We start from the raw sequence: 72089 nt of genomic DNA on the forward strand, positions 1-72089 counted from the left end.
AAAAACTTCAGCAAGTGTAGCATTTCAATATTTATAAGGAGCGCTCAATACATTTTCTTTAAAAAAAAAAAAAAAAACCACTAAAAAAATCGAATTCACCTTTATTGTAATAGGGTCTTTTTTCATGCGAAACCTAAAACAATATGATAACCCATGTTAGATTAGATTTACTCTCCAGACTTCTTCATAAACGAAACAGCAGATCACTAACATTTACTGCTTGCACAGTAATGTGTTGTAATTAACTTGCTTCTGTGTGTTTTTATATAAGTAAGGCGGTTTGGGGCAAAATTCAGATTATTAGACTAATGTCAGCTGAAACAGGAGTCAGATTCAAACCCAAACCTCCTGAGGCAAGACCTTGAACTGAGCTTCTCTGCAGCACCTGACTCCATGAATTTCTGAATAGATTCAGGTCTTTTGTTTGCTTTGTAATGGTTAAAAATGAAAAATATTAGCTCTACAGGTGTTTCCTGAAAAATACCACCCCTATAAGATGATCTATTATTCCCGTTTTGCATAAAGAAAATATCAGGTGTCATTTACAGGCTGAAAGAGTTTGGATCCCAGCTCACGCTACCTAGAATGAAGCAAGGCTTGGAGGACAATGCAGCGTTAGCATGATGTGTCATAGTAGAATGGAAATGGTACTGCAGCTAACACACTCTTGCTGCACGTGATGCACCCCCGCGCCTTGCACAGGCTAATTGAATTGCATTACTTCATTCAAAGTAACGTGCTCGAACACAGGCATTCCATTTGAGTAACATTGCACTACTACACATAAGACATAAGTCGTGCGCAAATAAACCATTCTTCGATACGTGCGCAAACGTTCGCAAATAAACCATTCTGTAAGCTGCATTTACAAAAAAAAAAAAAAAAAAAAAAAACACAGGGAGGGAGGGTGTACCAAAACGTCAGGTTTAATTTACGAGACACCATCCAATACACTACGAGGCTGGATTCTGCCCTCTCTTGTTAATAAACAGAATGACGTCATGTGTTTGAGGCAGTGGAAATTGCTTCAAGGGGCGTTTGTTGTTGCTTCAGTGACAAATTTGATCGACATCCAAGGCAGACGCAAAGGGCGGGCACATTTGCAGTCTTAAAGTTGGAAGTCTAAAGTGTATTTTAAAACGCTGATAACGTTTTTTTTTTTTTTTTTTAAGTGTAAAAACATGCTTAACGCATAGTATGCAGCCTCTAGTTTTATATCTAAATATGTAATTTCTGTATTTGCGTAAATACATTGTATTTGAGCCTCACTCTACAGATATGTGTTGATCTTAAAGTGGCTTCAGGTTGTTTAGTCTGTGAAATATTCCGGTTAAACGCAGTATTGAATCCTAATACATGAATCCCTCTTTAAAGAATGATTTTCGTAACCCAGATCTCTTAAACATGTTGGAGAGGTTGAGCTGGTACGGTATTTATTAAAAACCAATTGCATTCCTAAATTAAAGTCTATGGCCTTCACAACAAATGTTGTATGTGTTTATGTTTCGTTTTAAAATATTAAAAACCGTTGTGAAATCTATAAATATTATTGAATTTCCACGATTTTAGATAACAGCATGGGCTGAAGCAAGTTCTTAAAGTGTATTTCTAATTTAGAAAACAAACACAACGACCTTTTGTTAATGTTCTTTTGCGTTGGCAAATGGAGAATTGATTGTGATACCACTACTGTGTTGCATTAGGCATTAATTTGTTAATGCCCGAGACTTTTTTTTTTTTTTTTTTTTTTTTTACTTGACGATGAAACTGTATACCTGTTCGGCGCATAGGGATTGTCTCTTTAAAAGGCGATGCGCTCTGTGTAATCCAGGGGGCAGGGCTTTACGGGTTCTGGTGCCTTTCACTATATGTACAGTATAAGTTTGTGTTGCTGCTCCGGACAGCCAGGAGAAGGAATGTTGAGTACGAAATCACGAGTGTGTTTGTGTAAGTAGTGCGATAGGTATACTGTCTCAGTGACACCGTGTATTTTTCTAGCTGTACAGTGAACACGTTAAATGCAAATCCGGAGACCGATCAGACCCTTGTTTTCTTGTATATGCACTGAGGGAACTTGTGTCCTCCTCGTATCTGATTATTAAAAGGACTTGAGTGAAAGGGAGAAATTGTCAAGATGGCAGCAGCAGCAAGATAATAGTAACGTGCTGGCTGTGATCGTTCTGCTTTGCCATTTTTTTTTTCCTGAACAATTTTCAATCTTTAGGCAACGTGGAAGACATTATTACATATCGTTGGATAAACCCGAACCACCGGAGTGAGAGCTGCAATTTGAAATTGTATCTGTCCAGACCAGAGCCCATATTTCTAGGTGCTGACGCTCTGCACCGCTCTTTTAAGATTTGTAGTTGCATCGCATCAGTATGGTATAGGATTTTCTGTGATTTACAACTCGGATTGGACTGGTGGTTACAAAGTAGTGCTATTTACCGCAGAAAAAGTATTGTGGCTGACAGAAAATAAACACAAAGAAGGACTGCAATAATTGTCACAGTAGAATACACGTTTGATATCCAGTTGGACTGGGCACAATCGACTTTACCTTTCCTGGTTTAAAAGTCACATCAATGAAACTGGACTAAGACGTGGCGCGCGTAATAAAATGCATGTATATTTACATTCATGCTGATAAATGCGTAATGTCACGCATGTTTCGGAAAATATAACAAATCTGTGGTGGACAAAATTTAAATTCTTTTTTTTTTTAAAGATTTTTTTTTTTTCAATTTACTTTTGGAAGCGCATTCATGGAAAGTGACTTTGATAGGACTCTCCTAGTGATTCATTGATAGATCAGTTTTGCAGCAGGGAACAGACCAGTGATTAAAAACGAAGATGGCAGAACTACCACCCACTGACCCACTCGACTCCGTAGATGTTGAAATAGACCCCGATTTTGAGCCTCAGAGCAGGCCTAGATCTTGCACCTGGCCCTTACCTAGACCAGAGTCCAGTGTGGGCAAACCCGAATCCACAGACAATTCCATCATCCCGGAGGAGGAAGATGACGAAGATGACACTGTCAATTCCATGACCATCAATACCAACGGCATCATTAGCAACTCCTGCATCAACGGGGAAGACCAACACAGTCCCCATGCTCTCCTTGTGGAAGAAATGGGCGCAGCGTCGTCTGGCCCGGAAAACTCGGGTTCCCCACTTTCGTCTCATTCACCCAACGCAGTTGGAAACGGTGCCAGCGGTCCAGGGGGGTCCCAGCAGCAGAGGAAGGCATCTTCTCGCCGGAATGCCTGGGGTAACCTCTCTTACGCTGACCTGATTACCAAAGCCATAGAGAGCACGCCAGATAAAAGACTAACCTTGTCTCAAATCTATGACTGGATGGTCAGATGTGTTCCTTACTTCAAGGATAAAGGCGACAGCAACAGCTCCGCTGGGTGGAAGGTAAGACAACATGGAGGCGTCGCTCACCAAAACAAAAACAAAAAGACACATGGCACTGGGCCTCCCTCCCGCTCTGTAGTTTCCGCATTTTACTGTTCTGTGTTAGCAGCCAGACTGACACCAGTGTTGCAAGTAAAACACAATACAGTCCTAATAAAACAGTGCCCGATCGTACTTTTAATGCATGTGACATTGTTTAGACAGACAAGGTAATATTCAAGGTTTCCTAAAAAAGGTCAATTTTTACAATTTGAGTCATTCCCTAATGGAATGTAACGTTAGTACAGTAATGCGAAAAGCTGCCGAGTCTTTGTCTGTCTGACTTCTTTTTAAATTTTATTTTAAATATATTCTTTTCAGAATGTAAAGTAACACATAATTGTACAATTATTATTTGTCAAGTTTCACCAGAATTTTAATGTTCTGGCAAACAACTGTCTTAAATGCCCTTGACGCAAACGTGGGTTAAAAAGAATGTTACAGCAGCAGTCATACATAAGTCATGAATTCAATTAATATACACTGCTGGGGGATATCTCAAGGCGTGGGCAAGCGAGCAAAGGTTGAGATTCAGTAGTTAATAAATGGTTGTGAATTAAAGTATCATGCACTGTAGAACAGTTACAGTAAGTCGTGCATTTCAGCCAATTCTTTGTTAAAACAAACTGACTTTTGCAATATCCGATGTCGCTTTTCGATGTATGATATAAAACACAAACCTATGCACTGTTCCATGTAGTTATTTCTGTTATGTTGACAGAACCAGGGTAGTAATCAACACGAAATAATAAATATTACAGCAACTGGTCTTTTATGGCTGTGCCTTGCCAATAAGAATAAGGAGACTAGAATGTGAGATTTTTCACCCAAAACATTTATAATTGAGTAATTTGTCTTTCTTGGTCAAAATTAGACCAGTACACTCCCCCATATTCTGCATGCTTTAGCACTGAACGGCAACGCTGGATGGGTTACATGTCATTATAAAGAAGCACTGTGGGGATGTCGTTATTGTTTCTACATTATTTAAAGCAGTATGCAATAAATTAAACTAATTACGGTGATCAGTGATGTGCAGAATGCCATCATTTACCCCCAGCAGTGTTTCAAATAGACTTATTTACATTTTGACACTAAGCAAGTAGGAGGATCACACATATTGTAAATAAATACAAAACCAACCTTATAATTCACAATTGCCTTTTGTAACCTGTTTTAAATATCATTCCAGTTTAACAAGACAGCAAGACTGTTACAGAATTACAAACACGTTGCCACAATTAACCCTGCCATGCAACACAATTCCCTCAGTTCTCACTAGGTGGCAGTATCAAGGCTCAAGGCTAATTACAAATTTGCAATTTACAAGACATATTTGTAACACAACTCTGAACTGTCTACAAAGCTTGAGTTTGATTGGTAAGTCACTGAATATACAAAGATACACCAACACAATGAGAGGCATAAACTAATACCTAGCACCCAATACACCTTAACTAGGCATTAATTTGTTACTATATGGGGAAGCATTAATCAAACATAATGGTGGTAGCACATGTACACTTGAGACAGTATTGTGCTTGTAGCATTCAAGAGTGTATAAGTCTGGCTGTGTGATTCCATGCCATAACCTGCTGTCTCTTTGTGCGGCTGCTTTCACTTATTATCATAATGTTTATCACATCAAACTGCTTCTTAATGGTTTTTATGACAAGCCCCTTATCCAAAAAAACTAACCTTTCACAATCTGTTTCCCTGCTCTAGTGGTTATTTTAAGCTCACTTATGCCTTAAAAGGAAAATGTGAACCATACCATAGGAATCAAGCTGTGTAAATCTGTCACAAAATTCACCTCAGTGCTTTTCTGTGGTATGTCAAATCTTTAGCGCCAGTCCCATTGTGAAGGATTGCTTTGATTAAAAGGTGGCCCTCCCCATATGTTTTTGTAAAAATACCTTTTTTGTTGCTGTTATAAGCCACTGTTGAGCTCTCTTGGTGTTTAATGTAAATTGTTATCAATATAACCAAAAACACCACTTAAGGAAAAAGGGCAGATATTGTTACATTTTTGTTTTCAACTACATCAGCGATTGGAGCTCCCCTTTAAAACCCCCTGCTTGAGCAGGTAGAAGAAGGAACATGGGGTTTAGTTTTTCCTGTTGCTGTAGTAACACATATCAACATATGGGAAACTGTGCAAAACCTGTTTCACTGCATTGAATTGCATGAAACTGTACCTTTCATAAAGGGAGCATAGTTTTGCGTCACATCAAATACAGTGAAATGTCTGCCTGAGGGAAGCCAGTAAATGCCTGTGCTGGGAATAAATTACATATATAACATATAACAATTACACACACACACACACACACACACACACACACACACACACACACACATATATATGGGAAGAAAAAAGGAAAGTCCTTTAGTCTGATGCTGAAATACACTTCTTAGCTTCAGTACTGCTTTGAGTATGTCTTCAAGGCACAACAGGCAGTGGGAAACTTAATAAAGACTCCTTTATGTACTAGGAGAAGAGTGGGTTTACAGTTTGAGCGAAATGTGTGGATTTTAGTCCAAATCACTTTTGTCAGTTTAGCATACATGTACAAAATGTTGGCTGGAAATACTAACTGAACCAATACACCAACACCTAACTATGAGCAATTCTTGAGCCCCAAATACTTTATTATTATTATTATTATTATTATTATTATTATTATTATTATTATTATTATTATTATTATAAATCATTAAGCACATCTCTGTCAATTATAATTATAATTGTGTCATTATTTTTTCTATATGTGTAAGGAAAACATTCAGCTTCTACAAGCAAAAAGCATTTTTCAAGGGATGGATGAAAGTAGGGTTGCCACGATATCAAAATGGCAGTTTTCGATTATTGAATAATTTTTAAGATTATTGAAATTTCGATCCCTACAATATTTTTTGCATTACAAATGACAGTATTTTTTTTCTACTTTTGTAACTGGTTTAAAATAATTTACTATAAATTCAAGTTTACAGGTAAAACTCACTTGGTTTAAATGTGTTTTAAATGGTCTTATATATTTAGATAGAAACTTTCTGATGTGTAAGTAAATGACTGACAAATCTGATTGAAAAACATTTACCTTTGTTGTACACTTAACTTTTAGTAGTACCAATCACATTTCTACAGCCAAGCTACCAATTTCCCATCCTATTTATGTTTTTTCACTCATAAATGGATCATATATTTACTTTCATCATGTAGAAGTACTGTTTCTTGCTAGTTTTTGGCTTGTCTTTTTATGAATTATGAAATTCTGAATCACAAGTCACAAAGTTTTTAAATCAAAGTTCAGGTACAAAGTTGGCTGGTGGGATCATTTTGGTAGATTATCATTATTTTAATTCAACTGTATGCTGTTTATATTATACGTTGTCTTATTTTTATAATATAACATTTTGAGCATGGCAAATCTTGTGGTGCACTAATTTAAGGACTCGGGGCCCGCTTCGTAAAGGTCCTGCGATTGCAGTGTGGTTCCGATGAGGTTGCGAGGAGGCAGAGGTCGTCGCTGTGTACGTTTCATAAAGCACTTCACAAGCGCCTTCGCTTGCAATCACTGTTTTGTGATCTACGCTCCAAAACTCCCCCCCCAAAAAAACAGTAACTCGGTAATCCACTTTAAAGCCCTGTGACCCATGAAACATTGACCTGTTTTGTTTTGGGTTAAATACAAAATATCTGTGGAGCACGTTCAGTAAGAGTGCTAGTAATGGCTTTCTCATACTAATCATGTAGATTAGCACACTGCAGTATAAACTAAACTGATGTGAAAAAGAGAAATAATTTACGAACATCTATATTAACCATGCTTTAAATTAAACTTATAAATCAACAAATGAATAAATTACAAACATACTCGTTTTAACATAGCCTATTTGGATGGGATGTTTGTTTTGAGTATGTTTTAGCAAAGCACTTGTGCCTCCTCCTTTGAATGAAATGTTTCCTTGGCAGAGTTTGCAAATTCCGTTTTCTCCAGCTTGTATGCCATGTTCTAAAACAACAACAACAACAACAACAACAACAGATGTCGCAAAGAATCCCGCAGCATGAAGCGCATTTAACATTAATAACTGTATTCAAACTGAGATTATTATTATTATTATTATTATTATTATTATTTATTATTATTATTATTATTATTATTATTTTGATGTTTCCAGTACTTAAAGAGGCTACTTAAAGAGTTATATATACAATGCCACGAAAAAGTTTGTGATCCCCATTGTTAATTAAATAAATTCCATAGTTTTACCATGATAACCTTCTTGAATCAAAACCAGTATTTTCTTAAATATCCATTATGGTTTATATTAACCAATTCCATGTCTTTTGAACATTCTTCCTCTCTGTCTGTAATCTGAAATCTGCAGTTGGATTAGCTCTGTCTGCCCAGAATAAATTAAAACCATACTATTACTTCTTTCTCATTAATCTGTAATTAAATGTAAAACAATTAAGTGAATGAACTCCCCTCTGTCACTCAAAGAATGTAAAGCTTTACACTAACTGTCCTTTAAAGCACTTTTGCAAAATGGAACCTAAATTCACAAAGTAACTTATTTTACATTAGCTGACTTTTTCCAGCAAGCAAGGTTATAGTTTACATGAGGAAATAAACGACAAACCCTTTTCAATAACAGTGAAGAAAGGTTAATTAATACCAAACCAGTAAACAGTTAGTGATATAGACCTAAAGTACTTTTTTGTTGTGTATATGTTTTTTATCAGGAGCCTAAAAAAATACTAAAATAGTTGCATAAACAATACCCAAAATTACCCCTGTCTAAATCAAGAATATTACCTAAAGTGGTGTACTAAAAATCTTTAGAAAGGAAAACATGTCATTTTAATTATCTAATTTATAAACCTTAAAATTCAGTAATTAGGTTACTGTAATTGTTATTACCCTTCAGTAAAATTAAGTGACTAGCAGTCCCCTAAAACATTAAAGTAACATTAACATTAAATTAACAACACATCTTTTTTCGAACCAACATTAAGAAAGACGGGGTATTCAGAAAAGTGTGAGCCTTAGGTACACAGCATAGAAACACAGCTAGTGACAGAATCAGTAGTATATGTCCAAAAATGATCAGTTTTGAGCAATATCAATAGGGTGGTCAAACTTATGTTTTAGATTTCAAATAACAAAACCCAAAATAGGTTATTATAAATAGTTTCTGCTTAACTTAAACACTAAAATTCAACTAGATTTCCTGCGTGGTGGGCATCTTTGATTTAAGTTCCCTTTTAATTTGAAGACCACCACCAACATACTTATGGATTATGCCTGTCTATTGGTAGGTATTCACTGAGCTCTTTATATCAGAGCTGCCGATAGGCCCCTTCCTGGGGTGACATCTTCGGTCCCTCCTACCAAGGGATTAAACAGTCAACCCACGGAAGCCATTTCCTCTTTTGCCTCTCACCTACCGTAAGGTAAAACCTCTGTGTTTCTAAACTGAGTGTCTTTTGAAAGAGCGTCTCATTGGTGCTGAAAGCTGGCTTACCGCTTTCCTGGAATCAGCGGCTCTAAAACTTAGCTTCTATCTGCTCCTTTCTTCAAAAGCCTGCCTCGCTTGCATTGCAGGCTGTCTGTATTACTGTCTGTCATATTTGTGTGACTGCCTGTGCAGTATTGATTTAAAGGTGTGCGTGTGTGTTGTCTTTTCAAACCTACACTCTTGGGGAGAAAGCAGTTCCTCAGCTGAGGCTAAGCTTTGCTGTACCCCCGCCGTTGAGTGATTCAGCCAGCTGCCTTGCGTGCAGTTGGGCAAAATATAAATAAATAAATACAGTACGGTACTTCAGTGCCTCGGTGCACATGTTACTCGGTGCATATGGTACTCCGTGCACGCAGTGCTCGGTTCACTCTGTGCACAAAGTGAGTATATCGCCCACAGTACTCGGTGCACACGGCGCCCGGTGTTCTTGGCGCACGGTGCATGCGGTACTTAGTGCCTCGATGCACGCATATCGCTCACAATACTTGGTGCGCACGACACCCGGTGCTTGCATAGCCTGGTGCACACGGTGCCCTCTGTGCTTTGGTACCTTGGTCTGTCTTTGTTCCATGCTTACACGTCCTGTAGGGTGAACAGGCCCCAGGAGGATCGGCATATCCTGTATGCATGGTGCTTGGGTGTCCAGCACGCTACTTTGGCACTCAGGGATGAGACTTTTTGTGACATCTGTGCGGCTTTTCAGCCCTGGGTGCTTCGCAATAGGCTGGCTAGGGTCACGGAGGTGGAGGCTAAGTCCCCTGCGGCCGAGCTGTCAGTTGCCCTTGGGGCTCCAATGCCCCCACTGCTTCAATTGTCCCAGCCCCTTCCAGGATATTCCCTGCGCACAGGCTCGGATGTCGACCCCTCATAGTCGCTCCCCATCTCCGCAAGCGAGATGGGTTAAGTGCTCGGGACAGGCGAGGGACAATAATGAACCTCAAGGCACAGATGGCCCATGTCCTGGAGCTCTTGATGAGGCAGCAAGCGCCTGCGGCTCAGGCTCCACCATCGCCTGCCCCAGTATCAGCCCCTGTCAATAGCGGCCTCCTGGGATGAGGGCTCCTTTCCCACTGAGATGGAGGAAGGAGAGCAGCCTGCGCTCCCTGCTGAGGTGGAGCCTAGTTTTTCCCGCCAATACCGCTGCCTCTGGCCTTCCTAGAGAAGGTCCAGTTAGAGAAGGTGACAGTTCTCCTAGTGGCCCCAGGTAGCCCAGGAGAATCTGGTTTTCGACCCTGTGCCAGCACTTACAAGGCCAGCCCTGGGAGAACCTGCTTTGCCTGGATTTCCTCAGTCAGACGAAAGGCACTTTCTGGCATCTGGAACGTGGCAGGTTCCAGTTATGGATCTGGCCCCGGAACGGGACCTTTGGATAGCCCTAGGGCTATCTGACACGGTCGTGTGCACGTTGCAGAATACTAGGGCAGACTCCACGAAGTTGTTATACGCCTACAAGTGGAGATAATGGAGATGTCTGGCTAAGGGTCACGACCTAGTCTCCTCCCCTATGGCAGTTATCTTGCAGGTTCTGCAAGAACTGCTCGATGCTGGTAGGTTACCTTCTACTTTAAAGGTGTATTTAGCGGCCATTTCTGCGTGCCATGCCCAGTTGATTCTGTACCTCTGGGTGTGCATTTCTTGACAACCCGTTTTCTTGAGGGTGCTCTGCGATTACGCCCTCCAAGGAGGGTCGTTCTCCCCAAATGGAGCCTTGATATTGTACTGGAAGGTCTCACGAAAGAGCTGTTTGAGCCCATACACTCCATGGAGTTGGAGTATCTGTCTGTGAAGGTAGCCTTCCTCTTGGCTATCACCTCCTTAAAGCGGGTCAGTGAGCTACAGGCGCTGTCTATCCATAGCTCCTGTATGTGTATTTGGGACGATGCCAGCAGGGTGTCACAGCGTACAAACCCTGCTTTCCTCCCAAAGGTGATCACAGCCTTCCACATGAACCAATCTGTGGAACTGGAGTCTTTCAATCCACCTCCCTTTTCTTTTTGGAGGAGGATAGGAGATTGAACTTCCTCTGTCCGGTGTGGGCATTGTGGTGTTAAACGTGGATAGGACAAGAGCTCTGCGTCATTCTGATCAGCTCTTTGTCTGTCACGGACCCTAGGACAACCCCTCTCGAAGGAGTGACTGTCACACTGGTTTGTGGACACAGTCTCAACTGCGTATGATAGTGCAGGCTTCGCTGCGATCGCCCTCACTGGTTCGACGCAAAAGAGAAAATGTCTTCCATGGGTTGACTGTTTAGTCTCTCGGTAGGCGGGACAGAAGACATCACCCCAGGAAGGGGCCTATTGGCATCTCTGATATAAAGAGCTCAGTGACTATCTACCAATAGGCAGGCATATCCCATAAGTACGTTGGTGGTCGTTTTCTCTTTCAGGGAACCAGGGTTACGGTAAGTAACCTAACGTTTTGCACTCTACTGACTTTAGCTTTCCGAATAAAAAAAAAAAATGTTTGTCACTAAAATATTAAAATTTTCAAAGGGTAAATTCAGTCCAAGCTAGATCCAAAGAATTATATTTTGTGAGATTTATGTAATATTTTGAGAAATTATAATTATGATTTATTTTGCGATATGTTGTGACTTTAAAGCTGTAGATAATCTTGCATCGGTTTCAAAACTGCTACATTCACAAGTCGTGCTCTCCTTTTTAGTTTTTGTTTTAAACCAAAATAATCCCTAGCTTGGGATCGCCGTCTTTTTAATTTAGGTGCAAGTCCAGTTGCTTTGTCCGTTGTAAACTGTGTTAGTGGAAGTGCTGCCTTGGGCACGCGCTCACTTTCCACCCTTCCCATTATTGTGATTATGAAATGGTTCGATTTTTATCTTATTCTACCGTATTTTAAAATCAATAGGATAAGTAGCAATACAATATCGAAAATACCACAGTAAACGTGATCGCGGAAACCCTAGATGAAAGTAACATTTGTTAGGCAATAAATATGGCTGGCTCTTCATTTAACAGGTGGTTCAGACCAAGTGACCATGTACAGAAGGGTGTCTTTATGAGACAGAACATAGCTGACAATCAGTTGTCCTGCAGAGAACATCCCTCTGTACCACAAGGGTCTGTGTTTTAATAATCTACAAAGACAGCCCCTAAAAACACTACTCTAAAATATACACCTTCCGTTACAGTTCATCACTGGTGTATTTAAAGTATGTAGCTTTAAATCGGCTTTGTTATAGGAGTGGTTCCCATTAAATGCCTCAAATACTATTATCTTTTATCTGTTTATTTTTGGTATGTCATTGTTAAAGTCCTTTGGCTGAGTTCAGGACCTGCTGTTTGGTTCTAGTTGCCTGCCATATGTCATGAAGGCTATATTAGCCAGTCTTCATATCTATAAATGCCAGAGCCATCTAGTTAAAGGCTGTGTATTGCCAGTAGTACATAATGCCAAAGTAGCTGATCTACGATATGTTACATATGTGGTAAGCAACAAGAACTGAAGAACTCAAAAGGAAGCACCTTAACACAAACTGATCAAAAACTTCAAAAATACGTGATCTGTGTATTTGCAATAAGCAGCATTCAGAACCAGCATACATATCATAAGGTGAAGGTAACAGTAAATAAAAGAAAAAACGGTGTGCTCCATATGTGTTCCTAATATGAAAAGGCTGAGCAGCAGCCCTGAAGCCATGTGCGTGGTGTCTGATAAAACAGGACCTCGTATGTTCATCTTTGAGGCTGACACAGGCAGGGTGAGGTCAGATAAACTCGAAAGATGTGCTTGGCATTCCTTTCACTTGTGTTTGTCTGTTACGTGTAAGAAGTAACAGCTTCCTAATTAGCCAAATTAAAAAGGCTATAACATAATGTGTGGTATGTTAAAGCCTAACTACTGGGGGGAGGGGTGGTGTAGATACAGTATATTGCTGTAATAGAGCAGCGATTTTACTGTTCTGTCCACATGTCGTTTTTAACAGTTCTTGTGCTTATTCAACTTTGTAACACCACAAGTATTTACAATTTGCACCATTGTTAGTGAAGGTACAATAGACAGTAACAACTTACTTGTGTTCACGTTTTTTGACCTAAGTAAACTTCTGAGCTTTAGTGATTATCTTTGTGACATTGACAATTGAATTTGCCAGGAAATGGTGCAGTGTCCTTCACAATCTCCTACTGCTGCGAGTAGAGGTAGGAACACACTTACTGGTCTAAGATTGATGTTGTGGCAAACAGATTTCAAAGGAGGAGGAGTCTTATCATCCCAAAGCCTAAATTTGGAAAAATGCAATAAACAAACTCCAAGGAATTCTGTTTGAACATCTGATTGAAGGGTTGTGAGACATTGCTTTAATTTGAATACCCCCTTGTGGTTACACTAATGTAGATGTAACTATATAACTTTACTAAGCAGTTGTTGCTTTTGTTCTCCTGTTACTTCCACGATACAGACAAGGAACCATCAGCAGTATTTTTAACTCAGCAGCAGTTTTAAGGGACATTATAGTAACCTTTATAACCTTTGAAATATTATTAAATTATCCATATTGTGTGTCAAAATCTTGTGTCTCTTAGTTTTGTGCACAGGTAAGATTACCTTTTGCATTGGGAGATATGAGGCTTTGAGACGTGTTCATGTTGCAGTACAAGCTAAATAAGAGTCAACATTCTTTGTCTATCTCCAATTCTATAGACAGGCTGTTGCGCCACAGCAGTTTTCAAAGCTCCCAAGTTCACATTCCCAGCATGCCTGTCAGCATTGCCAGCTTTTAAAAACTGAAATGTGTCTCTGTCATTAGCAAGATGCAGGGGTTTGACCACAGATTTAAAACACCTGCCTCTCCCTGTTGCTTCTTAGTTTCAGTTTTGATGGCCATTTTTGATAGAAGCCCGATTCCATATTAAAGACAGTCCAACTCACTGTGAAAATGCAGTTACTCCTTGAAGTAATTAAATGCTCCACCATGGTTGAAAACAAGTGTAAATGCCAGGTGTCAGGGCTCAGATGGGTTACTATACATCAGCATAGTAAGTTGTGACAGTAATGCTGATGAAGACCACAGTAAAGCCTTGTAGGTAGACTTTTTGCCTTCTCTTCAGCCCTTTTCAAAACGCCAATGAGCTTATTTAACATACATGCACACTCCCACTACATGTGATGACTAGGGGTCACACTGGAGCACAGCTATCATTTCCACGCCCTGAAGGAATTGGAGGCAGTAATCCTTAAAGAATGGCAAGGTATCCCACTAAAATAATTTGAAACACCCAGAGGGAGGCTATATCCTGAAGTCAATGCTGGCCCCACAAACCTGCGCTGCACATCTGTCACTGCGATTAGTGATGACTTCTAGTAAGCCAATGACGTGGAAGCAAGTGGAGCACATGATTTGTAACCGAAAACACAGGATTAGAAAAGGCAATTCGGTACAAGATGTTTCTGTAATAGCCTGGTGCGTGTGTGTGTGTGTGTGTGTGTGTGTGTGTGTGTGTGCGCGCGAGTGTGTGTGTGTGCTTGCGTGCACGTGTGTGCGCGTGTGTGTGTGTGTGTGCGTGCGTGCGTGCGTGTGTGTGTTTCCCCTGTATGAAGCTGAAGCCACGCTTTCATTGTTAATCCTGCTTCTTTATGTAGTAGCTGCCTCTCCAAGACATCAAGGACTTTGGCAAGTTGAAGTAGCGTTTTGTGTAATGTAGCTCGCTGAATAAAACGTAGAATCATGCAGACTGTGAAAATGTGCCAATTCATGAAAACGTAACTTCAGTTGGAAGTAATAATAATGATGAAAGACAGTTTACTTGAGTTACCTAAAATAAATTATGACATACAGTACTTCTTACATGGCTTCTAATGAATTCTCTGCAGTAGCTCCAAAAAACCCTTTCCACTTTGTATTGCCGTACTATTGACCACACTATCCTTGGTTCCCCCACCCCCTTCCCCCCCTCTTCCTGGCCTGCTGTGTCTGCTCTAAACATTAACTTGGTACTTTGCTGTATTAGTTTAAATTGGTGTCCTGACTTTGCCATGTCTCAGTTACTAACCCAGATATCTTACAGCACAACCTGTTTCACTCTGGTGCTGGTTGTATTGCTAGAAGAAAGCAAGCTTCCTTTCTTGTTGAATGGCAATTCCTTGCTGGTTTTGCAGAAATAGCTTTAAATAACAGCAGTCTGCCTTACCCTTTTTTTTCTCTCTTTATAAGACTTTGTCCTTGTAAAAACAACCTTGTTTTACCCCACGATTGACACACCTTTGATTATGCAATCTGTAGTGTGGGTAATGTTTCACCTCTATAAGAACATCTTGTTCTTTTAAATAAGTGACTCAAAAATTGTATTTAACTGCCTCTTCTGATTTGTGGTGCTTGGGAGTGGGTGATTTTTTTACCTGTATTGCCCCACTCGGACCACTTTCTTACTGAATGTGTTGGTATCCCTGAATAGACAGTCGTCCCCTTCAGATGTGTCTGTGTAACATTTTGTAGGTAACACCTCTTGTGCTTTCTTTTTAAAATCATTTGTATTTATTTGAAGAGGTGATGACATAGTAACCAAGTGGGATGAAATGGGAAATTAACATTTTTTCAAGGTCTCAGAAAAAAACTGAATTCTATTCCAGGAGAAGGTTTTCAGTTTCCTACAATATATCGCTCTGACCACCTGGCTCGCAATGTTTCCAGAGCCTACTGTTATTGTGCTTTTTAAACTCTATTATTCAGCTGTACTGCTTTAGAAATTACATATTTTCCAATGGAAAGTACAATCCTTCTGACTTTAAACCCTTGATCATAAGACACGTATTCCAAAGTGGTTAGAAGACATCTAACATGTGTGTCTTTTTAATACTTTTATAAAGTAATAAATTCTAAGATAAATAAATTCTACTGTGTATTCTGAGAATTTGTTTTGGGGCCAAAGGGATGGTTTTCATTTCATCTTTCCTCTGGGAGCTCATTGAAGAGAGCTGAGCTTTGAATATTAAGGAGACCGAGAAGTACCCTCTGTCTTTGTACTGAATATGGTACGGCCCTCACTTTTTCAGTGAGTTTCAGTTTATGAATTAGCAAATGCCAGGGAGCTAGGTAGCGCATCATTTCCTAGATTTCCGTACTTTTCAGTGGATTAACTAACTTCCAGGGGCCCAGGACTGAATGGCAGTGGGTGCTGAGACCTTGACTGAGGTGTGCTCGTCGAGATGCAAGGTGAAACTCTAGCACCTGGCTGCCATTGTCCGTCACCTTTTATGATGACTAAGTTTTCACAAGCACCAATTGAAAAATAATTCAACTAAATTGAACAAAAAAAAAAACAACCCCACACACAAGCATTGAAGAGTACTGCAATGTGAAGCTTGTTTTTTTAATTTTTTTTTGTTTAGTAGTCACCAATACATTTTTACCTGTTTCTTCTCCCGATTTGAAATGCCCAAATACCACCCCTGTGTTGACTCGGGAGCGGCGAAGACGAACACACGCTGTGCTCTGAGGCGTGTGCTGTCAGTCGACTGCTTCTTTTCACTCTGTAGGCCCGCCATCCAGCCAACCCGGGAGGCACTTGGCCAATTATGCGCCGCCTCCTGGTAGCTGCTGTCCATGATTGGCAGTGGAATAGCCTGCACTCGAACTGGCGACACCCAGGTTATAGGGAGCATCCTACACTCCACGCAGAGCACCTTTACCGGATGCGCCACTTGGAAGCCCCTTATGTGAAGCTTGTTTAACAGGCAGGGTTGTCTAGCCTGTTGCCTGTTTTTTGTAAAAAAAAAAATATATTATTCCTCTCTATTGTTAAAGCAAAATAAAGCAAGCTTTTTTGCCGGTTTTACTTGTGGGCATTCACTGCTATGTACACTAACATTATAATTGTTGTGCATACTGTGCCTGGAGGCAGCAATGGGCTGTCATACAGGTTTCACTGGGTTTTATATCGTAAATAGGGTGACTATGACTGTGAGAATTACTTCTGAACTTCACACATGACATCTGATTCAGGGAGCAACATTCTGGATGTCTGTAAGCCTAAAGCAGTCTGTTTGTTTAATCACAAAAGGCCTATCGGCCAGGGCTGGGTTCTGGGTTCTTTTACGTCTCTAAGGTCTTTCCATGTTGGCTGAACATTGCTGTGGGTTCAGTTTATGTGAGGGTTAAGAAAGTAGTGCGTGTACTACCCAGAGAGAAACCGCCACGAATCCCAATTCTGGAAAAAATCACTTGGCTTTAGCTTGAAAATGATCCAGCCACATTTTAAAGCAATCAGGTTGTGTAAATTCCTCTGTGGATCAAGAGTAGAGAATCTGTATTCTTTTGTAACTTGCAGTATTGTCAGCTAAGACAGACACCTCCTGACAGAATGTTTGGAGAAATTGGCTGTCCACTTCCAGGCTAGAATGTGTACAATATATAGTTTAATGAACACTGTAACTGTTGTGATTTGCTTTATCTAAAGAAGGACCTTCATGTCTTGGGTTCATTAAAGGAAGTGCACATTTTCTTTACAATCACAATTATTTTTCTTCAATTATTCATAGACTCACTGAGTGCGCCGCATGGCACAGTGCATTAGTGGCCAAAAGCAAAACATGAACTATCTTAATGCAAGTATTTTTGAAAACTGGATTAGTTTGGCTTGGAGAACCAAATTATCTGCTGAAACTCCACGTCTAATGAAAGCCGAGGCTTTGGAGGGTAATAATCTAAAAACCGGTAAATAGGTTTTTAATCCTTTGTACAGACGACCAGGAGATCAGGATAGGCTGTTTGTGTGATGCTAAAAGAAACAGATGGAGAGGGAGGAGGGCTTGTGACTGTGTTTGCGTCTATTATTATTATTATTATTTATTATTATTATTATTATTATTATTATTATTATTATTATTATTATAAAAATAACAATGATAGCAATCATCCAGAATAGCTTCTCAAGAGATATTAAAGCAAGTCACGAACTAAATCAGAGGAATAATACTCAAAAGAACAATGAAATTGCTTGCCAGATTGTAAGCTGGCCCCAGAAGGGTTGATTGTAAGATTAAACTGCTGGTAATAAACCGGTTACAGATGCTAAGGGCAGTATTCAGAAAGCATTTCCTGTATCTGCCAGAAGACATTAATAGCATGTACTGGCACGCCAATTATTTGTGTTTACAAGCCAAAGTCCAGTGTCAAAGGTAATCAGTAATCCCCCCCCCCTTTTTTTTTACTAGAAGACAGAGGGGAGGGGATGCATATTCATACAATCACTTCAGTAAGCTGCTGCATAATTCATTGCAAGCTCCAGTCCCTCAGGACTCTCGTGGATTTTGATATCGATGCCTAGTCCTCTCTAGCATCACTGAATGACATCACTGACAACAAGTATACACTACAACACTGTCTGAAAAGAACTGCTCAATATGTGCACACCAATGACAGGTAGCACTATGCAGAGTCCACTTTAATTTGAAAAAAGAAAATGTTTGGTCTTTTAATCATTAAGACTGCACATATTGAAACACTGCTTTGTGAAACTGGTAGAAATAATACTGCTAAGTGCTTTGAAGTGTTTTTAGAAAACAATGATCATCAGATACAGCCTGTTATTGATCATTTCTAGGTTAAAATGCTAACATAGAGATTACTGCAGTACAGTTGCACTTGTAACTGAAGCGGGTTATAGAGGAAGAATTGCATAGCGTTTGATATATGGCTGTATAGTTTTTCTTTTCCAGATGTACGGTCTTGAAAGAAAAATAACAGCAAACAGAAAAGAAGATTCTAGCAGGAAAAAAAAAAACATATATATATATATGTATACACATACATACACAAACTCTTCAAAAAAAGAAACGCGTCAGTGTTTGGAATGTACTTTCTACAGCACTAGTATGGCAGTTTGCATAGTAAAATAGACCAAAGAGCCTTAACCTGTACAGAAATCATTGACACTTTCAAAGGTAAAACAAAGTTCAAGGTTAGCATAAATGAGTAATGGGTATGGCTGCCCATGGATCAAATCAGAACCTGGATACCATGCTGGGGAATGGCAGCCCACTCTTGCTCAAGTGCCTGGAAAAGTCCTTCTAACGTCTGTAGCTCAGGATGACGTTGTCTCAAGAGCTGATCAAGGTCGTCCCACAAATGCTCAATGGGGTTCAGATCTGGTGATTGAGACGGCCGTGGAAGCACATTGTCCTGAGTGAGGTAGCTGTGGTGGCCCAGGCTGTGTGCGGTCGTGCATTGTCATGCTGGAAAATGACTTTACGATGGTTTATGAATGGGATCACATGAGGGTGTATGATCTCATGACAATAGTGCTGAGCTGTCAGGTTGCCTTGAACATGTGCAAGGTTGGTTGTACCACTGTCTGAGATTGCCACCCACACCATGATACTACCACCACCAAATCTGTCAACCTGTCACGCACAGTTGGCCACAAAACATTCATGACGTCTCCTGGATACCTGGCCTCTTCCATCTGCATGTCGAAGCAGAAATTTGGATTCATCACTGAACACCACGTTTCTCCATCCTTGTATGGGCCATACTCTGTGACACAATCCATTTAAACTTACACAGGAACAGGATTGAGGACAATTACTTTTTTTCAACTCTAATTCCTTTTGAAAATCAACTTCCAGCTCCAATTCCCATTCCCTTTTAATCAATTCCAATTCAATTCCTTTTGAAAATCAACTCCTAATCCAACTCCCATTCCCTTTTAATCAATTCCTTTTGAATATCAACTCCCAACCCAACTCCCATTCCCTTTTAATCAATTCCAATTCAATTCCTTCAAAGAATGTAGAAAATGTATGTAGTCCATATATTCTTTTGTTAAGGTTAAAAAGTAAATAATTGCCTTGTGTGGAACATCCACTTTCTGCAGTTAAAGATAAAGCTAATGTAAACTAATATATGTGTAATCAAGGGTTTCTTATGTCTAGTTATGTGTTTTTTGGCTAGCTACCAGCTTGCTAAGGGCTTTGTGAAACTGGCCCTTGTTTTATTGATTATCAACTACAGAGTGTTATTGACCATATATAGTTTAAAAAGCGATTATTGAAGCACAGGTGCCTTTTAAAAACTGTGAATGCTTGATTAACTAATGTACGGTTTACTGATGTTACTATAAGGACAGTAACTTCAGTCCCTTGAAAGCTAGCAGCATTTAGCAATGCATTTCCAGCAGTGAGAACTATCAATTTAGATTAGGCCTTGTCCAAGCTGTAGTGCTTTCCCATTTGTTTGACTGTGACTGGTGATTGTTGAAAACTGTATGGAAACCAGGAGCTTGTCTTCATCAGGGCCGCTGCCATTGGCTGTTGTGCTCTCCACCCCCTTGCCCCATTGGCTGCCGGCTCTGGTAGAAGAATCAATCAGCTGACTGGAAGTTTATGTAGGTCAGTGTGTAGCAATGTGAAAGTAGCTGGCTGTTTCTAGTCCCTGAACAGGCTTTGTGTAAACTGGCAGCAGTCCAGCTCCTGTTAAATACTCCAAAATAAACTGCAACGTGATGGGAGTGGGGGAGGGAATGGCACAGTTGACAGTATAATGGCTTTTATTAAAGGTGCACTATCCCAGATTAAATAACTTGTCAGTCAGTTCTATTAAGCTTGCTTGTTCTTCTTTCACTGAACTGAAATTGGCTTGCTAGTATAGTAGACTAGTGGGGGCCCAGGCTTTTTTTATTATTGCAAGAGATTATGTTGACAAAGTTCTGATAAAATAACATAAACAACTGACGGTAACCAATCCTCATGCTGGCTATTTTAATACATTTCTGAGAATTCTTAAAGACAGCACGTTCTGCTTAGATTTGAGCCCACTGTTACAGTAGTGTGCAGATCTGTCTTTCAAAAACCCTTAGTGTACTGTATATTTACAAAAATGGTCAGTCTGTCTCTTGGAAATATTTGTTACTAAAAAGCACTGGGTTGCTTAAAAAGGCGAACCAAACAAACAACTGATTAAACTGACTAATTTTTTCAAAAAAGTCAAAATCCTTATATAAGTATACTCAACAATATCAATATCTATCTATCTATCTATAATTTATATATATATATATATATATATATATATATATATATATATATATATATATATATATATATACACACACACACACACACACACACACACACACACACACACACACACACACACACACATATACCAATACACACTAAGAGGGCAATCCCAAAGGGTCTAGGAATAAGAATACAAAGAATATGCTCAAGAGAAAAAGAGATAATCTTCTAGATTATAAAAATAGAGATAAAAAGGTCAAAAGACTCCCATTAGTAATGACTTATTCTAAGCTGTTGCCCAATATTTCTAAGATAGTTTGGAAACACTTGCGGATTCTACATAATTCAGAAAAATTGAAAAAAGTATTTCTTAAGGCCCCAGTTGTGGCATTCTGAAGAGAAGCTCATTTAGGTAATATTTTAGTTCACAGTAAACATAAACGAATATTGACAGAACAGGTTCTACAAATACTTGCACTAGTACATGTAAAGTGTGTAAATGCATGGACAAAAATAAAAATATAATTAAACACAAAAGCAACACATATCCACTAAATACTAATATTTACTGTGAAAATAGCAATGCTGTTTATGGACTAGCCAGTGAAAAATGTGATGAAATAAAATATGCAAATAGTAATTGCATTAATTAGAAAAAAAAAAAAAAATGAATGAACCAATAGTACAGCTAAAAGTAGACAATGCGACATATAGAAGAATAAAAGAAAGTTAATGGATAAATAGACTGAACACGATTATGCCAGCGGGACTCAACAGAAAATAATGAACTAATTAATTCCAATAAATATATAAAAGTTAACAAAAATAAACAAATAAGTTGTGCATGTTGATGCACTGGGGAGGCCAAATCAAGGCTGATCCTCAGAGTTGGCATTGCATGATAATATAAATATAAATTTATAAAAAATTATGTTAATTAGAATTAATATAGATTTAAAGATACAAGTAAAAATGATATGACAGTATGTAGAACACCATTACATCATGTAAGAATAAATCATGGATTTGAATATAAACAATAACAAGTAGTTGTCATGCCGTCAAACACCTATAAATACCTCCAATGTTTTGATTCAAACACAGGCTCCCTTGAGAAAGATATGTACAACATATCGAAACGTTGGGCAGCTGGCTTTTTTGATATATATATATATATATATATATATATATATATATATATATATATATATATATACACACACACTATCAGTGCATGTAAATTCCAATCTGCATGTTTATTCACTTGTTAAATGTAAAGGAACGTAATGCATTTTTAAGAGATAAAATAAAATAACATAAATGAAATCACTTTTAACAAAGGAATCGTTGCAGGAAAAGTAGTATGATGCTACATGAGATCAAAGGCTTTGGGCAGTTGGTCTTACTTTTAGGTGTCATTTAATCTAATTCATCTCCACTCTGTTGCTGTGTTTTACTTTGTACAGTGTCCCCCTATCAACTGACACAAAATGATGTCACCCATCTCCCATAGCAACAGTATATAACAGTATTCTGCCTTGAGTGTCATAGGATCTTTCAGCTTTTACTGAAGCCCGTGGAAGTTCGTATTCATTATACTGTGTTCTTCAGCCATGGTTGTGGCCTGTATACAGTACCTGCAGACAGGATAGGTTCACGTTGATGTGTTCACAGAACTTTATTTATTATATTTTTATTATTATTTTAATGCTTGAAAACATTTATCAAAAATGATTGCCTTTTAATTGACCTGGAATGACCAGGGTCTGTATTGGTTGAGGACGCCTTCTGGTATACCTCTAGGTGTAATGGTTGTCAAAACCACTACACTGGTGTGGTATGTCAAGCCAAATCCAAATTGTTTGACACGCTTTGGCAGTAACATACAGAATAAAGCCTGGAGCGCAGGTTTGGCAAGGTTTTCAGATTGCAGGCTTCTTTCCTCACTCTTTCTTATAGAGCTTGTACTTGTCACTGGTTTTGCATCTCTTACTCAAGTCACATAGGGAGTCTGATCAGCAGATGGAATTGCAGTATTTGTTTTATCTTTTGTTTTAACAGGTGCTTTAATAATTGTAGGGTTACAGGATGACTGTTCTAATTGAGGATGCCCAATTGAACTTTTAAACAAGTAAATATTTTATGATGCCAGTTCATTTAGCCTTGCAATCATTAGACCTGCCTTAATCCCATTAATAATATTATAAAGTAATTGCTGTACTCGATGACGTTAGCTACTGCGTTCACTGAGTCTTCTCCCACTAGTAATAGGCTGTTAGTTTTTATATTGGTTTTCTGCAAATCTTCATTTTTCAGTCTTGTTACGTCAACAGACGTGCACCCTAAAAATAAAAAAAATAAAAAACATGCAAATAAAGAAACAGTAATATTGTGTTCCTTATTGGTCCTTATGCCTTCCTATAGCAATATGAAGTATACCTGCTCTCTCTAAACACAGAATATGATATAGATTTACCTTCCAAAAATTCGGTGGACAGGTGGGTAAATTGATAGGTTAGTTTGAGGGGCACTAAGACGGCACCAAGAAATCCAGAATCCAAACTCAAGAATCCAGTCGTTATTTCACCAGTCACAAACACGCATTGCAAGTTAGTGGATTCAACCAGACTTTTCTGAATACCCGGACTTATTGGTCACGTGTTTCTGTCAATTAGCAGACCAGACTACAAGCTGTCCTATCATTTCTCAAGCTACAGCATGCAGTTTATTACCAAATGACCACTGAGACGCCCGGAACCAAAGAAACTCAAGTTGTGCAGCAACACTACACACTACACATTACACAGTACACTACACACTACACACTACACACTACACTACACACTACACTACACAGCTTCTCTGGAGCACTGGTTCCAGATAATGAAATAATTACAAAACTTTCATGCATTTCTTTATTCAATTCACCATGTAGGTCTCACATATGCAGTTTTTGAAATAAGCATTGACTAGCCCTTTGTCAAAGGATAAAGATATCTTATTGTTTCATGTGAGTAGTTTTCATTGCTTATTCTAGATGTATTGTTATAATAGGTGTATAAATATGTTACTTCTTCAGCTGCAGCCTCTAACTCATATAAATAATGTTAATAATATCAGGTCATGAGGGCCAGAATACTCTCCAGCAAGTTCAGATTTTACTTTGGGGATCCATGATGGTGCCATCTAGTGACAGCTGAGGGAATATATATATTTCATCTGTAGGTTTGTGTACAACATGTGTGGTTGATGGAGAAGCAGGGGAAATACCCAGAAAACTTTCATAGTTAATGTCTGGACATCTCATTGAGCCTGATCTATGATTTTTAGAGAAGATCCATGTTACACACACCCGCAAATTTTGTGATGTAATGCCTACATTATGCCTTTATCTCAGTGCGTTGTAACATTATAAGACATTTGTGCCTCTTTTGCTCCATGCTAATTGCTTGCCAGTGACTAACAGAAGGCATTTCTGTTTACACACAAGAGGCACCAGCATAACAAACACAGGCTTTTTAATGGAGGTGAGACACTCAGCAAATGGTTCCATCGCAATACATCTCAGCTCTCTTTTTGTATGCAGTTGACAGTGGAGATTTGTAACTCCTTTTCTTGGTTAATTGTGTCCTGGGTTTTGTGCACTCCTCATTCACCAGCGCCAAAATAAGATGAACTCTGGCAGCCCAAATAATCTTGCTTTTGTGGGAGTAATGGCAGTGTTGTGTAGAACTTGGACTGAGTCCAGCAGGGCTTGCAAGATATATACTGCAAACCCATTGTCATCTGATCTTACTGAATAAGGGCCTTTTTGAAAGAGCAGAATAGCTTGAAAAAAAGAAAAAAAAAAACACTGGCCAGTGATTTCTCTAATGAATAATGTAACACTGCTTTGTACATGGGGTCTAATCATTAATTGAGGATAATAAAGGTAGTGGTGCAAATGAAGCAGCATTAGCATAATGCATGACAAACTGCTATTGGCTCAACTTTGATTGAGTGCTGAGTGTATTTATTGAAATAACAGTGCCTCTGCGTAAAAAAAAAAAAAAAAGTTGGACTCCTATCCTAGCTAAACTAACTGATTATCAATTAGCCCTGGCCACAGCATATATAAAGAGGCTGGGCTCTCTGTCCTTCACTGAGCTAGGCATTGCACAGGTACTTCATTTTGGATGTTTTGTTTTGTTTGTCTTTAAATATTCTGTTTCTTTGTTTATTTAATAGAAGTGCATGAGAAGCTCTTTAAACTGCAATCTCCTGCCTCCTGTGCTTCCTCAGGGCTCCATATTGTATATATACTGTATTTTGACCTATATTTTGAGAACAACACCCTATTGTAAAGAAACGTGTTGGAGTCATTCCTTGGCACACATTCTTGAGGTAGCTGTTGGTTGGAGCGAACCGTCATTACTGTTCAACACACTCTTCCTTTGTCCAGAATGCATATCTAAAATAGTTACTTAGACACGTTTTTCCGGATCATTTTAAAGCAGTTTTTGCTGCCAGAGATTTCACCTTGTTTTAGGGGGTGTAACCCTTCTGCAAAATACAACTTCATAGATGCTGGAAATCAAAAGCCACAATAAAGCAGCATTATACATCTGATTCCTTCTAATATAGTTATTAGTTTAAATCCAGTAATTGGCTTGAGCAGGAGCTTATTCAGTTATCTTACTTTCCCAGTTAGTTCAGCATGGGCGTAAGGAGGGTGGCTCAAGCCTGGGGTTGATAATTCATCCTAGGTGTGGCAGGGTAGATGAATTCCCTACACTGAAAAGTTCACCTCCCGCCAGCAGAGGGAACAGGAGGAACCTGTCCTCCTGCAGGCTATGGAAGCTACAGGGTTAACATTCCGTAGGAGTCGGCTTGCTAGGAGGCTGGTGGAGAGGAATGATGTGCATCTGGCTCCAATCCCAGGTAATGAGTAGGGGGCGGAGCTAAGGTGTATAAAAGGGGAAGCCTCTCCACTGGTCGGGGCAGTGTTTCTGAGCAGGCAGCATGTAAGCAGGTGTTCTGTCACTCACTCACTCACTCACTCACTCACTCACTCACTCACATCGGGTCAATATAGTCCTGTTTCAGCCACTTGTTTCCTGCTTTGCTTTAGTTCTTAATACAGTTGAACTGTAGTTCATCTTCATGAACCTGATCTTCCTTCGCTGCAGTTTTTGCATGAAATCCACCTGCTTTCCTTATTCATGGAAAATCACAGGCTCTGTCAGTATTCAATGCTCCTGAGTATAGATGCACTGTGGAAAAATACTTATGATGGAAGGGGCAGCAGACGAGGCCTTGGGAGAAATGGAGAGCCTCTTGGTGGTTCACACTCCCCTCCCCTGCATCATTTAGAAGTGCCAAGGCTGGCTAAGGTACTCATCATATTACAGCACCCTGCCCATGCGTGAGTTTGAAAAACACAGCTATGTAGACAGCTTTGTGTGGAATATCCCTGATTTGCACCCTAATCAGCACAGAGTGTGCCCTGAAGTTAGATTAGAACTGTTTTGGATGGCCTGCATCAGGCAGGGAAGGAAGAGAACCATTATTTTAACTTAAACGTTACACACACAGCTGTCGGATTTAACAACTGCTGTGTAAGAACAAGCTTGCCTTGGCTCTGTATTCATGAAGCAGTTGCAGAGCAATTCCTTTGAATTGACTGGTGTGCTTATTGTTTGTTGGTCTATGCACACATGACTGATTATTGGATCCTATCGCGAATACCCATTCGTTCATTCATTCATTTAAAGTGATCGGGCAGAAGCTGCAGGATTTAATATTTGGAAGAACATGGGTTTTTATTTTCATCAATATTAGGCTGAAGAGAGATCAGTTAGACAGCCTGCTTGAACAGTAGATTGAACTACAGAATGTACCATCTATATTGTGTTGGACATGAAACTGACTCAGAAGAAGCTTAAAGTATGTACAGTGTTTTATGGGTGTGTAGCAATCTCCTTGTGGAAAGGTTAATGTCCACCCCCTGTGGATATAACAACAGAATCACAGATGAGTAACATTATAAAGAACTACATATTTCTTACAAAAGGGGTGCTTTTCTCTCCTGAGTGTGTGGTGCCACAGCATTCATACAGTAATGCCTTGACTCTTTCAAATCTTTGTTTGGAGCAAACCTATCTGCAGTACGAGGTGATCTGAAATCTGAAATATACCACAAGTGTAATAGATTTAATGTACTATATTTTCCATATTGGTTTACACTGTATTAGGGTACAGGTTTGTGACATCAGATCCTCAAGCAGCAGACTCAAAGTCAATACACTTTTTCAATGACTTTGTAAGCTGTGTATCAAGCAAATTATTAACCAGGCCAGCGTTTACTTGTCAATAAAATAGTTGATAATAATAATAATAATAATAATAATAATAATAATAATAATAATAATAATAATAATAATCAGTAATTTGTTCTTTGGTTTTGATTGCGTGACATTTTGTTTGTTCTGTGTCATTACAACCTCAAATACGTTTAAACATCAATGAGGAAAATTGCATTTAGCCATGTGAACAAAACACAAAGAGATGGTGGGTGTGTTTTAATTCCTGAGCTTTATTTAAGCAAGAATGGGTTACACTGGGTCATTGTATTTTACTGTAGGCCATATCTCTACTGAAATATAAAGCTGTATAGAGTAACAGAAAATTAAGTGTTTTATAAAATAAAATAAAAAAAGATTAGGTAAAACATAAGATTAAGTTTGCACCCACCTTTCTAAATGTCATGTAAGTGATCTAAAGTTAACTTCACACTGACAGTATTAATTCAGGTTCTTCTGTACTGCTGAGCCCTTGCATGCTAAGTGCAACCTTCCCTGGGGGCTCAGCATGTGTTGTTATGGTGTTGCTTTTGAAACTGGTAAAATCCAGTCTTGCGGCATACATGACACCTTTAAGGTACTTAAGTGTTGAATGTCAGTGAGTGGCCATAAGATTGGAGTTTTCAACTGAACTGAATAATTTGATTGCAAAATTAAAAGTACAGATACACCCCAGTGGGTCTGTTTAAGCACCTAGCCTTTATTGAAGACACCTGCTTCTATACAGACGGTCGCGTATCTTATTCCACGGTCTGGAATTGTGTTTCATTGTTTTCAGCGATACTATTGTAACATGAGACTTGGGTATGTTCAACTAGGTGAATGTAAACCTGCCTACTGTAATACCAATGTGGTCTAGGTAGACTTACTGCTTTAGAGAGTGTTGTCTGTCCAGTTTACAAGCTTGGCAGTAGAAAACATGCCCAATTACTATTACAAACATGCTTAGCTTTCTGTATTTTTGAATAAAACCTGGTCGTCTGAGTGGCGTCTCCTCTCTCTTTCTCTCTCTCTCTCTCTCTCGCTCTCTCTCTCTTGCTCTCTCGCTCTCTCGCTCTCTCGCTCTCTCTCTCACTCTCTCTCTAAATCCTAGAGCAATTAAAGCCTATGAATGTGCCTCTGAGCAGTGTAATAGAGATAGCATGTTTTAGCTAGCTGCAGAGGCCCCCTCTCCCTTTCTGAGTCCCCACCCAGGACATTATGTTCTCACTGTTAAAAATACTACCTCCTTTGTCTGCTGTTGTGGACAGCAGCTTCTGTTTGGCAGAGCCCCCAACATGGAGTGAAGCAGTCCGGTTATCCTATGGAACCAAGGCACGCAGATGGCAGTGGGTGTGTGTGCTTGGGCAAGGCCAGGGACAAATGTCAGCAGTCTGTCTGTAAATATTCAAAGACTCAGTAAGGGCTATGAGAGGGGGAAGGGGGGGTGCTAGGAATTACAGAATATCTACTGAAAGACAGCAGAGTCTGCCACAGGAGTCCGTGGGTACTTGAATAAATGTAATCCTCCGAGCTGTGGAATCATTTGTTTTTGTGCTTGTATAAAACTGTGTAAACAGCACTCAATTTTCAGTACAACAAATATGTCATCATGTCTTTAGAATCAGCATTGTTTGTGGCTTACCATGTAATGAAAGATATCTGTTAAACACAGCAGAGGAAAGACCAGCTTTCCAGACCTTCTGCTGTTTTTTTTTTTTTTTTTTTAATATGGGTAAAATGATCTCGGAGGAAATTCAATCTTTGTATCATATCCACTCAACTCGATGAAAAAATATGTAAAGAACGAAAAGAAACTTAGTGAAATGTATAGACCTTGAAAAAGACCTTTCATCAAAACTTTTATCTAAGAGTTTTACTAAGTTTCTTTTTATCTTTGTAGCTTGTGGTGTTACAGTGATGTAAGTATCCCTAGAGTAGGGAAAATGCAGGGATCTACAAAATAACCATGGTAAACACCCATGCAAAGGAGAGAAACACTGGCCGTTTAAAGGTCAGTGAAAAGTGAAATGCGTTTGGAGCTTAACACCCAGAGGACATTAGAGAGCACATCACAGATCCACCACGCTGTTCTGTTCTCTGTTGGCTGGGCTGGGCTGTGCTTTGAGGGAGGCTTAGGACTAGGTAGAGAGGGGATCGGGGGTCAGGAGACTCTTTCAGCATGCCCGCTTCCCCTGAGCCTGACTGTCTAAGTGTTCAGGAGCTTCCAAAGCACTACAACAAAAATAAATAAACAGTAATAATACTCATAACTTCCACGGCTATCAGTAACTGGATATATTTAAAAAGGCAAGTAGAATGGAATATTTAAAAAAAAAAAAAAAAACTGTCACTCTGATCTTTACCTCTCTGGATGTAAGCTGGAGGGCTGTGTCTCCCATACTTCCTGTCCTTTACCCTTTACATTCACGAAATGGCTTTGTAAAAGTATTACTTTTATTTGTAGTGTATTTCTATTAAAGAGTTATACCATTTGAAAAACAGCTTAACGCAAGGTGTGGGTGCAATCTCAAAATCCCATCATTTTAAAAAACTATGATATTTGAACTCAGGGATCACTAGGCTCCCCCTGGAGGCTATAAACCCAGGATTGAACCCATCTCGTTACTACCACAGTGGCAGATTTCGAAGCAGCTTACTGTTCATACACAGAGAAGCAGAGGCAGATTGCACACAACCCAACGACCCTGCCCACTTTATTTCAATATTAAAATAGAAAGAAACCAAGGGATCAGGAACTAAGATAAGATCCGGTGGAATGTCACTCCAGGGAGCAGCAGTGCCCCAACCACAGCGCTTAAAGGGATACTTTTATATCATTTATGTTTTCATAATATCCATTTCTTTGCTGTTTGTATAGTGTGCGTATATGAATGCAATTATTTCAGATGAGACGTAAAACTATTGTAAGTGATTCTGCAGCAGCAGGTGTGATGCATAGTTTACACCCTGGTCTCTGTAAGTCGCTTTGGATAAAAGCATCTGCTAAAATTACGAATTAATAATAATAATAATAATAAGAAGAAGAAGAAGAAGAAGAAAAGAAAAGAAGAAGAAGAAGAAGAAGAAGAAGAAGAAGAAGAAGAAGAAGAAGGTGCATGCTTTAGTGAGTGTGCTTTTTTCTAGATTTACAACACAGCACAGTAAATATAATTAAATAGTAAAGAAAACTCCTCTTACAACACTGATCTGTTCTCTTACACACCTGGTACTGAAAACCCGCAGGGCACCCCAAAAACTACTCTAGCGGTGGTGTAGGCAGAAGGCGGCCCTACAATTGAAGTAAAGATTAAAATACTTTTTGAAAGGCAAGTAAATATACCTTTTGACACGCTTTCCTGTCAATCTTGTAGTAAGCTATAACCTACTTGTATTTAAGAAAACAAAACCCCACATAGTAATAAGTCTCATACAGAACCTGACATAATGTGGTTATGGAGAAACTAAAATATATACATCTCCAGCAACAACCTCTAACTAAGCTAATTGTCATTCTTTAGCAGCATCAGCCACTTCCAATGTAAGTCTCTAATTTGCCCTTGAATTTCCGAGTAGGGCCTCTTGCATTTGGAAACTGTGCAGGATCGGAAAATGAAGAGTGATAATATTAGGGTTGATGTTCGCCTAAGTTTAATTTGTTCGTTTTTCAGTTTTTTGAAAACAAAAGCAAGTTATTTAATAAGCTAGGACAGTACATGCAGTTACCAAAAGAGATTTTTATTTCTTTGTGAGTGGTCCATTAAACTTGTAGAGATCACAGTAACACTTTTTGTACTGTAGTAAATATGTTTGGTTTGTTGTATATTCGATTCAGCAATGAAACAGTAGTGACTTCATAAATAAATGAACATGCAGCTGTATTTCCACACCTCCCTCGTAGACATGCTCATCACAGAAGTGTTACACATAAACCTTTCATTTTCAGTCATATTATTTTGTCACTGTAACCCAGGTTACAAATGTTCTCATGAATCACGTCTCATAGTCCCCTTTGCATCCATATGAGATTATTTTCTGTTTTAATTGGTGCAGGGAAATGTGGATGCATTTCTCAAGGGCTGTTGCACTCATTTCTGGAGATATTCTTTGATTCTTGACAAGCTTATTGAATACAGTGCAGGACAGTATGCAGTACATGGTGAACAGCATGGAAAATCTGTCCCTTTGTTTAAACTGTGTTAATTCATTTCTCTTTGGCTGTTAATGGTTATACATGAGAAAAGACTTGTTTGAAAGCTCTGAGATTACAGGGGTGCTTTAAACTTTTAAAAAATATAATCTTCAGGATGTGAGGACTGAAAAAGAAAATAGTGTACAGTACACAGTGAATCTAAACAAGAACTTTAGTAACGAGATCTGGGATGTTTCCTCCCCACATTTATGCATTTCCTGTTAGTTTTGCTTCATGAATCAATACTAATCATGTGCTGTGTTGCTGTTTCACAAACTACTCCATTACGTCAGTGCCAGCAATGCATTAGTCTCATAGAAGACTGGCTGCCTATGAGCCTGTGTGAGCTGGTTATGGAAAATTAGAAATGATTCATTTTAAAAAAAAAATTTCAAAGCTTGCAAGCTCAGGTAAGGTAGAGCTTACAAGTAAGTAGTATATAATTAACTGAAATGTGCTGAAGTACTGAGGGAGCATGGCTGCACCATACATCTGCACAGAGACTGAGTACTGTCTTCTATCCAGTGACTGGGTAGCATTAAACCTTTCAGTCATCGTGGTATCAAGAGGTGATATTGTTTCAAGCAGAGCTTAAGGGACTGTCATTAAAGCATTATCACTAAAATTAATCCACCATCAAGCCTGGAAAAATACAGGGTTTATTTCCTTTGTGAATAAACCTAGAAATACAGCCATTCACTGTCTTTCAACAAACAAACACACGGTAATGGGAAAAGCTTGCTTGGGATTCCTTTGTCTTTAAAAACACACTGAGTGCTGTTTAAATGTAGAGTGACAGTGTTAAGATACATTACCAAAACTGTGTGACAGTTATATCTTAATGAGTGCAGGGTCATTCCATACCAGCTAACCTGGAGCTGCTGCCAGACCGTCTCAGATTTTGCTAGAAAAATTCACCTGGGGGTTTTCGGGCCTGCTGAGTTCTGAAATGCTCATCCCTTTTTTTCTCTCTTCAAGCTGTGATATTGTAAAGATCAACCTAAAGTAAAAAAGTGACCAACCAGAAAAATCACCCTGGTCTCAACTTAGACGCTCCCATCATGTGTAGCACCTTGTTCAACTTGTAATGAACAGGGCTTTTGAGAAAAAAGTACCAGGATCTCCTAACTCACTTTTGGCAAGTTGCCAGAGGAGGGGTAAGTTTTATTTGACTTCAGCCCAACCCTTTTCCCTGTAGGGGATGCGGGTCCTAAAATGTTAGTAAATTGCTGTAAGAACCTTAGGGACCACTCTTCCAAATTTGTGAAACATTTTTGGTTTCAAGCCCCCCGCTGGTCACTACCCCCCTCTGAAATCAGAATTTTTGGTATTTCTACTAAGTTTAGGCCGACATAACATGGGGGGGGGGCGACTCTTAAAAAAAAATCACCCAAAGATATTTCTGGATAGATGTTGATGAGATCTACAAGAATCACGCAAAAATTTTGGTATCCGCAGATTTTGGATTTTTGGCTGTTTTCTTTTGTTGCATTGATCATGCATTTGAGCATTGCTTATGGCCACTTTGGTGATGCTAAAGTACCACACAGTCCTAACCGAGTTGGCATTATTCTTCAGTATTGCATTGTCTGGGGTTAGATCTAGAGTAAAAGGGACAGGGTGTGCTTCCAGTGGCACTAGCTTTGAGCTGAGGGGTTATGAACTTGCATGTGGAACTTAGATTTCTTTGTTACAGTGATACATTTGAAACTACCAAAACCTCAATTAGGTGCGTTTTAGAGATGTGTTCTTAGGGCAAGTACTGTACATAACTATGCAAAAAGTAAAGTTACATGCAGAATGTGGTTGGTTAACAACTGCTATAGAAACCACACATCACAAAGTTCAGTCATCATCAAATTTAAAATTATTGTGGACGTGAACTGGAATGGTGAGATTTTCTTCGCAATGTTGTTCTTCTTTGTCCTTGTGGTTTCTCTCCAACAAAAGAATTTTTTTTTTATAGGGTGTGGTGCTTATTTAGGGGGATAATTTACTGATTTCATGAGAAAGCCATTTGCTGTTTTCTCTTGCTGGCCAATCAGTCAGTTAAGCCTCCTTGGCAGACAGGCACACCTGACAGTCTTCAGTGGCAGGGATCGTCTGTCTTGCCACAATAGGTCAAGTCCTGTTTCTTCAGGATGTGTCAGTTGCCAGTATGCATAGCGCCAGGACACTGGAGCGCCGCACAGAGCAGTGTTCAAACCACATGGCAACCACCCTGCTTTGTCAGGATGGCGGAAGGCATGCGTCTGCAAACGATGGGGTAAACATCTGTCAATGGTTGACCCCTCAAGCATCTAACGTTTGACAGGATTATCTATTTTTTGTATTTTTTATCAGTTTATAGTTTTTAAAGTTCCATATGCAAGTTCATAATCCCTCAGCTCCAAGCTAGTGCCACTGGAAGCACACCCTGTCCCTTTTTACTCTGGATCTGACCCCAAGCAATGCAATATTGAAGAATAACGGCAGTTCGGTTAGCACTATGTGGTACTTTAGTCTCACTAAAGTGGCCATAAGCAATGCTCGAATGCATGACAAATGCAACTTAAAAAATCAGAAATCTGCAGATGCCAAAATGTTTTGCTTGATTCTTGTAGATCTCATCAACACCTATCCAAAAACATATTTGGGTGATTTGGTGCCTGCCATATCAGTTATTTCGGCCTAAACTTGGTAGAAATACCTAATTCAGAGGGTGTTAATGACCACTGAGGGGACTTGAAAGTGTTTCACAAAAATTTGGAAGAGTGGTCCCTAAGGTTCTTACAGCAATACTAACGTTTTAGGACCCTCATCCCCTACAGGGTAACGGGCTGAAGTTCGAATAAAACTCGTCACTTACAAATCGGCTGGCAACTTGCCAAAAGTGAGTATTTTTTTTTTTCTCGAGAGTCCTATTCATTTCTCAAAAGCCATATTCATTATGAGTCGAACGAGGTGCTGCACATGATGGTAGCGTCTAAGTTGAGCCCAGGGCGATTTATCTGGTCGGGGTCACTTTTTCACTTTAGGATAACCTTTTCCTGGTCACAGCTTGAAGGGCAAAAAAAAAAAAAGGTTGAGCATTTCTGAACTCAGCAGGCCCAAAAACCCCCAGGTGAATTTTTTTAGAAAAATATGAGACGGTCGGGCAAAAAAATGTCCCTTTTCTGGTTGAGCTGGTGTGAAATGACCCGGTAGTTTAGTTTAGTTCAGTTTCGTTTACCGAGCACTTATTTTGTGAGACACAACAGGATTACCTTGGTATACCCCAATTACTAGACAGGTACTGTAAAGTATAATGGACTTGTGATATAAAGGAATACCTCATGTTGTGGTATGCTTCCTCTTTGATACCAGCGCTGTGCTGTATGGGTAGTAACTCAATCAAAGCAGTTACTGTAGGCAGCAGGCTACAGCAACCCCACATGCATACATCCACAGCCCTCCCGCAGGGATATGCTTCCACAGTAGGGGATAATAAAATTAATTTTAAAACCACGCTTTAATTTGAGTGTGCTTATTATTTTATGTGCATGTACTGTTGGCTGTACTGTGTCCATGCACTCTTTGAATGAGATAAACGTACAGTACAGCATGTCCCAGTGTGATAATGCAGTAAAAGGTCAAGCATTTGTTCGGATCTGAATGTACTGTGCATAACAAAAAAGAGGAAACGGTCGACTGAAGGAAAGAGTCGACTTTTAATGAGAACTTTGCAAGCTTGAACGGTTGTGCTACAAACATTTTATTGCTCCAGAAAGGTATAAAAATAAATAAGGTCTGAATCTCAAGCTTTGATATGAACAATGAGGTTGTAGTACAGAGAGTACTGATAACACTTAACATGCAATTAAAATCGTTCTACAATCATGTTGTAGGGTAAATTGTACACAGAGAATAAAGTACAAGCTATTGTAGATAATCAGATAGCAAAAAGCCACCAAGGAGTTCCGTGACATCACGACCGCGTCCTCTTGTGATGTCACAGAACTCGAGGTGGCTTTTCACTATCTCATTTATGTACAATAGCTTGTATTTTATTTTGTGTTATACTAGCACATAAAGAAAAGAGAAACACACACACAGATACAATTAAACTAATCTATTCTTTACTAAAAATCACAAACTAGTTATTTTATATTTTTTATAATATTTAGGTGCTGTCGGTTAGTCTCTTGGCTTTTTCTTTTGGCTAACATCAGAGCCATAAAATGTCATGCTGACTTTCGAGTTGTTAAAAATGCAGTTATGCACAAAAATTGCTCTGGAGGCTGTAACTCAGAGTTTCGTGTGAATGGCCGCTGTGCTACAAAGTTCTGCCTTTCAGCCTCTGACACAGCGGTAAATCGAGAGGTTAAAACAAAAAAAAATTAACAAATAAGCTTTCTATTTGAAAGTTGTCTACTTGAACTTTCAAAGCACTTTGAAACGGTCAATTTTTAAAGGTTTAAAATGAATGTTCATTTAATTTCCGTCAGGTCGCGCCTGTCATCAGAAACATCAGCACGATCTGTCGTCACAATAGGGATTACGGGATAGTATTGTCGTCACAATAGGGATTACGGGATAGTATTGTCGTCACAGTAGGGATTACAGGATAGTACTGTCTTCAGTATTAGCCTGTAACCATAGAATTAAGTATAGGGTTTTACAGGGAAATATCAGTTACACTGGTATTATAGTGTATTTAATATGCCTGGAATCCGAAGTTTATACAAAATGACTTAACAGTTAATATGAGTTTATCCTGCTAATTCAAGTTTCAGGAAAGCTTCTCTTTTGTAATGCAGGGGAAGATCTGAATACCAGTCATTACTGAACACTTTATTTTCTCCTGTGACATTTTTATTGTTCAGCGGCATGCACACCTTATTGCTCAAATCACCTGCATTATTATCTGTGTCGTTCACCTTTTAATGGCACAGGTCATTGGCAGGTGTCTTTAGCTCAGTATCTGCTCTTTCTTTGGACAGTAGCCAGCAACCATAATTGCTTTAGTGTGCCTGTATTCACCCAGGAATTAGCAGAATGAGTCATTGTTACATGGATAGCTGTTTAAGAATGTCACAACATCAGGGGCGCCAAGAAAACCAAGCAGTGCTAATACTGTACCTGCTTACATTGCTGAAAGAGACAGCCAGCATCCTTCCCTCGGAGAGCTGTGCAGTGTGTTGTGTTTATCAGCTTCAGCATACAGGATTACTGTATTATCTGACTATAGAACGTACTGTACAGTTACACATTTCCAGTTCTTTTGAGATTGATAATAGGATTGTGTAAACATACTCAAAAGCCACTTGGCAAAGTTTTTCAAATCAAGCCCTAAATGTTTCTCTTTCCCCTGAAACTTTTTTTTTTAAATCAGTAAATAAATAAACTACATCATTTTCTGAAAGCATGCTGTTTAATGGTAAGCTATGTTGTGTTACAAGGTTTCTGTACATCTGGGCATAAGTCATAAGTGACTTCATTGAGGTGCTTCAAGCTGCCTACACATAGAAATGCTAGCTGCTGCTATAGAACTGTGCTGTAAATAGACACCAAATGCAGTATTTACACAAAATACCATGACAAAGCAGACCACACAAGACAATTTCAGGAAGTCTTCAATTCTTTCCTGGCAGTTGCCACTTCAAGGCCCACAATTCACCCCTGTCCCATTGTTTGCTCACAGTGTGTTTAGGTATTGCAAATTAGAAGCATCTGAACAAAGAATAAGAACGTCTCATTCGTTCTTGTTTTTGTTTTTTTGTTTTTTTTGTAAGCTGGGGTTTTATATAAATAGCATCATTGCTATACATGGTGTTCTTCTTTGGCATGGATTTCAGACCCCAGAAGTATGTTCACGTGTATGTGTGTGGTTTGTGTGTGCAGTGTAGGGTTTACAATGTAAGCAGCAATGGTAACTGAAAACAAGCACCACCCCCAAAAAATGGTATCAATAATAATAATATTATTATTAATAATATAGTGATTTGTATTATGGTTGTCAAAAATGGTCAATCAGCTGTCATCCCTTTTTCCAACTGCTCAAATCTCATTAACCATCTTTAGATACAAACTTTCACATTTTCAGTGTTGTGGAAATATATATGGTGACTGCTTTAAAAGTCAGTGGCTTTAATTAAGCATCCTGATAAGAAGAGCTTGATATGTTTTTGTAAATCTTCCGTCGCCACTGTTTGTTTGTTTGTTTTTTTAATGGCTCATCTCGTAAATCGTTCGAGATTCAGATTCTCAGTGTCGTGGAAACTCCTCTGCAAATTGGATCAATACCCTTTTCTTTGGCCTTCGTTGGTATCTGAGAAATTATTTCAGATACTGAATTCATACTGTTAAAAATCCTAACCTTATGTATTTCATCTATACAGATATACTTCTGCTTTTATAACAAGTTCATATCTGTTATACGCCATGAACACAAACCTATGAACATTCCCCATATACCACAGGGAATTCAATATGTCTGTGTGTGTCCTCGTCAACAAGGTGTCATGGGATCCACTATAAGAACATACTGTGTGAATGCTGTGTGTAACTGGTGGCATGACAATGTTTGCTGAAAACCATCTCTGGAAAGCTTTGGCAGCAGTTCATCATTCATCATTCTTTGGCTGGGCAGTATATATTTTGACACAAATACGACTGCAGCGATTATTATTATTTGTTTGTTTGTACTAGGGTGTGTGAACTATGCATCAGTTGCAGAGTCACTTACAACAACATCTCACGGAGCACAAGTGACTTGCTCAGTGGCACTCTTGGTTGTATCAAAGGAAGTTAAAGCAGGGAATACGGTACTGGTACGCAACACAATTAAATGTAGTTGAGGCATAACTAAAAAGAGAGGGAGAAGCCCTGTCTAAAAGGACTTTTTCAGTGCAGTGCACAGCCAGTTAAAGACAGATGTAGAGAAAATGGTAATAACTTAAGAGTGGAGTCAGAAAACACAACTACTCAGCATAAAAAAGTAAGGGAAATCTTGCATTTAATTGATCAAAACAGGCTTTCAAAAAACAGTGTGGGTTTGCAGAGCAAGGACAGACCAGCCAACTTCCTGTACTACTGTAACCATGGCAACTGTGGATTTAGATAAAGCAGGGTCAAAATTGATAACAGAAACCTAAAAAGAACCCCCCACCCCCCCCCCCCCCCCCCCCCCACCCCCACACAGATTTCATTCAAGTTCTTTTCAGAAACAGAAGCTTGAAATTCATACTCTCCTTGTTTAGGACCAGGATGTACCTGATCATCCACTAAAGGGCCAACAGAATTGCAGTGCCTGCCCAGGATTAAAGACTGTTGTTGCACAACCCACCCTCCCAAAAAAAAAAAAAAGTACAAAAAGAAAGTGAGTGGATTATGGTTGCATTACTGACAGTGATAAATTGATACCACATGTTGCTTTCAGACAAAAAGACCTCTGTATTCCAGTGCAAGTCTTTGCAGCTGGTGTCTGAGTTAATGGTCAGACTCTGCAAGGTAAACATGGCTTGGAAGTGTTCCAAGCAGGTAAGGTAAAGAGAAAAAGAAAAAAAAAAAGAAAACAGAAGAAAAAGATAATTTCACATGAGCCGAGCAGCAGAGGAGGAAACATGTTTTTATTCAAATACCTTCGCGAAGGACACGGAAACTGAGGCAGTTTTATGAATTGCTCTGCTCCTGGCACAGATTTTCTTAAAGGGTTTTGGGATTTCCCAAGCCGAGTGAGTGTAGTAAACATGCTTCAGTCACGCTGCGTGCTGTAGTTTTATTATAGCAACACTGCCTTCCAGTAAAGGAAGGCTTTCAGAGAGACTCCTTTTCCTAATCTCAAGTGATCTAGAAGAACAGTAAACAATATTTAGAATGAAATTGACTATTGTGCATGGCAACTCCATTGTAACGCAAAGTGTTTAACCCTTTAAGGTACATGAAATAGAGTTAAACACATTAAGCCCATTAGAAAGAGAGCAGTGTGAACTCCTCAGATTGTATTACATTAAAGCTGCAGAGCGCTTCAGTGTTTTGGGGCTTTAATCCAATGCATGAACCCTGGTTACATGACCCGATAGTGCTCCTGCAACTTTAGCACTTAGTACCGTATCGTCCCTTTGGCTGAACTTGGTACTACACAAGGAAGTACCTTATTGAATAACATGACTGTTTGCAAAAGATCCATGTGTTAGTAATTTATAGATTTTAGTAAACATGGAAAACATTTCTTATTGAATAGAGTCAGTTTTGACCTGCTCAAATAATGTATGTTAATTTTTTTTTAAAACAATTAAATATCCATCAAGTCAGTAGAAAATAAAAAACGGTGGTACCCATGTTAACTTTCAGGGATTTTTTTTTTTTAATGCTGGTCCAAGGAATGACAATTAATAGATTTTTAAAACAAAATATGAAATGTCACTTTTTTACGTTCTTTAATATGTTTTAATGAAAAATAGGCAGCAAATAACAGGTAAAATCTGTTTTGTTTTCTATTATTGTCCAAGGGATAATAACTGTAGCAAACCACCTTATATGGGATTTTAAATGTCATCTCCATTTATTAAATGATTCATTTTAAAAAGCTTCGATCTTGAGTTTTATGACTCTGAAACCATGTCCTTTTATATGTCTTATAATGGACTCCAAGCTATTTATTATACAATACATTTTTACTAGGAAAAATCTCTTGCTATTACCCAGAGACAGGAAAGCAGTGTCTGAGTTATAGTTGAGCAATCCATTAGTAAATGTGCCTCCTTGCAGGTCCTCTGATAGTGCTTGTGAATTCAGCAGCTTTCTCAGTCTGATACTGCTCAACAGGCAGCTGCTTGAGATGATGTCATGGAGGAAGATGCCGCAGTTTAAACCCATCACTTAGCGTTTATATTAATAGCATTAAAAGCATTCAATACTTTCGATGAGTAGCTGCTAGTGATCTAAAACAACATGCTTTGAGGAAATCCATTCAGGGCTAATGCTGATCATTTAAGCCCCTTGAACATCAAGAATTAAAACACTCCCAGCCTTTCCTTAAAATGACATGCATACCTGTGGCTGCACATAGCTTGGCAAAGTTCAGGTTTGCTCTATAGCCACCACTAGAACTTTATATGGTCTTTGTTAGGTGCTATAGGCTTTCATGAGCACTATGTTTGTACACACATGTAAAAGTCAGTTTGCTAAGTTTGTTTTCTCTTTCGCAGACTTGAAACGTATGGAATTGCATAGTTTTTAGGGTTTGTTGCTTGCTTATATTACCTTTTTTGTTCTACTGGGTATATTAGACAGTTGTACTAAAGATATGACACTATCCTCAATTTTAAGCCACAAAAGGGCCACAATTGGACTCAATTTTTGCCATGTTTCCATCGACACCATCAAACCGTTTCTGTAAAACTATCTCATCTTGTTCCAATAAGAAACAGAGGGCTGCTGCCGGTTCCATCTGCAGTCCACAATCCAGTCTGCACCCAGACGTTACCCAAGGCTGACTCTGTATTGCTCCTACCTCCAACATTGATCCTGATACTGAATTTCTTGTAGGGAGATACAATATGGAACTAAGGCTTGTGTTGTTCAGACAGCCCAAGTTGGCTGTATGGACTTTAGTCATTGTTAATTAGAACATTTCAATATCAGATTGCACCTGCACAGATGCTCTCATGGGCATAATTTCATTTCCTTTACATGATTTGCGTTGATGGCACGCGAACAACCATAACATGTTTGTTTAAATACATTTTTAAAAGAAAAAGAAAGAAAGAACTGCCTGGCCAGCTAGAACTGTACCTCCCCATCATCCAACCACCAACGTCCAAGATTTAGATTGTAAGACTTCTTAGCATCTTCTAAAGATCTTCTTACTTCTAGATAAGAACTGAGTGATGTACTGTAATAAAACTTACTCACCAGGCTACACAGCTAATAACCACATATTTATCAGCTGTACCATGCTAAACAGATGTTTGCATTCCAAAATATAATGAGGTTGACGTGGTATTAATTCTATTACATTTTGATTGCATTACCATGCAAACATTATGAGAGACAGCAGCCAGCTAATTGTACACACAAGGAGGTCCACGAAAAAGTAAATGCTTTTAAAGGCTTGTAATATATTTTGGCTTATTCAGATAGGTTTGTGTTGAGAGACAGTGATGGAAATAAGACTCATTGCATAGTACTGTACTGTACTCTATCTCATATTTAAACTGGCTCCTGTTCAGTTATTGGGTACTTTGTCGGTTCTTTTATACAGCCATTAGTGGGGACCTTTGGTGGAGTGCAGCTTTTTTTGAAGCACATATTGTTTCCAGAAACACACACACATGCGCGGTACTCTGAAAGGAATTTGGTGATGCCACAAGATGTTATTAAAAACAGATGCTGGTCGGACTGGAGCTGAAGATCATTCTGTTGAAAACCCTGCTCACAGATGTGGTGCACAGTCACGAAATAATTCTCTTTCTTCCAAGAGAGCTTTGACAGTTCTAATCTCCAGGTCACCCCTATCGGTTCTAACTCCCATATTTATCTACAGCCCAAATTAGTGACTTATCCTGACTGTCTTGATTTGCTGAAGCTGGCTTGTGCTTCAAGGCAAACCCTACGGTATTTTATGATTTCAAACATAACAACTGCTGCATTCTAGGTAGCATTTACAGAAGTGTGTTATAAACCATTTATACCTCTATGGAGTTCTAGCACAGGTAAGGAAGTAGCGCTATTGGGGAAACTGCAGTTTAGTATGTGATAACTTTTGTTACACAGGTGGGAAGTGAGGATGGCCTAATACAACATAAAAAAATACATGGTTGACATGGCAGGTCAGCCATGCGCTTGTAATATATTCCAGATACTGTATGATTAAGTAAGCGTGTAAACTAATAATGTAGTTCAATTTATTTGCCAGCTGCTCTGATGACCCTTTTGTTGAATGCTGTTCTTGAATAGTTTTATATTTGAGAAACACTGTATGTGGTCTACTTACTATTGTTTGCTCTTTAGTGTCACAAGTTTATTAATCTGTGTACTGCTATTCTAGTATACAGCTATGGCCAAATGTGACAGTTTTTCATTAAGTACAATGTACTGTATATGGAAAACTACAAAGCGGTATATAATTCAATATGTTAACATAACATTATTCAGCAGATTTCATTCAACCTTCTGAAGTAAAATTAGTTAATTACCTAGGATGATGCAAAACTTTTGACCATATCTGTATTTAGCATTGACCGTTTTTAGTTAATTACCTAGGATGATGCAAAACTTTTGACCATAGCTGTATTTAGCATTGACCGTTTTTAAGCACAGGATTGGATCTTATTTTAGACTTTCTCTGTTTGTTATTAAATACTGTACTTGGAGAAAAATAAACGTTTCTCCATTTTTAATAGTAGTTGTTTATGATAAACAACCATGACGACAAGGCCAAAAACCCTAGACTCTAACTAAGATGTCAGTACGACTAAACTAAAAACAAATATGGATTGATTATTAAAAGCTTGGGGATGTTTAAATCACATTTTTATCTATTTGTCTATAGTCATTTTGAACACTTGATTTAAGAAGAAAAAAAGTGGTGTATGGAAACAAACACTTCATCCACCCCGCAACACACAAGTTGTATATGCAATTGGATCTGCTGCTCCTATCTGCAACCCCAGCTCACACATCGTTTAAAGAATGTAGTACTTCAGCTCTTGACTGTAGCAAAATGTTAAAATACAGTGTTACTTTTAAAATAAATAAACCCTAAAGTTCTTTAGGAGCATCACATTCTGTATGTCCCTCAAAACATAAATACTTAGAATTTCAAAACCATTTCCAAAATGCATTAATTTATTTAGAAGTCTCCTTTCTTTCTCCCCAGAACTCGATCCGCCACAACCTGTCTCTGCACAGCCGCTTTGTCCGGGTGCAGAACGAGGGCACGGGAAAGAGCTCCTGGTGGATGATCAACCCTGATGGAGGGAAGGGAGGCAAGGCTCCACGACGGCGGGCCGTCTCCATGGACAACAGCAACAAGTACAATAAAAGCCGGGGTAGGGCTGCCAAGAAGAAGGCAGCTTTGCAGGCTGCCCAGGAGGGAGGAGCTGAGAGCCCCTCCAACCAGCTCTCCAAATGGCCTGGCAGCCCCACATCCCGTAGCAGCGATGAGCTGGATACCTGGACTGACTTCCGTTCGCGCACCAACTCTAATGCCAGCACCATCAGTGGACGTCTCTCACCCATCCTTGCCAACCCAGAACTGGATGAGGTACCTGATGATGACCCCCAGCTCTCCCCCATGCTTTATTCCAGCCCCACCATCTTGTCTCCTTCCGTCAGCAAGCCCTGCCCTGTGGAGCTGCCGCGGCTCACAGAAATTAACCTCAATGACGATCTTTCTGATAACCTCATGGATGATCTTCTTGACAACATCAGCCTGACTCCTACCCAGCAGCCCTCCCCAGGGGGTGGGGGTAGCAGCTGCAGCAGCAGCAGCAATGGGGCCATGCAGAGGAGCTCCAGCTTCACCTACGGGACCAAAGGTACGGCTCTGGGCTCTCCTTCTAGCAGCTACAGCAACTCCATTTTCGGCCCTCCATCACTCACTGCACTACGCCAGGCACCCATGCAGACCATTCAGGAGAACAAACAGGCTACCTTTTCCTGCATCTCTCATTTTGGCAACCAGACCCTGCAGGACCTTCTCAGCTCCGACTTGCTCAGCCACAGCGATGTCATGATGACCCAGTCAGACCCGCTCATGTCTCAGGCCAGCGCCGCTGTCACGTCCCAGAACTCCCGCCGGAACATTATGCTGCGCAGCGACCCGATGATGTCCTTCACCTCTTCCCAGTCCAACCAGGGAAGCCCAGTCAACCATGGCAGCCTGCTCCTCAACCAGTCTCAATCTCCAAGCTTGTCGTTAGGGGGCAGTCAGGCTAACTTGTCCCAAGCGGTCAATGGCGGCATTGGCCTAACTAATGAGACCAACAATCTGGTTTCCATCAAAAATCAGCTTCAGTCTCCCAGCGGTGGTAACCAGTCTATGCAAATCGGCCTCTCTGACTCTTCCTTGTACTCCAGCATTAGTGGCAGTGGCATCAACCTTCCTAAGATAAACCAGGACAAGTTCCCCAGCGACCTGGACCTGGACATGTTCAATGGCAGTCTGGAGTGTGACATGGACTCGATCATCCGCAGCGAGCTCATGGACGCTGACGGCTTGGACTTCAACTTTGACTCACTCATCTCTGCTCAGAATGCCAACCTTAACATGGGGAACTTCGTTGGTGCTAAACAGACTTCGTCCCAAAGCTGGGTTCCCAGTTGAAACACATCTCTCTCTTTTAAGAGTGGAGGTGGGCAAATCAGGTGAGCTTTCATTTTCTGAGCAACATGTGAAGGCTAATAGAATGAAGAGGGCACTGGTCCACAATATCATTGTTTAAAACCTCCAATATAACCCCTTTGTATGTTACAAGGTATTTGTTAAGGTTTGTGTCTTGTGAAATGTGTAGGTGTTTACATTATAGGATTTTCTACATGGTAACCATGCTTGAACGTTCTGAATCTTTGGTGTTGCATGATTCCTGCTTCACTTCTAATTGGCAAGTGTCATCAGTTCTTCAAAGGCAAAACCTCCACTGTGCACATCTATAGTAGGGGCACAAGGTGCCGTGGAAGCCATGGGTCAGGTATCAATTGATCATTTTACCACATTTGTTGAGATTATGTTTGTGACTGAGACCACCAAAAAATTCACTGTTATTCAAAGCCCCTCTGAACAAACATTACCATCAGTTTTTTTCTGCTGTCCAACTCAACAATAATAATCACCAAAAGTTATCTCTTGGAAGAAAGCTTCAATTTAAAAAGCCCCTGTCTTGCATGCATGCTCCCAGATGCTGAGCACACTGCAGGATATCTCAGCTTGTTCACACTCATTGTCAAAACAAAAGTACTTTTTCCTTGTTTAAGAGACATGTCACAACATGTCTGCATCATAAAAAAACTTTGCATTGCCTGAAATGGATACTCTTTTTTTTTTTTTTTAAACATTGCTGATAGTTTTATGCCACTGCTTGCACATTATGGTTACTGCATAATACTTGTTTGATATTTAAAGGTCAAGATTACTTCGACCGAAAGACAAATGTTTTGTTTTTTAGGATTATATTCACATGACTTTCTAAAGACATCTTACAGAGATTTCTCTTTATAGTGTATGTACAGTGGCACCAACATTTATTCAGAAAATAATACTTACAGTTTAAAATGATCCTTAAATAGCTTGACCAGTTTATTGACACTAATTAGTTTAGCAATGTGTCCTTTAGATCTAGACTGTAATAATAATGTTTAATGTCTTGTTTCCTTCAAGCCACGTGTAAATCCTCAACATTGCATTTGGGAGTGTTTTTTTTTTTTTTTTTTTTTTTTTACTAGCCTAGAATGAGATGATAGTCCTTGGTTTTTTGCCAGCTGTGCTATCTCTGTATCAGGCTGAGGGTCTGTGCATACATGCACTAGTCAAATACTGTAATAACAAAACTTGTTCATGGTGAGTAGTCATTTCTTTCTCTTGTTCCTCTTACATAACTGATACCACAAGAAGAAAGCCTTGCTCAGAATGTGTATGTAAAAAGGTGACCCTTTTATTTTTAGATTTGCTTATCTGGTCTCAGTGGCATCGCTGTTTTTGGTTATTATCTCAACAATCGTGGATCAGTTTTCTGATCTTAGTCTGTTTCACTTTGTTCTTTTAACAACTTTCTCCCATAATCCAATACAGTTCAACTCATCTTTTAATTGGAGGAACACATTTATTATTTATTACTCAGCCTACAAAAGATCTGGCTAGCGCTGCCCCTGCTAATAGTGCAGTGCCTGAAATACTGCATTGTACCACACTTCTACAACTCCTGATATCTCAAAGGCTACGATGGCTGCTATATTAGGCTCATGTGGTTTTTTGCTTTGCGGGTGATAAAGACCTACACTTTGAGGTATTGGGTTCATGCTGCTGTATCTTGTGATACTTTCAATAAAGTTTCATTCCAGAAGTGTCCATCAGAAATTAACCTTTTTACTACTGTACTTTTTATCCTCTAGATATATTTAAGAATCCATTCAGCTGCATCGCTGGTCTTTATTTATACTGTGGTTATAGCTCCCTTTACAGAAGTACTTCTCAACACACTCCCATAGCCATTTCATAGGGTTCTCTCCATTTTTTGTTTTGATTTTCTTCAGAATTTCTAGATATTTTTTCAGTGTTTATTCTTAATTGAAAATCGGTGAGGAAAAAAAAATCGGGTCAGTGATGTTTGGGGAAAACCGGTATTTATAATTCTCAACAATGTGATTGTTTTGGTGCTGTATGTTGACAAAATGCAAATAAAAGGCTACACACTTGTTTAACTTTATTTATTAATGTGTCTTCAACAGCTGACCAATAGTCTCTTAAATGTTAAACGTCTCAGTGAAATTCAACACTCAGCACTGTACTGGCTACCAAAAAATCTATATTTTTAGACTTGCCAGGTTAATCTCCCATATTGAGTTATTGAACTGTCAGTAGGTAGGGCCAGCATCATTAAAAGGTCACATTAAAAGGCTTAGAATTTGAACGAGGAAGTATGTTCAGGGAAGCAGGTTCTTAGGCAAGCACAAGGCCACCTACAGACAGATCTGAGAACAATAATATCAGTACTGAAGCAGTAAAACCCAGGACTACAAGGATGGATTGTCTGACACCTCAATGAAAACCACTCGTACCGCTGTCCCCAGGTTCCATGGAACTTTTTTTTCTTGGGACCCTGAACAACATTCCCCTTATTTCACTGGTTATTTGCAACAGGCATTATCTGGGAAGAGCAATACTAGTTCACACAGTTCTGCCAGAACTTCATTGATAAGAAACAGTCATGTGGACATGTTATCACAAGTGCCAAGAGAAACTGAATTTAATTTATTGTGTGTCGATAAGGCGCCCTCTTGGTGTGATATTTACAGGCAGTCTGGTTCTTAATACTAACCTTAGGATCGAATCTCCTCAGAGGCTTGGTGTACTGTACTACTTTTTTAAAAGTTACCCCATAGTAAAATCATTGCAACGTGTAATAAAGCACAGTGAAAGCATTGTACAGTTAAATACATATTATAACCAGAGGAAAAGCACAGGGGCAATTACTGTGCAAGTCTTCCATGATGAACCTTTATGCCGTTATGCCAATTAGGGCTTCTGATTTTCCTTTTTACAGCTCCAGGATACTGTTATCTGTTAGCACATGACAGTTTTATGAGTGTTCATGGTAATGTTTATAATGTATTTGGATACTTTAAGACACATGGAACTCCCCGGTTGCTCATTTGAAGCTTTGTAAAATCAACATTTTATTTCTTAAAGAAAAAAAAGATGTTAACTTAGCACACTGGTAAATGCTTCATGAACATGATAAAGCAGATATTGTGAAAGTGTGCAAGGCCAAAGGCACGTTTTGCATCCCCCTACAGAGTCAACAAATCTCGAATGAACCCTGCTAAATAATGTTGCGTTAACATATTAAATTACATATCGCTTTGTAGTTTTCTTTATAGTGACAATTTTAAAATGTGACATCTTGAAATCTAACATGAAATACTGTACTACTATTATGGCTTCCAGTAGATTTTTGCAGTATCGTTTTGTAGTTTCTTTTATTACATGATAATTTTTATGCCTCAGTACTAAAATTCTAGGTGATGCTAAACATTTGGCCCTAGCTATAGATGTGAAAGAGGTATCTATTGAAATGAAACCATCAGTGCACTGTTCAGCAGTTACCAGGTTAAGGATCATACTAGGTATTATACATGCTGCTTGATATGATTTCTTGACACATGAAAGACCTGTGCGATTACCATTTCTGTACACTTGTAAGATTGCGTGTCCTGCGATTACACAGCACAGCACATTGGAAACTCTTTGGGTTACAGCACGTCTCGTTGGAACAGGTTCCAGGGGTTCAGAGGCCTGCTTCACTGCCATCTTCATTAGCTCCTGGTCAGTCTTCACCCAGCTCTTAATATGAGACACAGTACAGTGTGTAATAATAAAGAACCAAGGGGATCAGCAGTAGATATCTGGATAATGTAATAGGAGCTGCTGTAAAAATAAATAAATACACATTTTCCCTATAAGCCATTGAATTAATTTTCCTGGCATAATCACTTCAATCCAGAAAAAGGATTTGGCAGTGCAGTGAATATGGAACTGTTTAAAGGTGCTCCTCTTTGCCACACGTCACCCACACACTCACACACGCACACCACTGCAGAGCAGTGCAATATTTCCAAGGGCCTTTGCTAATAAACCCGTCTCTTGCTGATCTCATGTACAGCACTTGCATGTTCAGCGCACACAGTCCCACAGAGCAGTTGGGGTACACAGGTAACCAGCGCACCAACAAAATGTCATTTTCACACGACTGTGCCTGCGTGGACAGCATCCGTCGGTTGCCTTTCATGTGTCTTCTTTCCTTACATGAAATGGAAGCAAATAGAGGAGATAGATTTCAGCAGCTGTTCTACATAGCAGTACTGTCCGTATTCCGTTTGTGGTCTCCTAGAATAAATACAGAGATTGAAAGCACTCAGTAACCCACTCAACAACAGGCCAGGGATTGACAGTAATGCTGAAGTTATTGATTTGTGTCAAACTGCCTGGAGGGTTTAATGCTAGAAAGGCCAGTTTCATATGCTCAATACATCAGAGAGCGAGGCTTTTTTGAGGGCAAATGTCAAGTAATGCCTCTGTCGTTCAGGGCTGTAGATGCAAAACTCTTGCTTTGTTGACATCTCCGTCATGTTGTCTTCCAGGTTGCTAAAGGCAACTAGATACTCGGCGTAACATGCAGTAGTCATGGAAAGGGATACTTTATACCATGTACTGCAAAGGCTCCTCAAGCTGAACATGCTGCATGTCAAACTGTAAAGGATACCAGAATGTGATGCTTCCCATCTCCTTTCCCTGCAATCAGTCTTTTCAGAAGCAATGTTTGTTGAAATAGTAAGCAAGGGAATAAGGATCTCACCAGACTTGTACAGAACACACATAATAGGATATTATACATGACAGAAATTAATTATTGGGAACAAGCTGATGATATAAATGATCCCTTTAATATAAATTGAGGTTCATTACAAGCTGACCATGTCTTCTCGTTAGCACTTTGGGACATTGTTTCACAAATTTTGAGGTACAGAAGATGCTTATAACCCAGAAGGTCAGCTTCACATAGTTTTAATGTAAATCTTTCTTTTTTTTTTTTTTTTTTTTGTAAAAGCAGGACTTGGGTACGATTACACTGCTGCTCCTTGAAAAATGACATGTGGCAATCATAAACTTTGACTTCTAATTACAAAATATTTTAATGCAATTCTTTCTTTTCTTTTTCACAGAGCTGTAACGTGATGCAAGACCCACCACAATACCCTTTGCCAAATCAGCTGTCAGCGCGATGTGGATAGTAGACTCTTTACAGAACACAATTTCTGAGAATCTTGTCATTGTCCCTACATAACGAAGACCAACAGAAGACCTTGAATTCAGCCTAAATGAAGTTCCCAGCAAAAAATCCATAAAGCAATTTATTTCAAACGTATGCAATCTTTGAGACAACCTGAAACAAAAACGTGCACCTACAGTAGAGCGATGTATTGTTAAAAGAAAAAAGAAGTTTGCAAGTATAATGTAGCCTTTTACAGTACTGTAATTTCCGTAAAAAAATAAATAAATAAAACCTGTCCTTTGGTATTATCTTATACAGTGGTTTTTAGGGTGTTTTAGTTGTTACTTTCCCCATATTTTTTTTTTTTAGGGGGTTTTTGTTAGCCACGTTTTACAATTACCTTTGGACTCCGCTCAACTAGAGAAGAGTGCATTGGTAACAAAAAAAAGACAGAAGAAAGTTAATATAGTTGAATGGACTGACATATCTTGCAAGCCTTCAAGACCTGGCGCCTTGATTATTATAATGAAATAATGCAAGACCCAAGAATGCTTTTGACTGATGCAACCCTGTTTGATATTTTTTCTCTCTTTTTTTCTTTTATTCCCTAATGGTACACCTTTTGCAAGCACCGATTCAGGACACATTATAAATGTGTATGTATGTTACTGTAGCAGTATTGTATAGATTCTGTCTGGTCTAATGAAGTGCTAAGGGGGGGGGGGGCATATGTAATAAGGTGCTGCTGACTCAGTACAATATAATATGTAGCCAAAACCTGATCTAGCGTTAAATATGATGCTACACCTTGGAAGGTGTTATGCAGTGTCCAGTCTGTCTCAGGCCTGTTCTTTCCCAGCTGTCCTCGTAGATATACTGATTAACTCAATTAAATCAGAGAGGTCAAATGACAGTTTTAGATTATAATTTTCCATCTAGAAGCCGTTTTTATTAAGAAAATGATAAGCTATGTTATATATTGCCAAATTACTTGAACATGTATGAGATGCTGGCAGCCAAAAACATAAAAAAAAAAAAAAAAACAATATTAAAAAAAAAAAGTGTGTGTGTGAATGAGGGACTTTCATACATGCAACAACTCCCAGCACCCAGGTTGTTTCACCTGTAAACAACAGCAGCAGTGGGCCTTTTAGCTTTTTATTTTTAATTCCCTTAAAGCCGAATAAGAATCGGCCCGGCATCTTCTTTTACAGAATAAAACTGCATTCCTGTGTTACAAAAGTAAACAGAATTAAACATAAATCGAAATGCCAGACATTTCTCTTTATCATCTTTAAACTTTCCCATGGTTTATTTGACATTATTCTGTCCTTTCATGTTGCGTTAATATATCCGCCAGGAATATTTTCAGAACTGCCATTAGCTTATTGCTCAGAGTAGACTCTGGTGTCTGGTGAGAGACAGATAAAGACACAGATAAAAAAACGATGGCTGCCAGTAACGCAAACAAAGCTCAATTTATAGTGCAGCTCAGAATTCCAATCGTTTTGAGCATACTTCTAGAGAGTAGATAGGGGAGGTTTCTTGTTTTATAAGACAATGTAATGCGTATTATATTTTAATATGAATCAGAGGCCGATCATTATGCATGGCTGGTAGGTAAATGCATTAGCAAAGCATCCCAAAGTGTAATGCATGACTACCCTCTGCACTGGTGAACCCAGGTGATATTGGAACCCCCCCCCCCCCCACTCCTCTGTACCTCCGTCACGAACCCCAAGAGAATTAGCATTGAAGTAACACTTCACAACATGATGGCTTTTCCTTATGAAATCTTGTAACCTTTTACACTTGTTCCTTTTTATATATACAAGCCTCCTCTCCCAGCTCCCACTCCTGCCTTGCATCAATGTGTACTTTCTGTGCTAACTTGTGAGTAGAATGCTAGCAGATCAACAATTAATGCAACTGTGACATTTAGTTTTTTAATCAGTTTCATTCTTGTCAGTTATTAAGGTAGTATAAAGGCCAAGTAAAACTCAAGATTAGGAAAGAGAGGGGACGAGTTCCCAGCCTGGCTCATGAGTACTGAACACGTTTTTATATTGAAAAGGACTTATTTCCACAAAGTAACATTTAAACAAGGAATAGAGCGCTCTCCTATCTCCATAGTCTCATTACAGGATCAGGCACTGAAAAGGAAGATCTTAACATTAACATAGAAATGAATAATGCAGCGTGTCAGCAATTCAAATGAATGCACTGTAGGCTTCATCAGGGCTCTGTGATTCACGTTCGCGCAAGTGTTAAGAGCAGTGCTCTTAATTAACAAGTTTATTAAAAAAAAAAAAAAAAAAAAAAAACCTGACAAGAGCTATCTATTTCAAAACAGGCTCCAGGAAAGGAGAATAAGATACTACCTTAATAACAGATACCAGGTCAAACTTGATTCCTAAACCTTTCCCCTTTGAACTGCAGAAGTAACTGTGTCTCTCCTTGATGTGTGTGGGTATCTCCCTGTGTATTCCATTTTGTATTCTAGTTTGCATAAGAAATGGTGCATTTGTAAATAAAGCTCTGTGAAGTGCTACACCTCCTCCTTGTAAGTCTCATTCATTTCATATCGTGCTTGTGGTAAATCTTGTGCTTGAAGGCTTTCAATTACCTGTTGAGTCCAATTGGTAAGTTAACAGGTGAAAAGCAGGGCGATTTCAAAGTCACTTTGGAAGAAACAGCAACAGCATTTCAGTGTGTTCGACGTGCTCAGTGCCCACTGTGTATTAGGCAGTCAAGATGTTGACTAAAGCGCCTCAGTACTTGTAAGCCTGGAACAGTGTTTTCCACTGCAGCATTGTAAGGTCCCCAGATACGGTTTTGAATTACAGAACTATCTTCATGTACAGTACCATTTGTTGTTTTCTACATTTTTTGTCTGCAGTAATTGAAACGACACACATATACGGATGTGTCATAAATAAGTACAGACAGCTCGTCATATTTACATATACGTCTGTGTTTACTGACACTATAAATAAAAGCACATCTACACTAGCTATGCAGATACACTGTACTTACCATTAATTAAAGAGGTAATACATACTCCATAGATACAGAACATTGTAATTAACGACCACTGACAGCCAGGTAGGCACATCGGATTCCCCTTTAGCAAAACTGTAGCATGTCTGCCTGTAGTGCCGAGGGTCAGCGGTTTGATTCCAGACCGTGGAGAATGTAAAATAAAATATAATAAATAAAAATCTTACAAATAGTGCCTGAATAGTGGTGTTTCATTTGCAAAATCATTTGCTTAGTACAGATTTATTCTACTCAGTTTCTCTGTGCTCAAGGATCAGCTTTCTACAGCAGCACACTGACATGCAAGTGATCTTCACGCTAAAGGTTAAATATCCTTACACAATGTTGGAATGGCCTCTAGTTTTGCCCTTGGTCTGGGCATTCCAAATTGATGCACCCCAACACACAACCATCCACTAGCATTCCTTTTAAACGGTCTCATATATCCTTGGTTCAGCTTATACGGCACATCCTGTCCTATTCCTGTCACTGTGAGCAATTCCCTACAGTGTAAGCCAGTATAACATGCAGCAGTACATTTCCCCCATCAACCGTGATAGGAGCAGATGCACAGTGTAATGTTGGTAATTGGAGGTGGAGGCTGTTATTGCAATTATCTGTGAATTAAATCTTTATTTTTGCAGTATTTAATTTTATTCACAAAGCATTCATTTCATCCTTTAATTGCCCCCCCTATTTTATGAAACAGGTAAAATATTTCTTGAACTAATACCAAATAACTAAGTAATGCAAGCTCTCATAAACACTCTCAATGTGTTTCTTTTTCATGGGGTGCTGAACCCCAAATGATCTCTGAAAAGCACAAATATGACAAGGGTCCTTGGTGGAAAGCACACATTGGTAATAAGAGAACTAATGAGGCATTCAATAAACACAACTGTTGCAAACAACACAGCCCTGAAAACCAATCAGCCTTCACAATCCAGCTTTTCTGCTCTGGCCTCCATGGTAACCCACCATTACAGCAGATTAGATTTAAATGCTTTTGGGATGTACTACCCCCTAACCAACTGGAGCTCTTCCCTGGAGCTTCTAGACTGCCCACACTCTGAACATGCCTACACACAAACATGTGTGTGCTTTGTAAACAGATGCTCGGATCAAGGCCAGGGCAGCAACATCATCCTCACCCACGTTATTTTATGAACGTTGACCTCCCAATTCCCTGCTCAGAAGTTCCGCAGGTTGGGTTCTCCTGTATTTTATAAATGTTGCAGTGCGTATTTATCCTCAAATGCTGTTTTATAGACACTATAGAAGAAAAAATTAATCAAATGCTATTGGCTTTACAAATGTCCCTATTCGATGTCTTACTATTACAGTGTTGGGGGGGGGGGGGGGGGGGGTCTTCTTTTATAAAAGTGATCCCGGACAAACTGAAGATGGGGAATTATCTGGACTTTCCCGATAACAGAAGTTAACCAACCTGCAAACCCTACCAGTGTAGGGCCAGAAAATCGTACATCGTTACAATGTGGTAGTGCACCAAAACGTGGCCCGTGTAAGATCGAGAAACGGTACACTGTGAAAAAGTGGTACATTTGTATTTCAAGTCTTTTAATGCACGCACCAGCTAACGTACCAGTTCTTTTTTTCTTTTTCAGTATATACACTGATAGTGGCATAGCCTACAGTACCATATGAAGCAAGAAAGTATTGAATTGGCTATTGATGTATGCTTGCTTTAAATATATACATTTCAGAACCATTAGGTGTGTTACCACAGACCTTAACATTGCGTTAAAACAACATGCAGATTTAAGCTTGTGGAATCTACATTATTTGAATATGTTTACATGTGATTGTGTTCCCTCATTTAAACAGATGAATACAGTATATAATAATTGTATTAAATGAGTTGTAGATGCATGCTGTCTGTGTGTGCTGTATGCCAGACTCAACATTGGATAAGATAATAAAGTTTGGCAATAAATAGGGTTTGCAGTACACCTATTCATTTACATAGGAATGTTAGAATGCAGATGTAAGCAATGTTAATATGTACAGTTGACCCGGGCTCTAATGGTATAAGACAAAATGTCATTTATTTTTTTAATCAGGGAAGTCTAGTGGGTATGTTGCCTAGCAAAATTTGACACCAAATCAAATGACCCTCCTTGTTGACCTTTTCAGGATCCTTCACTTTACGATGCCTTATCAACATTCTGACTGCCTGTCAGTGCAAAATACCAAAACACTCCGAAAATACCTACACAACAATATTTCCATTCCACACATTCTTAATAAAAACCATAAAGCCAAAGTTAGTATCAGTTGTGAGAATTACTGTAATTGTTCAAGAGTATAGTACTAATATTGAAGCATGAAATGCGTAACAAAAAAGGAAAAATATACAGTGTTACAATGTGTACACAGATACAGTATATTGTATTGCATCCCTATGATAAAAAAACAAACAAAACAAACAACCTGTGTGGACTCCAGTTGTAGAATTGTTGGGAACTACGCGACTCTTCGGAATAAAAACACCATGCCACGAGTAGATACAAGCATTAACAAGCATATATTTTAATCTATCAGCCAAGAAGAACATGCACAGGGAATTAAGGCATATAAATTGGGATAAGACATAAAACCGAGGTCCTGTTGTAAGTGACTCCGAAGCAACAGTTGTTGATGCATAGTTCACCCTCTAGTCTCTATGTAAGTTGCTTTGGATAAAAGTGTCTGCTAAATGACTAATTATTATTATTATTATTATTATTATTATTATTATTATTAATAATAATAATAATAATACATTGAAGGTAAGAAATTCAATTGTCTAAGATACCCTCTTTCTGTTTCAAGGCTGCTCTCTAAGTGTAAATACATTCAAACAAAACTGAACTTAAACACTGTGTTTAAAATATCTTTCTACTTCGAATCATGTGTTCCATCAGTAGTATGTAATTCAGTCATCATTCTTTTCAGACATTTTTCCCTAGTTGGAATATGCAATGTGAAATGTGCATATTCTTAGACGAGTAAAAACAGACATGGTTAAGGAACCAAGGGCAATTGGTGCCCATTAGTTTCTAAAAACAAAAGACGAAGTGTGAAATTACCCATTGGAAAAAAAAGGGTTAAGAAAAGGGATCTTCAGAAATGCAATTGTTTTCTGTTCCGCTGGAAACGGATGAGAAAATAATTCCTACTGATGTATCTATATGTTTTTTTTTTTTTAGGAATTTATTTTAATTCCTGTGAAAGTGACTCTGTGTCGCAATACTGTACAGTCGAAAGAATAAGCAGAACATGGTTGTGTTAAGGTGCCATATAAGACCTGGCACTGGTTAACCATGGTAAAGTATTATTATTATTATTATTATTATTATTATTATTATTATTATTATTATTATTATTATTATTATTATATTTCTTAGCAGATGCCCTTATCCAGGGCGACTTACGGTTGTTACAAAATATCACCTTACAGATAAGAGCAGATATAAAATACAATAAAGTCAGCAGTAAATAAGAGTAAAATCAGATAAGAGAATATAAATACAGTAAAAAATTACATTTGAAAGCGATTTTGACTAAAAGCAGTTAAACTTATAGTAACAATATTTGCTTATAAGAGTATATTTCATTAAGAGCAAGTAGTGAATACACTAAATGGTTAATAACAATTTCAAATAAGATCAATTGCAAAAAATGTGAATACGCTTTCCTTTAAGAGCAAAATCAAGCACAAGATACAGAAAATATAATTATATTGAGAGTAGTAACAGAATACAGGAAAGTGTAGAGCAGGTAAGTGTAATTGGGTGCCATATAGTTCAGTTTAGTCGAGAGAGTTGTGAGGTTTACAGATGCTGTCTTGAATGAGCAGTCCTGATATCTCTGGGTAAGTCATTCCACCACTGGGGAGGGCAAGGATAGAGAAGGAGTGGGATGTGGAAGTGGGGGAGTGGAGGAGAGGTACAGCTAATCTGCTGGTGGCAGAGGAGTGGAGGGGGTGAGGGGGGGTGTAGGGAGAAATAATAGTCTGGAGATAGGAGGGAGCAGAAAGGTCGAGACAGCGATAGGCAAGTACAAGAGTTTTGAATTGGATGCAAGCAATAATAGGGAGCCAGTGGAGGGAGCTGAGCAGCATAGTAGCATGGGAGAAAAGAGGAAGGGAAAAGACCAGGCGAGCAGCAAAGTTTTGGATGAGCAGGAGTGGAAGGATAGCAGAGGCAGGGAGGCCGGCCTGGAGGGAGTTGCAGTAGTCAAGGCAGGACAGTACCAGGGCCTGAACTAGGAGCTGCGTTAATGAGGGAGGGGCGAATTCTGTGTATGTTGGTGAGGTAAAAGCGACAGGAGTGTGCTAGTGCAGAGATGTGCCGAGAGTAGGAGAGGGAGGGGTCGAGGTTGGCACAGAGGTTCTTGGTGGATGAGGAGGGAGAGAGGGTGGTGGATTCAAGAGTAATATAGATAGCAGTGGGGGAAGAAGAGGGGAAGAAAAGGAGGTCTGATTTGGAAAGGTTGAGTTTAAGATGATGCATCTGCACCTAGGAGGAGATGGCTAAGAGACAGGTAGGGATATGGGAGGAGATGTGGGAGCCAGAGGGGGGAAAGGAGAGGAAGATCTGGGCTTCATCAGCATAGAAATAATACGAGAAGCCATGGGAGGATATGAGGGGACCCGTGAGCGGGTGAAGAGAGAAAACTAGCCTTGGGGGACACCTGTAGAAAGAGAGAAAGAGGCAGAGGGTGAGCCATGCCAGGACACCTGGTACGTGCCATGGGAGAGGTAGGAGGAGAACCAGGCAAGAGCAGTGCCGGAGACTCCCGGGTCAGCGAGGGAGGACAGGAGAATAGAGTCCACAGTGTCAAAGACTGCGGACAGGTCAAGGATAATTAGGACAGAGGAGAGGGAGGCAGCACGGGCAGAGTAGAGAGTTAATAACGGAGGGAAGAGCAGTTTCAGTGGAGTGTGCCGGTCAAAAACCGGATTGGAGGGGGTCAAGCAGAAAATGTTTTGACAGGAAAGCAGGGAAGTTTTGGGGGGGGGGGGGGGGGGGGGGGGACCATGTTAATAGTTGCAGTCCTGATTTCAGGAAGAAACAATGTTATTTTTTGATGCTAAAAGGGGTGTACAGTATATTGTAGGTGTAGAAAGAGAAGGAGTACCGTCTTTAATTGGGTATTAAAAAATGGATCAGAGATTTTCTTTAACCTGGTTGATCAATACAAGGTCCTTATCACTTGTAAAGAACCTCAAATGTTGTCGTTCAAACTAGGCTGAATCACGCAGACATGTTTCACTTTAACCACTGCACTCGTTTCATCAGAATCAAGCCCACTGTTTTAAGAAGTCTGCCTGCTTGCTATATGTTCAAGCTTTGCATGTCATCGTCTCGCCTTCCTGCTTTCGCCTTTGTGTTTTATTGTTTGGTAGAATTACTGTAGTTTGGGCTTTTCTGTTCCAGCTCTTGTGAGTGTCTCTGATTAATATCCCAAAGTCCCTTTCCCCATGCTTAGAATACAGTATGTGTTCACAGAGTTAGTCTGTAGATCGAACCCGGTCTGCCGTTCCAGACTAATGTGCCATCTGCTATGAAGAGCCAGACACCAGTTGACTCAACTCACCAGATACCAAAGAGAATTTTCATATCACTTAATTTGAGTTGACTGGAATAAAAACCTATTAATTGTCGCACTTACAAAGAAACAAAGGCCCTGGTGTTTCAAGGTCTTTACTTCAAAATAAAATTAGCACTTTTTTTCCTCAAATTATTAGCTCAGAAGGTTCATGTACGGAATCAAAGGCATAGCTAAGGTGTCTGTTAACAGTTTTATTTTTTTACATAAACCTTTCTTTTTCTGTCCTTTGCCAAACAATGGTGCACATTGCATTTTGGTGTACAGACCGTGATGAATCTGGCCCAAAAATGTGCTAATTTATAACATTTGACCCACTTCAGTGTAATGTTATGGGCTAATAAGGGTGGACCAACTAGTATTCCCTTTAATAGGTTTTAAACGGATTGGTATTCATTCATTAATTAGAGAAATAAATGCTAACTGAGAAACAGAATTTGCATGTCTTTGCAACAAAATGTGAAACTAATTTTCATAACCTGTTGTCCCCTCTACCATTTAAATCACTTGTATTATTGTACTGCCTTTCTTAAAGATTATTGATCTAAAAATCAGTATATAGTAAAGAGACACGTCGAACTTGCTGTTATCATCAATCTTTGGGACATTTTCTATTACGACTTGCCTCCTTATCAAAGTATATCACAGTGTCTGACAATGGCTTGTGAGGACTGCTGTAGTCTGTGTGAATATTTCCTGTGGGAAAACCCCAGAGATTGTAACTAAAAGTAGTACCTGTTCAGTCAGGATCATGTAATTGAGCCTTTTGTTTTAGTAGTGCGCTTCAGTTGATGTTTTGTAGTGTGAAAACGGCTGCTACAATGTGTTCAGTTTTTTTCCCCAGCTCTGTCTTCATAGGATATGGGAATAAAATAGCAGAGCAACGTTTAAAAGATGTTGCAGGTCACAGCAATAGTAAGTAATGCAGGTTGTGTAACTCTATGGGGTAACCCATCATTGTAAAACAGAAAATGAATATATTATTACTTTGTGAAGGGAATATTAGCACAAACCTACCAGCAATCAATACTAACCCAACACTTTGCAGGATAAATGCTTAAATTAAGAGTTTAATCAATTAATCAGTTTTAATCTATTATCTTAATCTGACTGAATGATATTACTATATAAAACAAAGATTGCTCTAGTAGTAAACAAATTAATAATAACCTTGAAAAAATGTTCGCTGGTATTTTAGTTATTGCCTACTACACTGAAATACATTCACAATTACAAGTGATAACGAGATGTGTCACATATTTCTTGATGTTATTAGGATCAAATGTTTTGCTTCATTTCCATGTAATAAATGAGACTGACAGAATATTTGGATAAGTGATGAATAGATCATTTGCATGTTTTTTTTTAAAGTTAGGATAAATGTGTAATTGTCGTTTCAGCTAATCTGTTTAAGACTTTAATCAAATAGATGGCAGTTATTCTGTGGCAATGGGGCCTGATCATTAAAAACAATGATCTTTCAAAATTAGACTGGCTAAAAAAGGGCTTTTAAAATACATTTGTAAGAGGCTTAATGTTTTTAACAGAGTAAATTTATTGTTCTTTTTTGATTTTCCATTTTCTTTCAACACATTCCATATTTACTGTGCTAATAACTGTGGCTTTAAATAACAGAGATACATGAGGGTGAGATGCCAATGCTGGACGACAACGAGTCACACAAAAAAAAAAAAAAAAAAAAAAAAAAAAAAAAAAAAACGTTCTTATTAGCACACAACGTTATCTGTGCAGAAAAGCTTTTGAAATGTTTTACAGTAAATCGCTCACAAAAAGGAAACTTTGCAGACTGACCTGTGCATGTACAGTATTTCACGATAAATAAAGCTGGAACACAAAATATTTCTAGTTTACAGGCATTCGATTTCAATCAAAGATGCACTCGCTAACTTTTTCAGATTCTGCCAAGCATGGTCTGCAGCACTAACAAATATAACTTTTTTCTTTTTTTTTTCAAACTCTTGCAGACTTTGTTTTTGCTTGAATTCATGCTGTACTGTCCATACAGGAACACCTGTGATCAAGTGAGCATTCCCTAGGGCTTCACCGTGGAAAAACTGTTCTTCACTTCAACTACTCCCTGCATACAAGCAAACATGGTTTATGAACTGTTTGTTTTTATCTCTTAAATAAAGAATAAAAGTACTGGTAACTTTATTTTTTTTTTAATTCGTAAACGTTTGTGCATTTGCATAAGTGTTTCAGTTACCAATAGATGCTAAAATTTATTAGCGAAAGTAATTAAAAAATATCTAGTAGACTACATGTGTTAGTGCTTGCTGATAGTGTTGTTTGTTCAGTAACTTGTTCACAGTTTATTCAAGTAATGTCTGCATCCAGTTGTTTGATTTCTACAACTTGTCATTCGAACCATTAGTTGCTCTTCCTGTTGGGCTTACTGTATTGCCGCTGAAGACAGAACATTCAGAGGCAGGGCTGTCAACTGACTCCATAAGTCCAGGACACTTTAAGCCAGGTCAGGCTTTTCAACTCACCTCTCTAACTGAAAATTCATTGATTTTACTGAACATGTAACGTCAGTGTGAATTGCGTGAACTGTCGCTAAAGGAATTTAAAACAAACTTGCTATATTCACACACTTACTGTTTTGAGATTCCTCTTTTATTAGAGAACTCTCTCTATTCACTTGTTTAGAAAGCTACGGGGTATTAATGCTTGTGACAGAATAGCCAGCTGCCACGTGGGTGCGTGACAGGCAGGAGATCGAGATGAAGGTTGAAGTTGATAAGGCCTGCAGGCGAACAAGATTTATTTACATATCAACATAATGCAATGTAACACTACCAGCAATGTTACGAAAACTGTGGTAGGATCTACAATCTCTGAACTAATCTTCTCTGTTCAATAGGTTGGTCGTGGCGGATAAACGGTTTGGGCGAATACGCGATGGATTACTGTACAAAAAATAATACCGTATTTATGTATTTTTCAGGTTAAAGGGAATCTCTTGTCCATTTTAATATACAGATCACACATCTTACATGCTTTAGAGACACCCCCACCCCAAAGTGAAAACATATTTTCCGCCCTCCCATCAGCGATTTCATTGGGGGGGGGGGTGCAAGCCCCTCCTGCCCCCGCTGTTCTGCCGCCAGTGCTCAGTACTAATAAACTCCATGAAGAGGTTTCTCTGTCAGTCAATTTGATGATCTCCCTCTTTCATGGCCAGTTCATTGAAGGATTCTGTTGAGCATGATATAAGTGCACTGATTATAGCATTCCCTAGGTGCCCTATCGACACAGCTCATGGTGAAAATAAATATAAAACATTTACTGTACAATGGAACAAGACAGGAGTTTTGCCATTATTGTTCGCAGCACTAAACCCTTGTGATGAAATTCACTTTCAGTTTCAGGGCTCTACATGGCCAAACTGTCCCACCCATTGTGTTTGTTGTAATCAAAAGATTAGCAAACAATGAGCCATTGTGAATCAGTCAAAAAAAAAAGCATCTGTGTACAGCACTGCAGCCATATCTCTGGAGAAACATGTTTTGGCACAAACTTGTCCTTCTCCTGTAAATTCCATCATGCATCTGTCACAAGTACTGCAGCAGGAAATGATATGCCTTTAAAGACTGATATTGAAAATACAGGGGCAAATACTTCAAATACCCTCCAGCCAAGCCTGTGAAAGTTTTTATATTTTAGATACAGTTATCTGGGATCTGGGCACTATTTGAAATATCAAATCTCCATTCCTCACTTCAACCAAACTCTGCTTAAGCTACTTGGCAGAACTACATTTTCATGTTGAGAATTCATAGCAACATCTAGAAAAAATGTATGACATTCATTTCAGTTTGTTATGAATAGTGAATATATTACTAATTATCTGAAGGATTAATCAGGTAGGTAGTAGCATTGCCATACTTTGGCATAATAGTGAATTACACCTATAAAACACAATCTATAACCTGATTTACTGTATGCTAGGTTTATCTTCCGCCCTAGATGTTACATTTATATGACAGGAGTTAAAATACGTCACAGAATGCGCTTGAGATTAAACTAATATGAAAAGCAAACAAACGTGTAATGCATACAGGGACCGTATGTTGCCCTTGTCAGATAATGTTATAGTCACAAGATCTGCAAATAATTAACCTTTGCATTGAATGTTTATGGTTACAGCAGGCAGCTGCATGCCAATTACAGTCTCTTTGCCTTGCAGGTTAGAGGACACTCCTTTACTTATACAGCAGCACTGCATTCTCTCCGCTTTCTGTCACTGCGTCCTTGAGACAGTGAAGGCCCGTGGGCATCCTGAAGAAAGGTATTGTCGACAATACCAAGTGAGATTCAAACCATGTTCGCTTCCAGTTATTCAGAAAGCTGGCATAAATTGAACAGTTTTAATCATTGAAAAGCATAGGTCTTAGAAAATAAAATAGTCAGGACTCCAAATAAAAGTACAGCTTCTGTGTACCAGAGGAAAGTCCTTTTTCTGTCTACGTCCTGAGAGATCGAAGTCGTGTAACGTGGGGAGGAGGGCACTGTCGCTCTGCTAGAGCAGCACCAGCTAGTTGCTCCAATGGGACAGCAAGAGTTGTCCTGTGTCGGGCTGCCTGCTTGCTATAGGAGGAGAGGTTAAATAGGGAGCTGTAACAAGAGAATTGGACCCACCACATCCCACTGGCACCCAACTTCCCCATTAAACAGATGGAAACATAAAAAGACCCACAATGCAGAATGTCATTCTCTGAGTCCACAGTAATCCTCAGTAATGTATAGCATTTCTGATGAAGATCATGAGGACAAAACCATAACATGACATTGTTCGTGTTTGTCAATTTTTTTTTCCTGGAATTTAAAACTCTAAAACAGTTTTTAAAACTAAATAAAAATGAGACTTGACTATATTATTAGTTTTTGCTTTAGCACATCATATAGCTGTACCCCTGTGTCCCAGCCTTGAGGACTGCAGTTAGTTTAAATGCTGTGTAATATATTCACGGGTATGAGGCCACTACATTACAGTAACCTTGAATACAGTCAAATTCAGTGAAAAGGTTGTATGTTTCTGGCATGTACTAGTTAACCTGTAGTTTGAAAGTAAAAAAAAAAAAAAGTGCACTAACTAGATAGTAATTACAAAAAACACTGGAGCCAGTGTAATTACTGTTTCTGCATTTGCATTCATTATATTAATTTTTGGTCAGCCATATTTAAATTAGCGCTAAGGTGTCATTTACAGTAATTTAAATTAATTTGGATGGTTTCAAAAGCAGGTAATTGGTGCATGTTGATCCTGGTTATGCTACACTAGCAGCATTGTGTAAATGGATTTGAATGTCTTGAATACAAAGGTGTATAAGAAGGGAAAGTACATTGGAATAAAACATAAAAAACACTCAATGTCTTATTGGCAGAACATATCAATTTGCTTAGCAAATACTTTTGAAAACCTCCAAAAACGCTTCTCAAACAGTAATGAAATGGATACATATATTACATTTTCTTCTGCAGGAGTGAAGCACTGTATATAGTAGGGTAAATAGAATTTACAGCTGTACAATTTGTCACAGTATTGTGCCATTATAACCACAGTAAGCTTTTTTTATGCCAATGACAAGGAATGTGTTACACTGCCAAAAACAAAGGCCATTGCAGAGTGGAACGAATAAAGTATAAGCTCTAAGGCATATTGCAAAAACACTGTTTTTTCCAGTAATTCAATAACTGATTGTTTTATACATTTTACCCCAATTTCTCTCTCCATTTTGAAATTCACAGTTTGAATGTGACCCTGCCCTGACCCACTGCAACCCTGTGGGACCTACTCTAAGGTCAACAACTAGACAAAGAAGGGAATATCCTGACTGTGTGACTCACCCTGTGCCCCAGGGCAACACCACTTCCTGTATGACCCACTGGGGGCTGGGTTTTGTTTGAACTTAAAATTGCACAAAATTTCTTTAAGCTTATCAACACACAAGACAACCAGCAACTTGTCAAATTCACAGCATCTAAACTTTACATGTATTATAGTATACATAGGAGATGAAAAATGAATTATATGTGTTGCTTTGCTTTGCTGAAAAGCTACAAGGACCAGACGGTGAGCACAATAATCTATTATACAATGACATTAGAAATGCGTGTAGCAAAGGAGAAGCCATACTAATGGGGGATTTCAACTTCCCCCAAATAAAATGGGAAAACACGGTGGGTAGCGCGAAGGATGAAATAGAAATGGTGGAAATGACAAATGACTGCTTCCTAACACAATTTGTGAAGGCACCGACTAGAGGGGAGGCATGCCTTGATTTAGTCTTTTCAAATAACGAAGATAGAATAACTTAAACAGAGGTCAGAGAACCACTGGCAAACTCAGACCACAACATGGTCTCATTTGAAGTGTTTTTTAAATCCCCAAAAGAAATGACTAAAGCTAAGGTTTACAATTTTAGAAAAGCAAACTATGAAGGTATGAAACAGAGACTAACAGAAGTAGATTGGAGTAAAATAGAGAAAACACCCACAGAAGAAGGATGGTTGTTCTTCAAAAATGTAGTACAAAACAATTATATCTCTAAAGTAGACAAATCTAAATGTAAAACTAAATTGCCAAAATGGTTTAATAGATCAATTAAAAAAAATATTCAGCGAAAAAAGGCACTTTACAGAGCATTAAAAAAGGACCAAAAAGAAAGTATGCAGAAAGAGTACACAGAACTGCAAACGCAAGTCAAAAAGGAAGTTAGAAAGGCCAAGAGAGAAATAGAAATGAACATTGCTAAGGGAGCTAAAACCAATTCCAAAATGTTTTTCCAATATTACAACAGCAAGCGAACATTCAAAGAGGAGATTAAATGTTTAAGAGATACAAATGGCAAAATCGTAGATGAAGAAAAAAAAATAGCAAATATATTAAATGATTACTTTTCACAAGTTTTTACAAAGGAAGATACTGACAACATGCCCCACATGTCATCCAGTTCCTATCCAGTTTTAAATAACTTTAGCATAACTGAGGCAGAAGTGTTAAAGGGACAAGGAGTTCTTAAAATAAACAAATCCCCTGGGCCGGATGAGATCCTCCCAGCAGTACTCAAAGAAATGAAAGAAGTAATTTACAAACCGCTAACCAAGATCATGCAGCAGTCTCTTGACACAGGGGTGGTACCGACAGACTGGAAAATTGCAAACGTAATACCGATCCACAAAAAGGGAAACCTTAGGTGTTTTTCCCCTCAAAAAACTGAACCAGGTAACTACAGACCAGTAAGCCTGACTTCTATTATATGCAAACTTATGGAAACTATAATAAGATCCAAAATGGAAAAGTACCTATATGGTAATAAAGAAAAGTGTAAGGTACTGCATGCAGGAAATAAAAATGTACATTATAAATATCATATGGGAGATACTGAAATTGGAGAAGGAATCTATGAAAAAGACTTTTTTGTTTTTGTTGACTCAGAAATGTCTTCATCTAGACAATGTGGGGAAGCTATAAAAAAAGGCTAACAAGATGCTCGGATACATTGTGAAAAGTGTTGAATTTAAATCAAGGGAAGTAATGTTTAAAACTCTACAATACACTAGTAAGACCTCATCTTGAATATTGTGTGCAGTTCTGGTCACCTTGCTATAAAAAAGATATTGCTGCTCTAGAAAGAGTGCAAAGAAGAGCGACCAGAATTATTCCGGGCTTAAAAGGCATGTCATATGCAGAGAGGCTCAAAGAATTGAATCTGTTCAGTCTTGAACAAAGAAGACTACGTGGCGACCTAATTCAAGCATTCAAAATTCTAAAAGGTATTGACAGTGTCGACCCAAGGGACTTTTTCAGCCTGAAAACAGAAACAAGGACCAGGGGTCACAAATGGAGTTTAGACAAAGGGGCATTCAGAACAGAAAATAGGAGGCACTTTTTTACACAGAGAATTGTGAGGGTCTGGAATCAACTCCCCAGTAATGTTGTTGAAGCTGACACCCTGGGATCCTTCAAGCTGTTTGATGAGATTTTGGGATCAATAAGCTACTAACAATCAAACGAGCAAGATGGGCCGAATGGCCTCCTCTCGTTTGTAAACTTTCTTATGTTCTTATGTTCTTAATTCTGTGCCAAAGCATATGTTGGTGAAAAAAATGGCTGATCGCTTCTTCACCACGATATATATTGCCATAGTGTGTTTGGTTGACCAGTCATTTTGTTAGTGTTTGGTGTTGTACTTAAGAATTTGAGGTTCTACTGTACCTTTAGATATATCAGTGTAATGGCCTGAATTAACCCTACCAGAACTGACAGACGTCTGCAGCACAGTACAGAACCATTACATTGTGTTGTGTAGGGACTGTTCAGATAAATGCAGCATATTTAAGTTGACAAAGACAGACTGAAAAAAATTAAACAAGAATACCCTGAAAAGAGAAAAAACTCTGTGGAACTAAAGCTAGAGAGTACAGAATCTAGCAGACAAACGACTGCTCCACACAGCTCATGTCATGAACAGGAAGCTGTTAGTTTGTAAAGTGATAGAAGCAAAGATTTCTGGGAGTTTGACAGGGACAATGTAATGGGGGCATTACCAATCAGTGTTGTAGTCCTAAATCTTAAAGTACTGGAACGCCAATTAAAATATAGATTTTTCTAAATCAAATTATACAAACTCCCGTTTTATTTGTACATTAAACTTCATGTAGCATTTAATAGATAAAGCATGCATCTCGTATGCGACTATTAGGCTATGACCCCAGTGCTTCCAAATTTTTCCTGGAGCTCTGCACCAGTAAAGTTACAGATCACACAAATGCTCAATGATTTTTTATTTGATTCAAGAATGCTATCAGGAGAATTATTATAATTAGGGGCATGGGGCAAGCTGGCAGGGTGGTGGCAGTGTGGCAGGGTGAAATCCTGCCAGTGCACATGTGTATGTGTTGGTGTGGGGAATATTGGAGTGACAGAGAGGGGGTTAAATTTCTCTGTCAAAACATGTGGAAATGTGGCTGGAGCTGTGAATTGAATAAGTGATTAAATAATTAATGAAGGCTCCAGACACAGGTGTATAAATAAGGTGATCATGGGTGTCATGTAAGAAAGGATTAGGATTGATGTTGGCATTAGAGGTGGTGTTCTGTGTTCTGTGTTGGTGTTAGAGGTAGAGGGCTGTGTTATGTGCTTCATGTTTGTGTTGCTGTGTTGGTGTTAGAGGTGGAGGGCTGTGTTCTGTGCTTCATGTTCGTGTTGCTGTGTTGGTGTTAGAGGTGGAGGGCTGTGTTCTGTGCTTCATGTTTGTGTTGCTGTGTTGATGTTAGAGGTAGAGGGTTGTGTTATGTGCTTCATGTTTGTGTTGGTGTGAGAGGTGGAGGGCTGTGTTCTGTGCTTCATGTTTGTGTTGCTGTGTTGATGTTAGAGGTAGAGGGTTGTGTTATGTGCTTCATGTTCGTGTTGCTGTGTTGGTGTTAGAGGTGGAGGGCTGTGTTCTGTGCTTCATGTTCGTGTTGCTGTGTTGGTGTTAGAGGTGGAGGGCTGTGTTCTGTGCTTCATGTTTGTGTTGCTGTGTTGGTGTTAGAGGTGGAGGGCTGTGTTCTGTGCTTCATGTTCGTGTTGCTGTGTTGGTGTTAGAGGTGGAGGGCTGTGTTCTGTGCTTCATGTTTGTGTTGCTGTGTTGGTGTTAGAGGTGGAGGGCTGTGTTCTGTGCTTCATGTTCGTGTTGCTGTGTTGGTGTTAGAGGTAGAGGGCTGTGTTCTGTGCTTCATGTTCGTGTTGCTGTGTTGGTGTTAGAGGTGGAGGGCTGTGTTCTGTGCTTCATGTTCGTGTTGCTGTGTTGGTGTTAGAGGTGGAGGGCTGTGTTCTGTGCTTCATGTTCGTGTTGCTGTGTTGGTGTTAGAGGTAGAGGGCTGTGTTCTGTGCTTCATGTTTGTGTTGCTGTGTTGGTGTTAGAGGTAGAGGGCTGTGTTCTGTGCTTCATGTTCGTGTTGCTGTGTTGGTGTTAGAGGTGGAGGGCTGTGTTATGTGCTTCATGTTTGTGTTGCTGTGTTGGTGTTAGAGGTGGAGGGCTGTGTTCTGTGCTTCATGTTCGTGTTGCTGTGTTGGTGTTAGAGGTGGAGGGCTGTGTTCTGTGCTTCATGTTTGTGTTGCTGTGTTGGTGTGAGAGGTGGAGGGCTGTGTTCTGTGCTTCATGTTCGTGTTGCTGTGTTGGTGTAGAGGTGGAGGGCTGTGTTCTGTGCTTCATGTTTGTGTTGCTGTGTTGGTGTTAGAGGTGGAGGGCTGTGTTATGTGCTTCATGTTCGTGTTGCTGTGTTGGTGTTAGAGGTGGAGGGCTGTGTTGGTGTTCTGTGCTTCATGTTCGTGTTGCTGTGTTGGTGTTAGAGGTGGAGGGCTGTGTTCTGTGCTTCATGTTCGTGTTGCTGTGTTGGTGTTAGAGGTAGAGGGCTGTGTTCTGTGCTTCATGTTCGTGTTGCTGTGTTGGTGTTAGAGGTGGAGGGCTGTGTTCTGTGCTTCATGTTCGTGTTGCTGTGTTGGTGTTAGAGGTGGAGGGCTGTGTTCTGTGCTTCATGTTCGTGTTGCTGTGTTGGTGTTAGAGGTGGAGGGCTGTGTTCTGTGCTTCATGTTCGTGTTGCTGTGTTGGTGTTAGAGGTGGAGGGCTGTGTTCTGTGCTTCATGTTCGTGTTGCTGTGTTGGTGTTAGAGGTGGAGGGCTGTGTTCTGTGCTTCATGTTCGTGTTGCTGTGTTGGTGTTAGAGGTGGAGGGCTGTGTTATGTGCTTCATGTTCGTGTTGCTGTGTTGGTGTGAGAGGTGGAGGGCTGTGTTCTGTGCTTCATGTTCGTGTTGCTGTGTTGGTGTTAGAGGTGGAGGGCTGTGTTATGTGCTTCATGTTCGTGTTGCTGTGTTGGTGTTAGAGGTAGAGGGCTGTGTTATGTGCTTCATGTTCGTGTTGCTGTGTTGGTGTTAGAGGTAGAGGGCTGTGTTATGTGCTTCATGTTCGTGTTGCTGTGTTGGTGTTAGAGGTGGAGGGCTGTGTTCTGTGCTTCATGTTTGTGTTGCTGTGTTGGTGTTAGAGGTGGAGGGCTGTGTTCTGTGCTTCATGTTCGTGTTGCTGTGTTGGTGTTAGAGGTGGAGGGCTGTGTTCTGTGCTTCATGTTCGTGTTGCTGTGTTGGTGTTAGAGGTGGAGGGCTGTGTTCTGTGCTTCATGTTCGTGTTGCTGTGTTGGTGTTAGAGGTGGAGGGCTGTGTTCTGTGCTTCATGTTTGTGTTGCTGTGTTGGTGTTAGAGGTGGAGGGCTGTGTTCTGTGCTTCATGTTCGTGTTGCTGTGTTGGTGTTAGAGGTGGAGGGCTGTGTTCTGTGCTTCATGTTTGTGTTGCTGTGTTGGTGTTAGAGGTGGAGGGCTGTGTTCTGTGCTTCATGTTTGTGTTGCTGTGTTGGTGTTAGAGGTGGAGGGCTGTGTTCTGTGCTTCATGTTTGTGTTGCTGTGTTGGTGTTAGAGGTGGAGGGCTGTGTTCTGTGCTTCATGTTTGTGTTGCTGTGTTGGTGTTAGAGGTGGAGGGCTGTGTTATGTGCTTCATGTTCGTGTTGCTGTGTTGGTGTTAGAGGTGGAGGGCTGTGTTATGTGCTTCATGTTTGTGTTGCTGTGTTGGTGTTAGAGGTGGAGGGCTGTGTTCTGTGCTTCATGTTCGTGTTGCTGTGTTGGTGTTAGAGGTGGAGGGCTGTGTTCTGTGCTTCATGTTCGTGTTGCTGTGTTGGTGTTAGAGGTGGAGGGCTGTGTTCTGTGCTTCATGTTTGTGTTGCTGTGTTGGTGTTAGAGGTAGAGGGCTGTGTTCTGTGCTTCATGTTCGTGTTGCTGTGTTGGTGTTAGAGGTAGAGGGCTGTGTTCTGTGCTTCATGTTCGTGTTGCTGTGTTGGTGTTAGAGGTAGAGGGCTGTGTTCTGTGCTTCATGTTCGTGTTGCTGTGTTGGTGTTAGAGGTAGAGGGCTGTGTTCTGTGCTTCATGTTCGTGTTGCTGTGTTGGTGTGAGAGGTGGAGGGCTGTGTTCTGTGCTTCATGTTCGTGTTGCTGTGTTGGTGTTAGAGGGCTGTGTGTGCTTCAGTGTTGCTGTGTTGGTGTTAGAGGTAGAGGGCTGTGTTATGTGCTTCATGTTTGTGTTGCTGTGTTGGTGTTAGAGGTGGAGGGCTGTGTTCTGTGCTTCATGTTCGTGTTGCTGTGTTGGTGTTAGAGGTGGAGGGCTGTGTTCTGTGCTTCATGTTCGTGTTGCTGTGTTGGTGTTAGAGGTGGAGGGCTGTGTTCTGTGCTTCATGTTTGTGTTGCTGTGTTGGTGTTAGAGGTGGAGGGCTGTGTTCTGTGCTTCATGTTTGTGTTGCTGTGTTGGTGTTAGAGAGGGCTGTGTTCTGTGCTTCAGTGTTGCTGTGTTGGTGTTAGAGGTGGAGGGCTGTGTTCTGTGCTTCATGTTCGTGTTGCTGTGTTGGTGTTAGAGGTGGAGGGCTGTGTTATGTGCTTCATGTTCGTGTTGCTGTGTTGGTGTTAGAGGTGGAGGGCTGTGTTCTGTGCTTCATGTTTGTGTTGCTGTGTTGGTGTTAGAGGTAGAGGGCTGTGTTCTGTGCTTCATGTTCGTGTTGCTGTGTTGGTGTTAGAGGTGGAGGGCTGTGTTCTGTGCTTCATGTTCGTGTTGCTGTGTTGGTGTTAGAGGTAGAGGGCTGTGTTCTGTGCTTCATGTTCGTGTTGCTGTGTTGGTGTTAGAGGTGGAGGGCTGTGTTCTGTGCTTCATGTTTGTGTTGCTGTGTTGGTGTTAGAGGTGGAGGGCTGTGTTCTGTGCTTCATGTTTGTGTTGCTGTGTTGGTGTTAGAGGTGGAGGGCTGTGTTCTGTGCTTCATGTTCGTGTTGCTGTGTTGGTGTTAGAGGTGGAGGGCTGTGTTCTGTGCTTCATGTTTGTGTTGCTGTGTTGGTGTTAGAGGTGGAGGGCTGTGTTCTGTGCTTCATGTTTGTGTTGCTGTGTTGGTGTTAGAGGTGGAGGGCTGTGTTCTGTGCTTCATGTTCGTGTTGCTGTGTTGGTGTTAGAGGTAGAGGGCTGTGTTCTGTGCTTCATGTTCGTGTTGCTGTGTTGGTGTTAGAGGTGGAGGGCTGTGTTCTGTGCTTCATGTTCGTGTTGCTGTGTTGGTGTTAGAGGTGGAGGGCTGTGTTCTGTGCTTCATGTTCGTGTTGCTGTGTTGGTGTTAGAGGTGGAGGGCTGTGTTCTGTGCTTCATGTTCGTGTTGCTGTGTTGGTGTTAGAGGTGGAGGGCTGTGTTCTGTGCTTCATGTTCGTGTTGCTGTGTTGGTGTTAGAGGTGGAGGGCTGTGTTATGTGCTTCATGTTCGTGTTGCTGTGTTGGTGTGAGAGGTGGAGGGCTGTGTTCTGTGCTTCATGTTCGTGTTGCTGTGTTGGTGTGAGAGGTGGAGGGCTGTGTTCTGTGCTTCATGTTCGTGTTGCTGTGTTGGTGTTAGAGGTGGAGGGCTGTGTTATGTGCTTCATGTTCGTGTTGC

At 39.6% G+C, this 72089-nt stretch overlaps 1 protein-coding gene across 1 annotated transcript; it reads left to right on the top strand.

Moving 5' to 3' along the window:
* Positions 1 to 1807: 1807 nt before the first annotated feature.
* Positions 1808 to 52484, top strand: LOC121316298 (forkhead box protein O3-like). Its single transcript, XM_041251286.1, has 3 exons — positions 1808 to 3423; positions 43322 to 44811; positions 49882 to 52484. The coding sequence occupies exons 1-2, from the start codon at positions 2854 to 2856 to the stop codon at positions 44768 to 44770; spliced, it is 2019 nt and encodes a 672-aa protein (XP_041107220.1). The 5' UTR covers positions 1808 to 2853; the 3' UTR covers positions 44771 to 44811; positions 49882 to 52484.
* Positions 52485 to 72089: the final 19605 nt, after the last annotated feature.

This window comes from Polyodon spathula, chromosome 5 (genome assembly GCF_017654505.1).
Source record: "Polyodon spathula isolate WHYD16114869_AA chromosome 5, ASM1765450v1, whole genome shotgun sequence".
Classification (NCBI taxonomy): domain Eukaryota; kingdom Metazoa; phylum Chordata; class Actinopteri; order Acipenseriformes; family Polyodontidae; genus Polyodon; species Polyodon spathula.

Bases quoted from the DNA above. Each gene is read 5' to 3' on its own strand.
- LOC121316298 (XM_041251286.1), top strand. From the start codon at position 2,854: ATGGCAGAACTACCACCCACTGACCCACTCGACTCCGTAGATGTTGAA. The intron at 3,424-43,321 runs GTAAGACAACAT...CTTTCTCCCCAG, and splicing joins ACAGCTCCGCTGGGTGGAAG to AACTCGATCCGCCACAACCT.